General features: G+C 39.3%; 5 protein-coding genes and 1 pseudogene across 8 annotated transcripts; 3 read left to right on the top strand and 3 right to left on the bottom strand.

Moving 5' to 3' along the window:
• The first annotated feature begins 1766 nt into the window (after positions 1–1766).
• On the top strand, positions 1767–12528 carry LOC127780226 (uncharacterized; annotated as a pseudogene).
• A 14856-nt stretch (positions 12529–27384) lies between these two features.
• Positions 27385–40290, bottom strand: LOC127779148 (protein GRIP). Of its 2 annotated transcripts, none has more exons than XM_052305858.1 (21): positions 39593–40290; positions 36949–37064; positions 36466–36635; positions 36072–36165; positions 35216–35302; positions 35064–35144; positions 34747–34872; positions 34023–34131; positions 33870–33949; positions 33143–33271; positions 32967–33067; positions 32464–32597; positions 32263–32360; positions 32060–32179; positions 30711–30738; positions 30548–30600; positions 30149–30220; positions 30014–30061; positions 29629–29734; positions 29494–29552; positions 27385–27724 (listed from the first exon to the last, which is right to left on the bottom strand). In XM_052305858.1, the coding sequence occupies exons 1-21, from the start codon at positions 40056–40058 to the stop codon at positions 27614–27616; spliced, it is 2388 nt and encodes a 795-aa protein (XP_052161818.1). In that variant the 5' UTR covers positions 40059–40290; the 3' UTR covers positions 27385–27613. The 2 variants fall into 2 exon arrangements, with proteins under 2 accessions (XP_052161818.1, XP_052161819.1); XM_052305859.1 differs by having other exon boundaries at positions 36949–37078; positions 39593–39725.
• A 1954-nt stretch (positions 40291–42244) lies between these two features.
• Positions 42245–47034, bottom strand: LOC127779804 (uncharacterized). The gene is made up of 4 exons (XM_052306705.1): positions 46527–47034; positions 44981–45760; positions 43966–44013; positions 42245–43884 (listed from the first exon to the last, which is right to left on the bottom strand). The coding sequence occupies exons 1-4, from the start codon at positions 47019–47021 to the stop codon at positions 42592–42594; spliced, it is 2616 nt and encodes an 871-aa protein (XP_052162665.1). The 5' UTR covers positions 47022–47034; the 3' UTR covers positions 42245–42591.
• Positions 47035–51741: 4707 nt separating this feature from the next.
• On the top strand, positions 51742–56862 carry LOC127779427 (uncharacterized). Of its 2 annotated transcripts, none has more exons than XM_052306200.1 (5): positions 51742–51880; positions 52643–54255; positions 54354–54476; positions 54561–54812; positions 55995–56862. In XM_052306200.1, exons 2-5 carry the CDS (start codon positions 52686–52688, stop codon positions 56057–56059), a joined length of 2010 nt encoding a protein of 669 aa, XP_052162160.1. In that variant the 5' UTR covers positions 51742–51880; positions 52643–52685; the 3' UTR covers positions 56060–56862. The 2 variants fall into 2 exon arrangements, with proteins under 2 accessions (XP_052162160.1, XP_052162159.1); XM_052306199.1 differs by having other exon boundaries at positions 55992–56861.
• A 645-nt stretch (positions 56863–57507) lies between these two features.
• LOC127779428 (protein LOL1-like) lies at positions 57508–62128 on the bottom strand. The gene is made up of 8 exons (XM_052306201.1): positions 61455–62128; positions 61185–61362; positions 60796–60864; positions 60361–60471; positions 58655–58816; positions 58130–58243; positions 57848–57960; positions 57508–57775 (listed from the first exon to the last, which is right to left on the bottom strand). The coding sequence occupies exons 5-8, from the start codon at positions 58755–58757 to the stop codon at positions 57653–57655; spliced, it is 453 nt and encodes a 150-aa protein (XP_052162161.1). The 5' UTR covers positions 58758–58816; positions 60361–60471; positions 60796–60864; positions 61185–61362; positions 61455–62128; the 3' UTR covers positions 57508–57652.
• Positions 62129–65398: 3270 nt separating this feature from the next.
• Positions 65399–70550, top strand: LOC127780878 (pentatricopeptide repeat-containing protein At1g73710). Of its 2 annotated transcripts, XM_052307861.1 has the most exons (3): positions 65399–68299; positions 68753–68962; positions 69106–70550. In XM_052307861.1, exon 1 carries the CDS (start codon positions 65423–65425, stop codon positions 68159–68161), a length of 2739 nt encoding a protein of 912 aa, XP_052163821.1. In that variant the 5' UTR covers positions 65399–65422; the 3' UTR covers positions 68162–68299; positions 68753–68962; positions 69106–70550. The 2 variants fall into 2 exon arrangements, with proteins under 2 accessions (XP_052163821.1, XP_052163820.1); XM_052307860.1 differs by having other exon boundaries at positions 68753–70548.
• The last annotated feature ends 874 nt before the right edge of the window (positions 70551–71424 follow it).

Below are 71424 nucleotides of genomic sequence, written 5' to 3'. Positions count from 1 at the left end.
ATGGACTTACCTCATCTTTATATGCAATTTAGATTAGTATTCTCTCTGTTTCATATTATCCGTTTTATATTATAAGTCTTTTGATTTTTTAGTCAAACTTTACTTAGTTTGATCAAGTTTATAAAAAAATATAATAGTATTTTTAACACAAAACAAACACACTATCAAAATTTATTAAATGTTACATCTCACGAAACTAATTTGGTGTTTTAGATATTATTAAATTTTATTTTAAATTTGGTTAAACTTTAAAAAGTTTGATTACGAAAGAAGTTAAAACAACTTGTAATAGGAAATGGAGGGAGTATTTGTTGAAGATAAGATAAGATGGCATGTTAGTTCATGTAAACATATAATGTTTTTAGGTTTACAGCATAAGCAAATTAAGAGGCAAAAAGGGGGACGATGAGGTTGTATATGGGCTTCACGGCCCAGGAGTGACTGCAGCGCGTGCGCTCAGCGTATTGAGGTGCCGTCTGTGTCTTCAGCGTTTGATCGTACTAAAATCGTAAGTGAACATCGTACGCGTAACATTTTCCGTTATCTATGTAAGCGCCATGGTTGCCTCAGTATTAACTATCATTACTACTACTATCTGATTATATTATACAAACTTGACTTTTTACGGTACGCATATCAATCAGAACCTATGGTACAATTATTATCACAGTGCCGCCTTGAGCATCGGACTCAATTAACGATTGGATTCAAAGATATCTTCATTAATGGTCCCACTAAGCTTCATTAGTGGTACTAATAAGATCTCAGGCAAGTTATTTAAATCATCTAAAAGAATGCAGGCAAACCATGGGATCACACAAATAAGGAACTAATAAGAAAAAAACATGGCCGCATCACTCTGACAGGATCGCTTAGATGCAACATGGACGTCTACCGCCGTAAAATAATGAAAATAAAAAGGGCCATTACAAATTTAAAAAAACAATGCAATATTGCACCAATATCTAGATGCCAAAGAGCATTACAGTAGGAAGTAATTTATTCTGTTGAAATGGCAACGGATCTAGAAATTTAGGGTATAGTTTCTTACTGGTAATAATATGGTGTTAAAACCATGAGAATAATTTAGGCCGAGGGTAGTTTCAAAGCACAAAACACATTAGCATGCCAGTCTAGAAATCCATTATGAAAATGGCCACCCAAACTTCCAACACACAAAATGTAAAGCACACATGAATATCCTTTTTGAAATAATTACTGCTGTAAATTTGAGTGCCCTATTTGTATGCACAAATTAATCAGGGCTGTAACTCTGTGGAGGCATGTATGTACTGTGTAATGCGGAATCGTTATTCTGACCAAAAGTTTGATACACTCCTACGCACTGGAACTTAAAAATTCAAGGTTACACATAAAGGAACAATCGGCAGATAGTTAGTAACCAATTTTTCAACTAAGGATTGTGATACAGTGGGCTATAGTAAAGGCCGGGATGTCTATTCCATTATCTTAAAAGAAGAGGATTGTGATAGAGTGCATTATAGGTAGAGGTGGAAACGAGCCGAGCCGAGCCAGAGTGATAGAGTGCATTACAGTTACAAGTGCCATAACTTGTATGAGTTTTAAAATTTCACAACTTAAAACTGAAGCAGTAGTACTATTTCCCTGTTACTACTAAATCTCCTTTTCTTCCTTCGCCTATTAGCACTGTTTCACAGGAACTCAACTTCCTTCTTTTGATCTAATCATTCAGTACCTCTTTTACAGCCACTGGCGGAGGCAGAAACAAACATTGTCTAGCGTGGATGGGTGGCTTCGCTCATGACCGAACAGATGCCGGCAATCTCTGCCTCGGCGATGGCCTGCCCCAGCTGCGCCCGGCTCCGGTTTGCCTTGTCGACTTTTCTCGTGTAGATCTCCAGGAACTTCTGGTTGAGCTCCAGCAGCATTCTATTGTCGGGTTCACTGAACTTATCACATATCACCTGAGACAGTCTCAGGAAAAGAAATCACGTAAATTCATCGCCACTGTAGTGCTACCCACACAGAACCAACACCAGAAGCTTATTACCGATTAAAAAATAATTTATAAGTAAAACTTTAATATATGTGTTATTAGCAATTTAAAAGCAAACACTAGAAAATAAACCACGATGAAAGAAAACCAAAATCAACTATAAATTAAGTTTCAAAATTTCAATTTTCGCTTATGCTTATAAGCTGAAGGCTAAATGATGGGGGTGTATTCTTGACAACTATACTGATCATCTCACACTCAGCAGTATCATTTTTAAAAATCCAATAATATCCTCATTGCAAAAACTACATTGGAAGTATGGGTAACCTGATCAGTCAACTCCCTTGTAAAGCAAAGATCTACTGCTCTTGGTCTCTTGTGCTTCATTGACATACCCAACATTCCTTCATCATGATGCAGTAGTACAGAAATGAAAGAACCACCATGGTTATTAAACCTTTTGCTCACAAATACTCCCTCCGTTTCACAATGTAAGTTATTTTAGCATTTTCCACATTCATATTGATGTTAATGAATCTAGACATATATATCTATCTAGATTCATTAGCATTAACATGAATGTGGGAAATGCTAGAATGACTTACATTGTGAAACGGAGGATCACTCCATCATATTATCAATTTCAAATATGCTGAAACGGAATGTGTTAAGATACCTGCTTGCTTTCTATTCCGTGCGTATATGCAAACTTAAGATGGCATTGATGCAAATACAAAGCAAATGCAATCAAGCGAAAAGATACACCCACAAATACAGCTTTTACTCCCAAAATTGGTATGGAAGTATTTTTGTTTTAAGCTGTCAAATGTTTAGGAAAAAGTACTATTTAGTGACAGAAACGGATGGTTCTTTTAATTCAGGAGTGATGTGGCATAATCCCAATTTTGCTGATCATATCAGTCCTTCACAAGGATATCATCTTCAATAGAGCAATTCTACGGTCTTTGAGGAGGTACCAAAAATTTAGTGTAAAATTTGGTACCTCATAGTACCTAGGTGGCTAGGTATTAAGAGGTACCAAATTTACATTAGAAAAAGTGGTACTGTATGTCACTTTCACAAGGACCGTAAAATTGCTCTCTTCAATAAATTCGTCCAGCCAACCATAATAGCATGTAAAGGAGAGAATCAGGCAACCATAATAGCTTGCAGAAGGTGAGGGCAGTGCAACTGAGGTCACCGGTGGGTTCCGTCACTGAGTATTCTCGCTGGAGGCCCGTCGAGTCCCTCCGCTCCCATGCGAAGCTGCCGATGCTGCGCCCGTGCAGTGGAGGAGGATGCTACAAAAATCATATCATTTCATCCGAAATACAAAAAAAAATCAGAAATCATAAGGGTTCAGAAATTTATATCAACTGAAAACTGATATTGTTTCTGCAAAACTGATTGTAAGCTTCTTGATATTTTTTTTAGGAGCTTGTTTAATGAATGAAACCTTTAGAATGGTATCGACCAACTATGGGCTTCTCATATTTTGTATAACTGCTAGACAGCTCACTCATGCCAGAGTCTTTTATTCTAGATGCACAGCAAGAAACTATTAGAATGAGCGCTTAATATTGCACTCTAAAAAGGTCCGGTACAGAAATCCAAAATCCAGATATAGTCAGAGCTGATGTTCGGAACTGAGGTGATCGGATAAGTTCATATACTTCACCGCTAAAGGTTACACAACTTCATATGGTACATTATCCAGAAATGTTAAAGCACAGAGAAATCGTCTATCACCTCGTGGGGAAGAAGCTGCCGATGGTGCTGCATAAAGCCAAAAGCCAAAACATTACATGTTATCTTTGGCAATCATTGTTGTTATCTTTGATTTTTGTCGAAGTTCCCTCGCCAGCCTTGAGCTTCAGCTACGCCGCATGTTCCTCAACGAACCTTTTGTAGATGGAACAATCCTTCGCCGCGTGCTTGGAGTCGGGGTGATGTGTGGGCATGGTTGTTCATGGTCTTCTCATAATTGTTGACATGAGGACGTTGGGATTGATAATTCGACATTTTAGCCACCAGGTTGTCAGGTTTTCACTTGCAATTCGATCTTCTGGCTGTTGCTGCCATTGTCATTCTTGGGACGCCAATTACCACCCAACTGCTTTTCTTCACGTGAAGCGTTGACGGCTTCCGCTGACTTGGTGTAAGAGTTTGCTGTCTCGAATAGCTTCATGACTATTCATGGAGGTTTGCGGGAAAACTTGTCGACGAGCAACTCGTCTTGAATTCCCTTTCTGAATAACGGCAATGATAATGTCATCGGTAACTTCTGGGATCTTGTTGCGGGCCTCGGAGAAACGCTAGATGTAATCCTTAAGAGATTCATTATTGTGGTGTACGACATGATATAGGTTGAAGTGAGGGCCCGGTGTCTCGTAGGTGTCTTGGAAGTTGGCGACGAACCGGATCTGAAGCCCCCTCGGAAGCCCCGAAAACCAGCTCCTTGTTGAGTCGAATCAAGTTGCGCTGCCTTTGTGCAGGGTCCTCCTTGCTACCAATCCTTGCGTTTTCGTTCTTCCTCCAGGGCGTCGGCTTCCCTTGCTAGACGGGCTTGTTTGCTTTCAGTCGGTGCACTGGCCATGAAGACTTCTGTAGGATCGAACACAGGTAACCAAGCCTACCAGAGAGGGGGTTAATAGTAGATTACGTCAGCGGAAGTCAAATAATCGAATCTTAATATATCAAAACACACCCCAACCTAAAAAAACCAATTGAGCACACGTTGGGTAGTCTATCTGACCTACTAGGGTCGGTCTGACCGAAGCCTAGCCGGTCTGACCGCGGGTCACTCGGCGGTCTGACCGTCAGCCCTAAAAACAGCAAGACAGAGCTTCGGTAAAAACACGATATCTCTTAAACTAACCGTTGGATTGATTTTACAAACTTGATAGAATACACTAGACAAACCAAGGAACGACTCCACCGGAGGGATTTGCAAACTAATAAATGGTTTAAAAGAAAACACCATCGAAAGCCAGCTGTCTTAGAATTTCAGCAAATCTGAACTAAACCTAAAACTTAAGCAAATTCAAATCTAACAAGAACCATTCAACAAAACTTTCCAGATATAATATATGATGAAATAGAAAGGTTTTGGATAGATTAACTTGAACAAAACCACAGCAAAACAAATAATCACAAGTTAATAGCAAAACCAAACATAAACCTAAAACTTACAAAACCGGAATAGATTGTCGATGCCTTACAAAACCAGAATAGATTGTCGATGCCTTGATGATTGAATATGATCTTTATTATTATTCACAAGGTGCAGCCACAGTACCCCTTACAAGTTTCTCTTTAAACCCTCTCTAATATCTCAAACTTAGCTTACTAAAACCGATACCGGGAGACCACACTCTCCCCTCTATTTATACCGAAAATCTCCTACTCAAAGTAGGAGTAGAACTCCTAGTCACACTAGGACTCTATCCTTAATTCCCAAACTCATCCAAACCGGAATTCTATCTGTATAGAATCCAGTCGGACTCCTCGATCAACTCGGCCCGGTCACCTATCAGCCGAACCATACACACATGCACAAAGTCCAGGTGCATGCTGTCCAAGCCATATCATCGTGCCCTGCTATCTCCAACAGTACACATATATGCATCCATGCATGTAGACCAAAGCTCGTCATACACACATGTGCATACATGCCACGCTACACACATATATGCATACCGCATGCATGCATGCAACCCTACAGTACCACAAGTAGTGTAGCACCCATATACTCCAAACAGTTTCTTCCGATCTCCTTCGCGAACACCGACGCTTGCACGCACACATCGTGAAGCTCGTTGCGAAGATCTCACCCACACGGTATCTATCCACCGTGTGCCATCTCGTATCTAACTTTGTCACCCCGTATCCTTGACCGTCTGGACCTCAACTCCTCCCTAAGTTTAGTCCCGATCCCCACCATTGACCGAAGTTGACCTCCAAGAATCCTGACTCTAGTCACTTTTTCACATGGTATCTCGACCGCACTAGACCTCAGCTCCTCGCTGAACATAGTCTCGGTCCTCACCATTGACCAAGGCTGACCTCAAGTCACCTGCACACAATTAGACAAAACAACCATTTCTGGGTACAGATATCACAACCTGACCCACTTAGTCACACGTACTCACACCAACATCTACACAGTTCCAAACCAATTCATCGAATAAATCATTTTACAAAGCCAATTGTTCTTCACAAATATTAATCATGACAATGATTTCACAACTTCGAAGAAGATCAGAGTATAGTCGCCGGTGAACTCGGAGTTATTCATGCTTATAGTGTCGAGGTCGTTGTAGCCTTCCGAATAATTGGCGTCGTTGACGATCTCTATGATGCTACAGGAATCGACTGGTTGAATCATTACGCCGACCTCTCTAAGCCCTAGTCCAGACATGACCGAAACATGCCCAGATTGAACCCTAGGGGGGGACTGATCTAGATCCAAAAGTTGCAACGAGGAGTGGAGGGAGTCGCATGGCAATATGAGGATAGGTTGCCAGAGTGTCGGAGATACCGTGTTGTTGAGTTGCCGCTGAAGATCCCCTAAGTGGTTTAAAGCCACATCGAAAGAAAACGCCTCAGAGTAGATCTCGACTGTGTTCAGGAGGCCGAATGGTGTCGGAGTAACGTGATCCCTCCCGACTGTTTTGAATCTAAGTCGATGAGAGAAATTTTGTCGAAGTTGTCGCCGATGAAGTCGAGGTCGCTGAATTGGTAAGCCTGTCTTGGAGGGAAGGCGAAGTCGTCGGCTCCCGAAGTTCATCCCATCCCTACCTGACGTGCCAAATGTTGATTCAAGAAATTGGCAATGAGAAAAGGGGGTAGCGTATGGGACCTAAAGTGGATGAGTAAAGGGGACAAGGTTTAGGCCTTCTTGATGAGAAGTAATACCCTATTCTTGTTTCTGGGATTGCATCTGTCGGGTGTTGTATTGATTTGATAATCGAGTTGTGGTTATGCCCTTGAAGAGCACACTGCCCTCCATATATAGCTTTAGGGGAAGGGTTACAAGTAGGAAAACCCAGCTAGACACGGCATAAGCTTCACTCTATTTACATAATCGTATCCAACTAGGACTATAGGCTATGCCTTAGGAAACAAGAAAACATAATTCCCCTGCCCTAATCTATCATATAACTAGTTGATAACCTACACTTTGCCGCAGGATATTTGGATGAATGCATGTTATACATTATTGAAATAACTAGATGATGATCCATGCTTTGCTGCGGGATATATGTTACATATTGGACAAATGATGAAATGATTTGGATTGAGATATTGTGAAAATGATTTGAGAATGACGATTTAGCATGTGTATGTTTAGTTTTAGAATGAAATAAGTTTTAGATATATTTACTATATGCTTACATGTTGAGCTTTGTGTGCTTAATGGGTTGATATGGCATGCTTGCATGTAGATTTTAGGAGTGCTAATAAATACTATGCTTCTTGTTGAGCTTCAGGTGTTTAGTGGGCATTAGTATGTATGTTTAAATAATGTGAAAATGATATGGAGATAATGATTTGACATTGCTTGCATATTGAGTTTTGAAAATACAACAAAATTTTAAATGATATGTGTAACAACCCTCCCTCAAATTGGGCCAAGATGTCACATACAACACCCCAAAGGACCCGACGTCCCTGTCAGTCCAACTCACCCACATAGCCACACAGGCATATTCAAATTGGGCCAGGATGTCACATACCCCCCCCCCAAAGGACCCAACGTTCCGGTCGATCCAACTCACCCACATAACCACACACAGGCATATTCAAATTGGGCTAGGATGTCACATACACCCCCCCCAAAGGACCCGATGTTCATATAGGCAAATGTCCAGGAACACACCCCATCTTAGAGCACGTCCGTATGTCCAGTGCCGGCGCCATATGCCCGCACACTGACCCGTACCCGGCGCCATATGCCATGCCATGTGCCTCACACAGTTCCCTCATGTGCCATGCACCATATGCCCGCACATTGACCCGTACGTGCAACCGCGAGGGTTGGCTCTGATACCATTTGTAACAACCCTCTCTCCAAAACCACGTAGCTAGCCCAACCGACGAGCGAGCCCACTTACATATACCACTCTACTTACACTTTCGTCCTCGCTACGTGTAAAAGGGTTAACCCGAGAGTGACATGGTTGGAGAGAAGAGGCCTTATAAGTTGGTTCCAACCTTGCTAAACTAGTAAGGTGGTACTACACATGTGCACACAGCTCTCATGGGCCACACAGGCTAAGTCCTAATTGTGCTAGGATGTCACAATATGTCATGTTTGCGTGATATTTAAAATATTGTAAGATAATAATTACTAGTAGGTGATGATATAGGACACTTGCATGTGATTTAAAATACTCTATATAATAATTGCTACTGGGTGATGATGTGGCATACTTACATTTTAAGCTTTAGAAGTTAGTGGGCATCAACTTTGTAGTAAGACTGGATTGTTTAGAATTTGATCCCTTTCAAAAAACTTATATCACAAATAGACTCATAGAAAAACATATCCTAGAGATGGTCCTTTTTGGTGCGCTGGGAAGGCGGAGCAGCATCATTGGCGTTCTCCCCATGCCACGTCAGGGTCGGCCCGCTATGGTGGTAGGGGTGCTGGCACCGTTCCATCGGACCACGGCGCAAGCAACTCTAGCCCCCCAAAAGGACCATTTATAGGATAAGTTTTTCCATGGGTCTATTCATGAAATAAGTTTTTTTGAAAAGTACCACATTGTAAAAATAATCCAGTACAATAAGATAGGATATGTGGACCCGGCTAGGGTATGCAAAACCGTCGGTAACCACGCGGTTACAGGGCTTTGTAACATACCCGAAATTCTAGGACTTAAAATTTCTTGTCAAAATAGTTAGAGGTTAACTTCTCCAATTTTTGAGAGCCAAAAATTTCCATTTTAATTTAGGTGATGACCAACTTAAACCATTGCATGATTAAAATTTGAGAACAAAATAAAACCTTTTCATTCCCAACATTAGACTAGAAATGTCATCAAGCTTTTGAGCATACATGTGCATAATGCATGCCTAGGCTCGAGTCCCTTGTGCATTTGGATTTTGGTCTCGCTTTTCATAATAGGTCTCATGAGCATAAACTAAAAGGGTTAAAATTACTAAACAAACCTATAGTTAATCTTGGGTGATAACATGTGGACTTAATATTAAACTCAAATATCATCTTCTCAGCCCAAAAGAAGTTTAATGTAATCCCTGTAACAATATTAGGTGCAATTATGAAATGGGAACACATATACAAAGTAAAGTAATCCTAATTCTCTAAAATATTATGTGCAAGTTAAAAACCATGGAAAAAAAATAGATAGACAATGTTTAGCACAAGCAATTCACTATAATATTGGTACAAGTTAATAACTAAGTTTAATACCACAAATTAATCAGTCAAAGACGAAAACTAAAAGGAATCAAATTAAATTTTAATCGGCTAAAGCCATACTTCATCCAAAAGTAGATTTAACTGCTCATAAGTGAACATGGAAAATAATTTATTCCAATACTAGATTATTTATCATGCCTAAATATAATTTTTCTCGAATTTTCCTCCTCTGTTTAAGCCTCCTAAAAATTCAATCTAGCTTTCTAATAGCCCATCTTTGTTTAATTTCTATGAGCAGTCACCCATTATTTTTAAGTGCAATCAAAGAAAATGGAATCTAGATATAAACATCTACCACCAGTAAAATCTACACTAATTCTTCTGGTCCACATATTAAGATATTGAGTTGCAAACTTAGGGGGAAGAAATAATTCCGAAAATTATCCAAAAACTAAGTCTACCCAAACTCCTACCCATACCTCTCTTCCTAGCCTAGCTTCCATCGACTTGGCCCCACCTGGCAGCCTCTCCAGCTCGCCCTTCCTCTGTCCCTCTTCCTCAGCCGACCAAGAAACACAGAGAGGGAGAGATCGAGAGCCGACCGAGTCCTGGACACGTCGATGTGTGGTGACGACGTGTCGACGCTTTCAAGTCACTGAGTCATGCCTCCATCTCCTCCAGACCGAGTCGCCCAACTCCACACATCACTCTGGAGCTGAAGAAGCCGAGGGAGAGGTCCTCAGCCTCTCCGTCATCCTCAACCTCGCCGCCGGTCGTAGTGACGACGACCTTCGCCATCTCCGTTTGAGTCAAGTGCATCGCCGGGAATGCAAGCCACGCCGACAACGCCCTGGAGCACGCACTGGAGCGCCGCCGCTTCAACCATCGTCGTTGTCCGGCCATTCTCGACCACCTCGGAGCAAGCCGCTGCGCCATCGTCATCTCCTCAACCTCCTCTTCAATACGCCTCAAGAACCCCAGCCGAAGATGTGAAGGACTTGGAGAACGCATCTTTTCTTCACCGGCGCCGATCTAGAATCGCCTCTGCCGTCATCATCGATTACCGCTGCCTCGGTGAGCCATTGTTCGATTCCTTGCGCATACACCATCTCCTTGACCTCACAACCCTCGTGCATGCTTGCTTGAAGCAGCTCATTGTCCCGTTCGAGCCGTCGTCGTTCACCCGAGGAGGAGCGCCGTCGCCAAGCCGTTCCACAAGTCACCGCTGCCGCCAAGACCTCGACAACCCTAGCTCGACCCACGGTGAGCATCCTGAAGGCTAGAAGACCACATGCATGCATCCTTTTCGTTCGGAATCGACTTCCATGCACACATGCACTTTCACCCCAAGAACCACCGCCGCTCACACTCGCCATCGGCGCTACTCCGATGTCCTCTAACCAAGAAAACTAGAGGAATGGAATTGTGAGAGCTTGCTCTTCATTTTATCTCTTGACCTCAACCTCAAACGAGCCACCGTTTGCCGCCGGCGAGCTCGAGATCGAGCTCAGCCATGGCTAGCTCTGCTCTGTCTAGAGCAGAGGGATGACTTCCGTGAATTAGATTAAGTGCAGGGATCCGTTTACAATTGTAGAAACACACTGACATATGGGCCTAGGACTGCGGGTTGATTCCTAGAAACCTCAAGGGCCTTTGTGCATATTGGTCCCTCATAGCCATGTGGACCCCATCCTATAAAATCTGAAGAATAATTAAGAAAATGCCCAAACAAATATATGTTTAGCAGAAAAATGCACAAAGTTGTAAAATCTATATAAAATCAAATATAGCTCATTTTGAAGTGATTCCAGTTGCTGTAGATTCTTGAAGTTATGAACTTTGTTCCAGGAATATAAAACTTGACACTCACTGTACAAATAATGTCTCTAAAATTTATCTAAGATAGGTCATACATAAAACATGTACAAACTTATAAAATACATAGAAAATTCATCTCAACTCATTTTTAAACAAACTCAAAAACTGCAGATTCATCATCATGCACTCTCTGATTAGGTGAAATAAAAGTAATTACTTACTTTGCATCAAATGCCTCTAAAACTATTATATCTAAAATGATTAGTTTTAGATAAGCTAAAATTTAGAAATTCATGTAGAACCCAATTTAGCTTCAATTTGAATAAACTTAAGTTCTGTAGGATCACCAAAACATGTATTTCCATGTTATGAAATAAGATTATATACTTACTGTGTAGTAAAAGTCTCTAAATATTCATATAAGGATTTACTAACATATAGCAGCCTTTAATTTGTAAAACTTGTAGAAAATTCATTTTTAGTCCAAATGAAATGAACAAAGTTTCCATAGAACCAATAAATAGTTATCTTCAACATAGTAAAATAAAATTTGGCACCTTTTGTAGAGAACATAGATCAAAACCTTAACTTAGTGAAATAAGAATTTAAGCACATAGTGTTGTTTAAGTAATACATAAACATGTATAAGTATATATACACTTTAGGTCTAATTAAACCTAAATAAAAACTTGATTGACCAGTGAAGCCATAGTTCCATCCTTATCCACTAAAACTTAGAAGAACTTAGCTCATATGACAATTTCTAGGTTAATATAATATATTGCTAGTTTAGATTAGAGCATCTCTAGTTTATAAAATATGAACCATAGTAGTAAAGACCATAAACATGTGAAATAAAAATGTTTTAGTTAACCAAATTATTCCTTTTATTCAACTTAAACAGGAAGTAGCATGTTCTGAACCTATAACTCAAAAGTCATGAACATATAAAACACTATATGCCTAAAACACATTGTAACTTGTAAAATCTATAAGAAAATCATTATAACTCCAAAAATTGTGAAACCAAATGTGTTAGTCTTAGAAAACACATCTCCACACCCTTGTGAAGTCTAATAGAATAAAAATCACTTTACAAAAGTATTTTATAACACTACCTAAGACTATACTACTATAAACCGATAAAACTTCTAAAATTCATAACTCCCAAATGGAATAAAATAAAATAGGAATTATTTACCTAAATTCATTTTAGATCAGTACCAACCCACTGTGCATAAATCATGCATTTTAGAGCATTTTGGATTTTCAGCTCTTTCGGTGTTTAATTGCATATCGTGTCCTTTATCTAGATAATTGCATAATCGGTAAAGAAGTGGATTAGGTGCTAACATTTATCTAATCAAGGCAAGTTTTCTCCTCCCATCATTTGAACACATTGAATCCCATGATTTGAGGAATGAAAATATTTATTTGCAAAGTTGCATGTGAACTTAGACTATATCGATATTTGAAATTGGGTTAAGGTAGTTTTGACCTATTTTCTGCATACCCCACCTTGAATAATTGATCCTCTTGCTGTTTGAACCCCTAGAAATGATTAGAGTACACTCTTTGTGCTCAATTGGGATTATATATGATGTATATGCAACTACTTGCTTAGCCATGCTTAGTAATATGCAAATGCTCATTCCATCTATAATTAAAATGTGGTATTGATACTTGAACCTATGCTGGAATAAAATGTATATGATGGATATTTGCGAACTAAAATGTGTAAAACGTGATTTTATACTTGGGCGGCAAGTGGTGTGCATATGGTGATAGTTGCATACCGATAGGGGGAGTGTTTGCCCAAGTCCATAAGGACCGAACTTGTGTCACCCATTTAAAGTTATTCGTATATCCACATGTGCTAGTATGGGATGGCCTAAGCTGATTAATCTATTTAGGACTAGCCTTGCATTCTGGTAGGCCGGTGTGTATGAGTTCGTATAATTCAGAGGAGCTTCCTATTTACCACGACGTGGTAGTTTAGGTGACTAAGCGTGTCCAATACAACGGTAATGTGCCACGTGGTGGGTTCCCGTCGTGTCCGCCACCACGGCGTTAAGTTTAAGGCGTGGGCCCGCCACTTAACGGTTCTAGGTATATTCCAAGTATGCCTAGGATGGAGGAACACGTATCGTGTTGGTGCAAGGCTAGGCTCTAAGTAGTGTAAAGGCTTCGTTATGGCCTCTAGATCACATTCAACATGAAGAGTGTGGTGGAGTCTTGCAAACTCAAAACAAACTAGAGAGTTCATATCATGTGGGTAAAGTTGTACAAACTCTGCAGAGTTCTTTAAACTAATCGATTAGCCGTGCTCACGGTCATGAGTGCTTTGGTGATGTGTCATGAGTATAGACTATGTTTTAAAAATGTGATAATGTGACATTGGTTTGAAATTGATAAATGTGTTGAGTTGTGTGTGTGGTGATACATTATGACTTATAGTTAAGTATGGCAATAAGATATTGATTATGATGGAATTATGAAGAAGTTAATAATGAAACTTAAAACTTGTCTTTGTTAATTGAAGCATCAACTCCTTTACAAAAGAATTGCGGAACAAAACATGCTTTATGCTGAAATTGAACTACATATTGCCTTCCTTTGAATATATGCCTTACATGTAGTATGGTAGGATTGACTTGTGCTTGCCAGTACATTAACTTGTTTAATGTACTGACTCTTGCTGTTGATATAACCTTTTGTTTGCAGGTTTAGACTTAGTCTTTGAGTGATGCGGGTTTCGATTGCTTCTTCTAGGATGAGAACTTAATGGGGTAAACCCCTAGTCGGTGTGCTTGTGATTGGGTAGTCAAGCTTCCGCTGTTTTCTAATAAGTCTATTTGGCCGGTCGACCTATGTAATTATTAAGTTGTTGTAAGTCTTAAGTTTCTTTCATCTTAGTTGTGTTTGCTATGTATAATCATGCTTAAGATGAAAGTGTTAATCTAGTGCACATCCTGGGAACTAGATTTACATGAGTATGAGTTAGGAATATTTGAGAGGTTGTAGATCTTTAGCCTTTTTGTCAAGTCTCCTGAATGTGTAACACATCTGGTCGCCGCCTTCGAGTGGTTTGACGGGCACATATCAGGCTGAAGTTGACTGGCCGGCTAAGGGCTCAGCAATGTCTCCAATATTTCTCTCTCGAGGCGTCGGATGTTTCATTATGCTTGTTTGATGACTTGAATTATTCATTTCATCTCTCAAATATAATGAAGGTCCGGAGAGCCTACGACAGGCTTACCGTGGGGGTACGGTAAAAGGAAAACCGTGGTAACCTCCTTAAATTCAAATAAATTTAAAAATAGATTGAAATTTTGATAAATTTTACACTGTTTCATATGGTTTGCCACGGTTACCACGGTTACCGCGCGGTAACTGTGCTTACCACCGGGGCACGGTAACCCCGGCCCCGGCGGTTTGGGAAACCCTAGACCCGGCCCACCTCCTAATATTAGTCAAGTAAGCCGATCGTGTAGGTATAGGGTACTCAAAATCTTCACATATGTCAACGAGTATGTTATCTACCAATGACATAATAATAATAATAATAATAATAATAATAATAATGATGATGATGATGATGATAATAATAGTAATGACAATAATAGTATTAGTATTAGTATTAGTATTAGTAGTAGTAGTAGTAATAGTAGTAGTAGTAGCCATATAATAATAATAATAATAATAATAATAATAATAATAATAATAATAATAATAATGTGCTGGACCAGCCATATACCTACCGAAATTAATTCACTGTTGGCAGTAGTCAATTCAAAGCACGGCATATTCAGTGGAGGCATGGCTCATTGGTAGTGTAGATTGTTTTGCTTGTACAGTAATAATACTTACCCTATCCGAAAATAACTTAATTGTGATCTATCCTAATTTTTAAATTAATTTATTTTGGGATAGAGGTAGTAGTCAATACACCATAGTAAGGAGATCTTTAAATTGAATATACGCAAACCTCCATCATGACCCCGCGTGTCGGTGAGTTTCGTAACTTGGGGGTGATACCGCGGGTCATCTGATGTTTTTTATATACTCCAAATCGGAAGATAGCTATTTTATATACTCCAAATCGGAAGATAGCCCAAGTGTTATCTCATCCTTCACATGAGGGAAGAGGAGAAGAGAAGGATAATCATTCCCACAAGAAAATGGTTACATGCCACATCCTCTATACAGCTCAAGCCTAGTTTGGATAATCGTTCCCAAAAAAACATTTAAGGGGATTTAATGGCGATTTATTATATATCTATTGTGATGTGGAATTAATCTCACTCAATGTATTGCCTCGCGGAGTTGTTGCCCATCATCATATTCAGCTTCGGCCAAACCTAGTGGTTTCGCTCTTTGATTTTCTCGTGCACTGGCTATATATAGCCTCATTTCCGTCACTTCTAAGTTATCTCCCTTCTCTTCTCCTCCCCTCCCAGCTGCTACCGATCATTAGCCACCGCCATCACCAGCTTACTCGATGGAAAGGTTGTTGAGCCCTTCTCTGATGATGACGATGCAACAAAGGAGCTGGCTTGAGCCCAAGGTCAACGATCATGACAAGGAAAAGGAGCTGAATAAGGGCGACAAGGTTATCGTCGATGATGGAGAGCCATCTAAGGCATAATATCATAGTATTATCTTACACTCCTATCTATTAATTTTGGGTTAATTGGATCTATGCCATTATAAATTTGCTAGTTTTAAAATATACCATCACTATTTATCTATTTGTAAGCATGCCACTACAACTCTCTCAAAATTAGATACATGCCATCCTGTATACTTAATACACGTTTTGAATCGTTTTATATGTGTTGTATCTCCGTATGGACCAAAGTACCCTAGTACATCTCAAGCACTTGTTCCCCATCCTGCATCAGGCACAACTCCGGTTACGGTCTGGCTTAACTCCCGCTACACAGGCACAGGCACTTGCTATCAAAGGCGAGCTAGGTTGGGGTCTTGCCGTCAAGCCTTTTGCCCGAGAGGTTGAGATACTGAAGATGGCCCAGCCGGCCGAGGGATTCAAAGTTATGGTCGAAAGAGTTGCTAGAGAGCTTGAGCGAGTTGAGAAACTGGTAGTTCAAGAGTTCACTCGGGAACGGGCCCAATACCTGGTTTAGTTGGAGGACGAACGGGACTTAGCAGCAGAGTGTGGGCGGGATTGGTTCCTGAGCGGCGTTCCTCGCTTGATGTCGCCAACACCCTCCTGTTTCGTCGTCGCTCGTCATTTCCGTCTGCTCACCGCTGAGCTTGTCAGCGCCACTAAGGCCGCGCGTGGACCCACCATCACGACACAGCCCTGTCGTCGCTGCTTTCTCTGCCATTGGCGCCATCGCCAGGCCATGCGTCACTGTTGGACCCTCCGTCTCTGCCGTCGAACCCTGTCATCTGCGCTGCTACTCGGCGCTCCACCATACCATACTCGTCGTCAGGTTGCTGGGATTGGGGATTTGGGACTATGGTAAGAGGATTGGTATGGATATTTTAGTCCATACAGAAATACAGAACACAAAAAATGACTCAAAACATGTGTTAAGTGTAAAGGATGGCATGTATCCAATTTTGAAAGAGTTGTAGTGGCATAGTTATAAATAGATGAATGTAATAGTATTTTTTAAAACTAGCAATTATATGATGGCATATATCCCATTAACCCAATAATTTAACATGTCCCAATCTTTATAAAGCAGGCGCAACGAATTATTATGTATTGTTCCATGTAAACTACTCAATTTGAAGTATGTAATGAGAATTATGCTCTTTAATCATCTAGTATGAGTTTATAAAATAATATAATATCTTATTATTGTATAATGTTATATATTTTTTATATTTTTATTTTTATTGTTTTTCTAAATATTTAACATTAGTTTTTGTACTATTTACATCATCATTTCTATATTGTAATTTATTTTAGTTTTTGCTAATATAAATTTCTCTAACATTAACCAAATTTAGATAAAATAATAACAAATAAATGTTAAACCCATATAACTAATTCTATGTTATATAACACAACATAAGACATACAATCGTATATAGTAAAAAGTCACAACTCATCTGAGTACTATTTATAGTCCACTATGATCACTAGATGTATAATAAATGTCACTCTCTAATTTATTCTAATTTATACGTATAAATTTAGATATTTATATGACTATATGTAGCATTAAATATTATCTTCACATATAATTAGTTAAGAGAATTCTAGATTATGTTAAGGAAAAAATATCTCCTAAATTCTAAAAATTAGTTAAGTGACATGATGTCACAATAACTATAGTTACTATTAATCATGTACAAATTATTACTAATGTTATTAATATGCCATGATAATTACTACTCCCTCCGTTTCATATTACAAGTCGTTTGGACTTTTTCCTAGTCAAATTTACTTAAGTTTGACCAAGTTTATATAAAAATTATTAACATCTACTACACCAAATTAGTTTCATTAAAATTAACATTTAATATGTTTGATTAAAAAATAACATATAAATAAAAGGAAAAAATTAATGAGAAAGGTAATGAAAGGTATCAATATCTCCTATTCCTAGGTGACCAAGTATACCCGCATGATTGTGCCAAAGAAGGAAGAGAAAATTGTTGTCCTGTGTGTCTTGAGGTTATTTCCCGGTCTGCTCGGCGTCAACTCTGATTCCTTGTGTGGTGTGGATCTCCTAGAGTTGTCGCTAAAACCACCCGGTGTAGTTGCAAAAATGTCGACTATATCGCTTCGTTTCTACCAGTTGAGATTAATTCCTCCTAATTAACTCTCTTAATCATTGTTGATTTAATGAGAAAATATTTTCCTTTTCACCAATGATATAAGCAATACGAATGTGGTTGGTCGCACCATCACGTTGTCGTGCAGGCCTATGTCGACGAGCGGCCAGCATTGTTTCCTCTGCCCTGAGCCCCTGGCTTCCTCGATTCTTCCATTCTCCTTTACTCCTAGCTTTTGCTCGGATGGTAGTTGCTCGATTGGCAACTGTTCGACAGTCATGCCGCATGGGTCAAGGCATGTCATGCCATTCCTGGGACATGTTGTGCTGATTCGTTACATATACTTGTCGTGTTGGCATGCCGGGCTGGGTAGTAGCACAAACACGGTATGGCTAGACATGTCGTGCTGCACAATCCACAGCGAAACGGTCCATGTTGTTCCTGGGCTATGAATTTGTACATGCGGACCCGAGCAAACATGGAAAGACCTAACCCATGACAACCTATAGGAAGATTTGGTAAAGTCATAGCATTCTTATGTTTATATGGATGAGATCAATTAAGACATCGCAGTCGCAATTTTAAGATGTTCCATTCCATAATAGCGATTACACTCCAACCCCAACCAACATAAAAAAAATAACACACTCTTTTCCCAAAATAACATGCAAGCACAACATAATCTAGAAAACATATCCAATTTCTGCTTGTTTGCGCTGCTAATCAGATTTCGGCATGGTGTTAACCTAGCTACTACGTCTGAAAACCGTACTCCTACTTGATTTGTAAGTGCGAGCATGAAGCTCAAGTAGGTTATTTTTTTGCTCAAATATTTGTTAGGGACATGTGGTGGAATTGCCCTAAGGTTTTTCAGGGACATTATGGAATCCTCGGGCAAACAGGCCTTGAGGGTGAAGGTGTGTTCACTCGCTTGATGGGGGCATACTTCATTTCTTCCTAGCCCCCTCCATGAGAGCATCTCCAGTAGTAGCCCCTACTCTAGAACCCCTGAAGGTTAAATGGGAGCTGCCCCCAAATCTTTAGGACCCTAAATATGTCTTTAACTTTAGTAGTAGCCCCATACCTTAACCCCTATTTCTTTTTCTCTTTTATTTATTATAGAATTTATGTTTATATATAGTTTAACACCACAATAATTCAAACATAAATAATTCTAGCGCATGGAATTCAACCATATTTAAATTTGAAATTTCAAACACCATGATACAAATTTGAATTCAAAATTTTCAAACATTAAAATGACATATATCTTACAAGCAAATATTGAACAGAACCCATAGTTGATAAAAAAATGCAATGAAACAAACTACCGAGCACCATGAAGCATCGACAAATGTTCCACAAGATCATCTCGAAGATACTCATGTGCCCGTCGGTCTTCAATTTCCTCATGTATCTTTAAAAACTTATCTAACACAAGTTTATTGCGTCGTTGGTACTCCTTCCTCAACACCTCACTGTCTCCCTAATCATAGTCGAAGTCTACATCTTCATCTTGTTCATTGTCAATGATCATGTTGTGCATGATTACACAAGCTGCCATTATGTACCATAGGGTCTCTGTATCCCAAAATCTAGCAGGACCTCTCACCATTGCAAAGCGGGCTTGTAGAACACCCTCCTTCCTCACTCCTTGAACTTTTGCATAATGGATTCTCTTGTTACCTTGTGGATTGGGAATGGTCTTCATAAAGGTGGCCCAAGAAGGGTATATGCCATCAGCAAGATAGTAACCCATGGTATATTTCTTGCCATTCACCATAAACTACAACTCTGGAGTTGTCCCTAAAGTAAGCCTTTCAAAGATTGGTGATCTTTGTAGGACATTGATATCATTAAGAGAACCTGGAAGTTCGAAAAAGGAATGCCAAATCCACAAATCTTTAGATGCAACAGCTTCAAGAATTATAGTTGGCCCATCCACATGCCCTGAGTATTGCCCTTTCCAGCCTGTTGGGCAATTCTTACACCTCTAATGCATACAGTCAATACAACTTAGCATCCCTAGAAACCCCCTTGGAGTGTTTATAGCCATCAACCTTGCAATGTCATCAAGCAGTTGGTGCCCTCAAATATTGATTAGCAAACACATCCACCACAACCTTGACAAAGTACTTGAAAGCTTCTATCATGGTGCTCTCTGAAATCCACACGGCTTCATCAAGACTATTGGCTGGAATATAATATGCAAGCTGCGAAATGCGCCATACACCTTTTGCAATGCAGTGGCACCGAGAAGGCCCATTGCTTTTAGTCTCTGCCTGAAGTAGTCATCATGGGCCTCCAAACTAGTCACGATGTTCAAAAATAGCTCCCTTGACATTTTGAACCTACTCCTAAATAATTTTGCATTATATATAGGTGGATCTGTAAAATAGTCAGCCACTATGCGTAAATTGCCAGCAAACCTGTCCCTATGAATTATCTCACGACCCGATACTAAGGAGGTGTTTGGATCTAGGGACTAAATTTTAGTCTCTGTCATATCGGATGTTTGGACACTAATTAGAAGTGCTAAACGTAGACTAAAATACAACTAATTGTATAAATGAGAGCTAATGCGCGAGACATTTTTTAAGCCTAGTTAATTTATAATTAGCACATGTTTACTATAGCATCACATAGGATAATCATGGATTAATTAGGCTCAATAGATTCGTCTCGCGAATTAGTCTAGGGTTATGGAATGAGTTTTGTCATTAGTCTACGTTTAATACTTATAATTAATATTAAATATCCAATGTGACAGGGACTTAAAAATTAGACCCCTTATCCAAACAGGGTCTTAACCCGCGATGCTTTCTTTTGGTGCTCTCATGCTCTATGTCCGTAAGAAAAACAACTACAATATAGTAGTTATCATCGTCACATAACTCCTCTTGATCCCAGCATTGAGTAATGAGATCGTCATCGTCGTCGTAGAAGTCCATGTGAAAAGATCACTGCCAACCCAACAGCATATGCACACCTATCCAACTACACAAGCATACGCACATTACAGTGTATACCCACATACAGTACGCAAGATTCAAAGTGAAAAGTGGTGCTCCCGTATTTATATGCTTCCAATTGATCAATTGCAATAACTATGCCGTGCTACTAGTATACACTGATATACTAGTTGAAAATTCAGATTCTCCTCACCGACAGTCCACTACAGTTCTCCAAAAAACAATTGAAAACAAATCAGTCTCCACCAGAACCACCTACGTCTATTATATACTAAAAGTCCATTAAACTTTCTATAAACGCTCTTAAGCCGCCACATGGCACTTCTACAAACGCTCCTTGACCACCACGTGGCAATGTCTAATTTCACCGTCGATTTTCACTTAAATCGGTGGACCCGATAATTTGGACCACTAGATTAGATTAGATGTATTTTATTTAAAAAGAAACTAATACCTTACTATTCACCGGAAAAAGAAAACAAACTAAACTGATTTTAGTCCTCCCTGTACCCCGCGCGGACATATGCATCCATCCCTGTATATACGTATGTACAGGTAACGTACTAACGTACATACGTAAGAATAGAAAACAATGTACTAACGTACATACGTAAGAGTAGAAAACAATGAATCTTACCTTAGATTAGATGTATTTTATTTAAAAAGAAACTCATACCTTACTTCACCGGAAAAAGAAAACAAAAACATGAGTACTTCATATGTACGTACATACGTAAAAGAATAAAAAACAATGAATATATTACCTACGAAAGAAAAAAACTATGCACAGACTTAGTGTAAAAATAACAAAGAAAAAAAATATACGTGTGTAGTACCATGAAAAATCGATTATCTCTAAAATAGAGTTTTCTAATATTTAAAGATAAAATCTATTACTATATAAATTTAAGCAAATATCACCATGGATTTTTAATTAAATTGGTGAACCCAATAGTTTAAACCATTAGATATATTTTATTTTAAAAACTAATAACTTATTACTCTGTGTACGTATACGGGAGAACTATATAACAATTAGGCTAGAAAGAGAAAAAAAAACATAAGTAGTCCCTACGTACATACGACTTGGAAAAATAAATAAAGCTTAACCGCAATCCATCGAAAGTTCGGAACAAAGAAAAATCTACGCAGGGTGGTCTTTTGAAATAGTATTTTCAAAATCCCTTACTATAAAAACAAAAAAAAACAAAAAAAGCGTATCATTCGAAAAAGATCGATGGTCTTTTGAAATAGTATTATCTACTATTTAAAGATCAATATATTACTCTACAAATTTACGTAAATATACGTAGTTAAACTAAATCTATATTATAAATATGAAATATCCCATCAATGATCTTTATTCGTTCTATCTTAACATACGAGGCTGATATATATAATAATTAATGTTTTGATAATTTCTTATTTCACATCATATTTTAGGGTGTCAAATATCACTCGACAAATATACAATGCTAATTTGAATTTACATTTGTGAAAATGAAAACAATTAAATTGTTTCATTTTACACCGTTAGATTAGTTGTTTCTCCTATATACGGATATATGAGAAATATATAACTGTTGACCGAAAAAAGTACTCCGTATGTATATATGGTTGAAAAAAAACAATAATACTTACATATTTTTTGCCGGAATAACATAAAACGTATTTATGATAAAGCCCTCAAAAAATCGGCAGTCCTTAAAAAATAATTTTCTACAATTTAAGGATAAAAATATAATAATCTTCAAATTTACACAAATATAAATATAAAATATCCAATCAATGCTTTTAAGCATTCTATCTTTTAAATTATTTTAAAATTATATATCCAATTTATGATCTGGTTGTATTCCTTTAAATAAATAAACTACTAATATCTATAGCCATAAATACATCATAAATATGGAGCCGACATGTAATAATTAATGTTATGATAATAATTTCATATCATATTTTTGGTGTGAAAAACAATTGACAAATATACAGCACTAATTTAAATGTACATATGTATTCTCCAAATTACTAAATGTATCTCATGTGATTAGAAACAATAGGTGTGGAAAACAAACCGGACACTGAACGAACATGCACTACGTATATATATTTGTCAAAATATGATATGGTACTTTGGAGATTATCATGGTAGTATTTAGAAAATCACTGTCTTGGTTACGTATAAATTCTTCTATTGTTTTAGGATAAAATTTACCTCCTTCGATTTATGTGACAGAGGGAATATAAGTAATATAAGTCTATCTTTGATTAGATGAAGTAGTATCATTAGTTATATTTTTAATAGAAAATATATTTCATTAATATATAATAAAATTAAAATGTTACTTAAAGTCATCTATAGCATACGAAACAAAAAATGTTATATAATGTTTGGAAACTCCAAAAATTTTAAAAAAAGAACCACACACAATATAAATAGATATGAACTAACTCCATTATTGGGACATATTTTTTCTAATAAATTTGAGGATATACAGGTTAAGTGCGCCCAACAGTTATTAACAAACATACGTTTAAAATAGAGTAAAAAATATTTCAAAAATATCATCCACATATAAACATTTATAATAATAAAATTTTAAACAAGATTAAATAACATGCTCGCGCGTATGCGCAGGCTACCTTCCTAGTGATATATAATAGTCAACATATAGATAATGTGAAGCAACTATATCGCAGCTGATTGAATTCAGAAAAAAAAAGTGTACAGTAAGTTCATTCACCTACAAGTTAAATAAAGTTCATTCACTTCTAAGATAACCAAATATCTTACATGCATGTGTGCGTGATCCGAACATTGAAATTAAGCGCCATATCTCATAGAAAGGATAATATTCATATCAACTTTATTATATTTGGAAAAGAACTATAAAAATTGCCATTGCAATGCATATACAAGATCATTATTATTAGGTTTCAGTTTTTTGGCATGGTAGTGTTTCAGTTCGGTCTCCTTGCTAGAGAAATAAAGAAAACAGAGGATAAGAAGCAAAGGCTATTGACTCACATCGTTGGTGAACTCAGTTTGGTTGGTGGCCTCAGTTTGCCACACCAAACTTTAGGCGTGCCACAATTTTTCAGGCTAGTGTTTGGTTGCGTGCCACAGTTGAATCAAGCCACACTTTACTAGTATATTGGCCCCCGCGTCATACTCTCATTTGCTAGCCAAAATTTACCATAGTTGTGGCCAACAAATTGTTGGCCACACTTTGTGTGGCTTGCCACAGTTATGGTAAATCAAGCTAAGGCAAAGTTAGCCTCTATCTAAACAGCCCCTAAGACACAGTTGTATAGATTTATGTTTGATGGGTAGATCGAAGGACAACAACGCCGCTGTGGCCGGAGACGTCGTTGAGGGTGACGGTCTTGTGTTGTGGTTGTTCTTGACGACGACGGTACCCGAACTTCTCCAATTCCTCGATTATACAATAAACAACAGTAGTCTGAACCTTTTTCTTGCTGATAAAAAATACTCCCTCTATCAAAAAAAAATAAATCTAAAACTAAATGTAACACATTCTACATTCTAGTATAATAAATCTGAACAAAAGTATGTATAGATTCGTAGTACTAGAATGTGTTATATTCAATACTAGATTTATTTTTTATGGGATGGAGGGATTAAAAGTTAAACAGTTTGCTGGATATAAGCTATTCTAAAATAATTGTATCATCGCTTTAGACACAAACTATGATGGTCAATCATTCAAGGAAATTTTAAGGCATACCAGTGAGCCACCGGCGGGGACCATGGTGGATCATCGTCAGTGACTGTGTCGACAACCCTCGACTCCCGATGAGGTGCCAGCATATTCTCTTGTGCTTGGCAGCTCCCTGTTACCAAATCCAAAAATTACACTCCTCTACCTGAATTTTACAATTTAATCCTTTTAAAAAACTTATTTCGTAAATAGACAAAAAAAAAACATTATCTCAAAAATGATCCTTTTTAGGTACCACAATGACTGGCGTCATGGTCCAACGGAACGGCGTCAGGATGATTGGTGCCGTCCCCCGCCACCGTGACACACGTGAACCGACGGGGCAGGAGAACGGACGCCAGCATGGCTGGCGCCGCCCCCCTCCCCCAGTCTCCAATCTTGTTTCTCGAATGGATTTTTTTTTTTGATATTTTATACGAACACGTTAGCTCACCTTAGAGCTAAAATCCTATAAATAGAATAAAATAAAACACATAGTTTTGTTGGATAAGATTAGAGCTAATCTTATAAAAAGTTTATAAGATCTTGTGTTAATAAATCTCCAATATAAAATCAACAATAACTTTGTGTTAATTCATCACACCAAAATTTTGTGTTAAAATCAATATTTCGAACATTCTTAAGCTTTTTTTTTTACAACTTTTGCATCCTATAAAAAAAAGTTAGGGTTTGATTTTTTTTTTTTACATTTGGGTGCCATTTCTTAAAACAGACGTAACTTTCTCATACAGACTCGGAATCAGATAAATAATATATCCACGGACATCTACAGAAAAATTTAGATCCGATTCTCCCCCGCTTCGCCGGGTTTGGCGAGATTAAAACCTCCAAATTCTGGTTGCAAGATTGTGTTTTCGAGGAGAGAAGCTTTTTGGTAGAGCTTTGGAAAATTCGATAGGTCACATATTTCGTCCATTTGAGTTAAACTTTTCTATGATTGGTTCTTGTGGGTTCCTGAGCATGAAAAAAATATCAAAAAAAAATAAAATAAAAATAAAAATGTTGCATATCTCTCTTCTCTACACTAGAGAGGAGAGGAGAGGAAAAATTCTACAGGTCACATATTTCGTCCATTTGAGTTCATTTTTTCTATGGTTGGTTCTTGTGTGTTCCTAAACGTGAAAATAATATCAAAAAAATAAAAGAAAAAAATGCGGGGGGGTGGGGGGGGGGGGAGGGCGCCAGCCACTGTAATGCGCTCCCCTTGCCACCTCAGCACCGCCTCGCCACGGTGGCAGGAGGACGGCGCTAGAGTGGCTGGCGCCGACCATTTCTAGGATAAGTTTTTCCAAAGGTCTATTTGCGAAATATTTTTTTCAAAAAGACCAAATTATGAAAAATCCAGCTCCTCTACGTAGAGTATCATACACCAACAGTTGTTGTTCACTCCTTTGCTTAGATAGCAAACATATTAGAAATCCTTGATATATACTACTGATGGTGTCATTTCACATTATTGCACAGTGTCATCATGTAACATTAAAAGTTCTCTTGATCTCCCTGCAATATTTCCAAAGAAGAAAATATGAATATATATTTTCTTAGAAGAAGAAATATATGAATATCATCTTGCCATGAGGCATTATCACGAGCATCTCGCAGGCGGCGGGGGCGGCGGTCAACGGCAAGACGGTGGCTTGGGCGGAATGGAAGAAGAAGAAGGTGATGGTGAAGGCGAGCCAATCCTACGTCGACTACGTGCTCTCACTTCCACCGTCGAAGGTGCCCTTCCCCTCGCTCCTAGACGACTTCCCCTCCGGCCTTCGTGGGAAGCAGATCCCCACACGGGTTACTAAACAACATTAAAAAACAGTGTGACTGTGATTACATACCGTTTATTTAATTAATTATGTTCAAAATGATGACGGTGTTATTTAGAAAAAGGCTTGCATTTCCTCTCCTTTGACTCCAAACTAAGTCACACATTAGGATAATAAATTCACCAATTATTTAAATGATTAGTCTTTTTTTATTGAAACAATAATTTTATCTCCCTTTGATGTTAATATTCTACAATTGTTATTGTAGTATCACATTCATATATTCATTATTCGATACGAGAAAATAAACTTATTTGACCATACAATGTCAAAATGTAAAAATTTAATTAAACAATATACACGGAATATTAAATATAAGCGCATCAATTGACGCGCTGATTTTCTAGTGTCATATATATCGACGACTATCTACTAATCTTATATGTTATTCTCATTGAGATGAGAACAATTTTCATTTTTTTATATTCCATTCTCTGTTGCAATTGGAGCTTTTGTTTTAATTTGATGTGGTGGCAGAATTTAAGATCGTGTTTGGTTAGCATCTAATGTTACCAGTTTGCCCGCAAAGTTAGAAAATAGAGTATATTTAAACTATGGCCTGCCAAGACAAATTTTAAGTTCAATCAAACATGCCTTAACTTTAGCTAAGAAACCATGGAAATTTTCGGATGCCCACTTGCACACTGAACGTACACAGAAATAAAATTAATCATACAAATTGTAGGAAACTTCGGCTGCCAATCAGATAGTTTATTGCACTCTTAACACAGAAGGGAAATTAATCATAGAAGCTGACACGCTTAAAATATGGTGCTAATCAGCAGGGAAGCACACTGCACACACATCAAAATTAACGCTGACCACCTGTAAGCACAAAATTAACATCCTTGAAGGCAAAATTGGCGCATTTCATTTGCCTTTGAAGTAAGTGTTGCAAATACATAACATATTTCTGCCGATCCCACTATTTCATTATCCCTTCCACTTTAGGCATAAAATTGCTTATAATGTTCATAATTTTATATACACTAGTTTTACAAAATGTGACGAGAGGAAGTGGCGACCTAGAAATAATAAACAAATAGAATCATCTATGGCCAGAAAAACCGCTGGGATTTCGTGCAAACAGCATCCTCTCCGGCTACCCCCAGCTAGAATGTCAAATCTATGTACCTCTGCTAGAATGTGAATCTTGAGAAGAATGAATTTGGCGTGGATCCACCGTCTGGTACCGCAGTTGCTGGCGATGAAGCCACAGCTGAAAGGACGCCATGCTGACATTTCGTTAGCTGCCAAGTTTCAAACAAACAGGGTGAGAATTATAGTCAAAAAGACAAAAACTCAAGATGATCTAGTTCTCAATGTCAGGACTCAAGACTCATCAATAAATAGTACTGCTGCAGAGATGATCCACAAACGCTTCATTCAGATTTATACTAATGATTGGAAACATCTTAAACAGGCATTGGCCTTGTGGCTTTATTTTGTCAAGAGGACTGAAGCAGTGGTCCACAATCCAAATTAGCCAACAACTCTACCTCTACCCTGGTCACATGTACAATAGGAGGCTGATTATGCTGCAAGTATAGGTCTGAAATGTAAGGCCAAGTTATGTCTTTTTGAAAGGATGGATCGTATCAGGAATTAAGAATTTGTTTTAATGTTGGGATCTATTATTTTTACAAAATATATTTTCAAAATTTTCAAGAATGGCTGACCTTTATTCCCAACAGCCAAAAACCAGTATTCTAAGACTCGGTATTCGTCTAAATGTCTTAGATTTCAGGCAGAATCTTTAGACACATCAGCCATGTGCAAGGTTCAAGTTCAACATTCTTGAACATTATAATGCAAATCAGCTACGCTAGAGTGCAACACTCATATATTTCTTGCACCATAGTATTTCTACTATCTAGCACCAGATAGGAAGTTCGTGAACTTCCATCACAAAGCAGGCCACTTCGACTTGGCCACTTGTATTACAGAGCCAGCCCAATCACTATGGATTATTTCTAGATTTCAACAAATGGTTCAGGTAAACCTTAAGCAGAAGAAAGTTGCACTAATCATTCCATCGTTTTGCCCTAAAGCTAAATTTAAGATTTTCTAATGTAGTAAAAAAATGAATGTTACAATCGCCAAGTCGAAATGCACATATAATATAAAATGTTGCATACATTCAGAGACATGCAGCATGCATCTTTTCAACGTTTCTCACAGGGATAATTCAGGGACATCCCAATCTTTGGAATTTTTTACTGTCCAATAAAATTCTGGACAGACACATATAAGTAATAACACTCAGGAGATTAAAATGACATTTTTACCCTAGGGCAGTGAGCACCATTTGCCCCCTCACAGGTATGGTGCGACAAATGGTAGCCAGCTGTCAATGGGCTAAATGATGGTGACTGCAGAAGAGGATTCGGTTGCCACTGGCACCACCACAGCACGATTGAACAACAGTCAACAGTGCTCCCAAGCCCTCCATCACGAGATAATCATGTGCCATCATGTGCCTCTGAGGTTGACATCGCTGTCGCACTGCTCAATACTTCTTTGCCTTGACAAACAAGGATACACATAGCAAGGCAGACTAGTGAAGGGGAGAGAGAAGCATAGGATACCAATCGGTTGCTTTGAAGTGACATAGTGGGGGTATGGGGGAGGAGAGGAAACTGTAGCCCATGGGTACAGGGGTGATGGCAACTTTATAATGCCTCAAATTGGGAGTGAAATGGGGTAATTGTGTTTTTCTTTCTTTGGAATTTGGTGTGGAATATATCCTTGGAGTGTCGCTTTCCATATCGTTTAGCTTTTTTTATGTTTCTTTGGTGTTTATGTTTCTCGAGTTTCAAGTTTTCCAATATTACCGTCCTAATTTTCCCTTTCTACCATTGTTAGCTAACATGGTTCAACATGTCATTGTACAAAGCTGAGGTTTTAAGATAGTTTAGAGAAAGTGTTTCACCATTTAAAAATAACCAATCAGATGCTAAGAAAGAATGCAATCATCTACAATGGAAATCAGTTTTATACTGAGCAAGTGAGCATTTACCTCTTCGGGGCTAAATTGCAGCAATGTTGCAACCACAGGCAGCAATGCTCCCACTTCCCCTGTGATAGCATAAACCAAATAATGTTTTAGATCAACAGTCAACTTACTGTAGTGAAAGACAATAGTGTCATTAACCTGTTTCCAGAAGCTTTAGGATAACATTTTTTAGATATGTCATATCTATTCCTTCTCGTTTTTGTGATCTCTCCATATTGCGGAGCTCAGTCTTCAACATTGCTTCCTGAAACAGAAATTTATTACTTAAAAATGCATAATCTATGCTCCATTTCTTCAAATAAAGATATATATTTTGTGCACATCTTGCAAATTTTAATCCTGGTTAGCATTCATTGACCACAAAAATCTAATTAAAGACTTTGGTACACTTTTTTGCATAATTTAAGCTAAGTATTCCTTGAGTAGAAAATTCACAAGACATTTTTGTATTACTCAAATAAATCAGGACATTTAACCATTAATCTTGGATATGAAACTACAGATAGGTGCAAGAAACTCGAACCTGTTGATCATGAAGGCGGTTCTCACGCTCAAGCTCCTCAATTTCTTGCTACAGAAAGGAAAGAAATGGAATATCATTTGTACTTTAATAACAGAATGAACAAACAAAAGAATGATTGCTAAGCTCAAAACTGACTTGAAGTGCTAATATATGCCTCTGTGATTGAGCCAATTCCTCTTCTCTTTGTGCCTGTTGCCGTGCAAGGAGCTGAAAATGTGGATATCACATTTTAAATTGAGAATCTTGAGAAGCCCCCATCCATTTTTATTTACTTCAACAATATTGCTAGGTCGAAAATATTCTGGTTTAATTGGCTAATTGGAAATTATGATTCATTATAATAAATCGCAACATAACCTTGGCAAAATTAAGTGGCAAGTAGGCAAGTGATGCTACGAAGAGTGCAAAGTACAGTAGAACTTTAATTCAATTCATGCAACCAATTTACCAATGACTGGAATGATGATTACAATATCCATAAATTTGTCTTAACATTTAAAGGCATGCCCAACATTGTTTCAAACTCAATATTACCAGAATTTGCTGCTCAGCCAGTTCAATGTCCATTGCATCCTGTTTAGCAGGTCCTGCAAAAACAAGTACATGTCAACAAATTCCAAAGTAACCATTAAACTGAGGGAAGAATATAGGATAGGAAAGATAACAAAATGCAAAAGAAACTGACACAACCATTTACCTGGATTTTGATTACCATTGATGCTAACCTGTGACAAGTGAAATAATCTTATTAACGAAATCTCAAAACCAAATTTTGCTTACTATTTATCATTTACTGCCTCTATCCCATAATATAAGGCACGGTCAAACTCGACACGATCTCCAAAACTAATTTTGACTTATAGTTTCTCATATACTATAAGATTTTTAGCAACAAGATTATAACCATACGAAAGTAAATTCAATGTCAATCCGATGATATTATTTTTAGCAAATAAAATAAAATGTTTTAAAAGTTGAATCTTAAAATGTGTGTGCGCCTTATACTATGGGAGGGAGGGAGTATGAAAATGTAAAGTGTCAAAGAAACAATTCTCCAACACCATGGTGAATGTATATTCTGGGTATTTTGGTCATCATTCAAATTGCTTGTTACTTGCATGCCATGGGTTTTCAGATACTCGACTACTTCTAGCTGCATAGCTGTACCACTCCAAATGATATATCCCCAGGAAAGAGTAAAATATTACTTATTTCCTCACATAGCCTTTAGTTGTTATTAGTCACAAAAGGATACACCAGAAAAATAAAATGTTCCTCCTATTCAGTCATCATTTACTTACACATTCATGCAGTACAGACAAAAAGAAACATGCATGTGATGATTGCAAATGCATTCATTGATAGCATGCAGCAGTTGCGAGTTGTAGTATGCTCTCTAGGATGTGACTATGTGAGGAAACAGCCAGCAGAAGCTTCAAGTGACTGGACACAGGACATTGCATATTGTAGCGAGTGGCAGGACATGGTACCACAGAAAGAAGGGGTGACTATAATTGTTAGTGGCGAAAATAACACAGAAGTTGCACACTTGCACAAAATTTACTGCTGACTTTCTCTTTTCACAAAAACTCATTTTTGCGGCCTTTTTTGCTACTGATCTCTTCACTCACCAAATCTACCCCAAACTACAACCAAAAAATTAAAAAGGAATAGAGTAGGATTTAGACATTTGTTTGACAGAACTGATGCAGAGTGGAAACTGTACTGTGCACATAATGTGTTCCCAGAGAATGTCAGGAGATGGTCATGGCATCAAAAGAACATATGTTAATTTATATATGGTAGAAGATTGGATTGGAGGATATCAATGGAATTTCCTTGTAATATTGGTATCGGCTTCACAAATGGCATGTTACGAGCCATTACTTGTTAGTGATTAGATATGAATTTTCAAATATATAAGCGAGATGAATAAATATAAATATCTCACAAAAGACACAACTGGCATTTAATCAGTGAACAGCAATCAATGTGTTTTATTACTTCCATACAGGAAACCAAGATAGTAATCAGAAAATGACTTACTGCCGCTTTAGCCTCTAAAGAGTTATGTAGATCCTTGTTTTCCCTGAGGAGCTTAGCCACCTCCCGGTCCTTCTCTTCAAGCATTCTATCAGCAATATCACGGAAAGAATCATGCTCTTCCTAAGAAGGCAATCATATATTAAAATACTGTGTCAGACATTAGACTGGTATGGAGATAAAAATGACCCATGTCACAGGGGAACCTTTAGTTTCTCATGTTTTACTGTCAACTCCACTAAATTCTTCTTAAGTTCATCTCCAGCATGCCCATTGCTCTCAGCCTTCACAGACTCACATTTCACTGCATCATCCGATTGACAAATTTTACCATCAGATACCACACCTTTTTGTGAGAGAGAGAGGGAGGGGGGGGGGGGATTCTAAGTAAATCATGGACATCTTACATCTCCAGCTTTCCTCTACACTTGCCATGTTTTTCTCCCATGATTCTTTTTCGGAAAGGAATTTAGAAGTAAGAGAATCCAATTTTGCCATGACATTCTTTAACTTTTTGTCAGAATCAGCGAGAGCCAAATCCCTGAGAAGAAAATAAAGTACAAAATGAAACTTGCAAGAAAAAGATTTATAGTAATATAGTGCATCAGCTAATCAGCTTACAGGAATATAATGTTAATAGCAACCACCAGGGTACAAATATAATAACATGGCAATATTGCTACATTGCATATTGCTACCAGGCTATTGCAACCAGTTCGTGTCTAAATGACAAGTTACGAATATATGGCTACAAGTACCAGGAAGTATATTTAAAGACCTTCCTACAGTGTTCATAGCATATTTTACAATCTACAAGTGTAGAACATCATTTTAATTTTGGAGCTCCATGTCATGAACAGATCAAAAGAACACAAAACAATATCTGGCTACAATGTGAAACCAATTTTACCTTGCTTCAATCTCTTCACCATATTTGGATTGAGCAATTTGAAGGTCATGGATGGCTTTATCTCTTTCTGCCAAGGCAGCTGAAATTTCCTTTTCAGCTTCCTGGAGCAAAGCAAAATCAATCAAGCCAGTTCAAATCTCTGGTTATAGTATATATTTTAAAATATAATGTAATACCCTTATTGCTTCTTCATGTGCTTTAATCAAATCTGAGTTTTTAGCTGTGTTCAGCTCAGCATCCTTCTTTTGCAGAAGTGCATGTGCGCGGACCTTATATGCAGAAAACTCGCTTTCCAGCCGACTAATCTGCAAAGTTCAAAAGGCTAAATTGGAGTTGCAACCGAAAGCATGTCGACATGCATTTCAACAATTCGACTATACATGCTGTCGAATCAGCTGTTAGGGCACCTCCTAATACAGTGGCATATATTAAAAGATTTCAAAGGAATTCTCAGTTAATTGTATAGTGCTGCCACTGTATTCTCGCCAGCACACAAACTAACAGTATAAACTCCTCGAGTAAAAGCATTTCAAATAACAAAGATGTGCATGTACACAATAACATTGCCACTATTATGACAAAGCAATTTCACTCAATAGTGGCAATAACTGGTAGCTTGGTCACCTTATAAAAATTGCTACTCAGGCCTAGAATAAATTATGCTAGCCTTTTCTTAGAGAAAGAGACAGACAGAGACAGAGAGAGGATTCTGCCAGCCTATTAGCTCATATAATATACTACAAGAATGAAGTCAAAAAAAAAAGATACTCAATCCTTCTAAGTCAAAATGGCATTGAGGATAAATTGAGTTTTGACATGAACTTCGAATTATGAGTCTTTGACATATAATTTGAAACATGGTTTTATGTACAATTAGGCTTCACAATCACATTAAGTTTATACCTCGTCTTTTGCAGCCAATAGATCAGAGTCTTTGGTTTGTAGTAATTGGTTTTGCTTTGATAACTCCAACTCCAGTTGACCTGCAATAGTCCAATATTTGTATGAGTGCGATATCTCTGAAGTCAAAATAGAATGTCTGGAAAGCAAACTTACTTTTAACTTTAGTAGATTCTATCACAGATATATGGCATGCACTTTCTGATGCTTCCAATTTTGTCCTAAGCGATTCACAAGTAGTTTCCCAATTTTGCCTTTCTTTTTCCTGAGTAAATATCGAGTTGGAACCAATCTATTTAGTCTCAAGGACTTCATAAAACATGGTGACCAAACAACAGTAAGTGCCAAAAAGGAGGGAAACAGAAGTAGAGGCTGTTTAAAGGAAAGTTTCAACTACAAATCCAAAATATTCAAGTGATGGACTGGTGATGATAATAAAAGAGCCAATGTCAATTATTAGTTCTATAGAAATCAGTCACTTCCCAAATCAACAGAATGAAATGCAAATATGTAATTATACGCAAGTCAATCAACACGTCAAAGGCTGAATCAACAGATCATAATAGGAAACATGGTTGCATGGACAGAACAAGCAGGTGTGTAACATGTTAGATCTATTTGAGATATATGAATTATTTCATTTTAAATAATTAAGAATGCCATCCAGCTAGTCAAAGGGAAAAAAACATTTTAAAATTGCTCATTTGTAATGATGCACTAAATATAAACATGTTACGCATTCATCCAACCCATCAGGTAACCATAGATACTAACCACCACAATAACTATAAATATTGAATATGTAAATCACTTTGGCATCTATCACATGGTTCAACATTCTAACCGAATAGCATGAATCTGTACAAATAAATTATCTTACATGTTGGTCCTTCAGATGAGCAAGCTCGCCTTTAAGCTCCTCCATGGCAGCTCTAATTCGAGCAGCTTCCCCAGTAGAAGCTGCTTCAATTTCAGCTATTTCTGAATCTTTCTCCACAAGCAACATCTGGAAAAGTTTGATGTTTCATTTTAACTCATTACTGATTCCCGTCATAATGAGATTAATCTTCTTCAGCTAATGGACTTTTTTAACAATAAAGCTTAAGTCAAAAGCACAACAGCAAGCAAGGACACAAACAGAACAGGGCATGTGATAATCAAAAAAATATGCAAGAAAACTTCCGCCGCAAATCGTACCTGAAGAGATTGGATCGTTTCAGATGCTTTTGTCCTCTCCGCAGAAACCTCAGTTAGCTGTGCCTCCAAGCTTTCTAATTGCTAGGGGAAAAAAGGCCAAGTTAACATAATTAATGTGCGGAAAATTGTTTTTCTGCATTTGTTTTCTTTACCTTCTGATGCTTAGCAGTAAGCTCCGCAATTGATGCATTTCTCTTTTCTTCTGCAGATTGAAGTGATGCTTGGGTTTGCTCTAACAACTTTACAAACATTGGATCAGTCTATTTAAGTTATAATTGCTATACTATATAACTAGAAAAGGTTTTAGATTTATAGCTATGTGTTTTCCACATTATTTTAGCTAATAGAAACAAACAATGGTTAGCTATTATCATGACTATCAACATGACTTTTGAGCGATGTGACAAATATGATCTCAAATTTAGATAACATCCTAATACAGTTTACAGCATTTGAAATATGACAACTTTAACCCCTATTTCTCTTTTTTGTATTATCATGTCCATACAATTTGTTAAATTTCATAAAACCCCAACTATTGTGGTCCAAGTTGAACAAAACCATGGAGATTTTGGCACATGGCGCATAACCCCAGGTATTATGGTACTAAAGTTTCACAAAACCACACCGTTAACCAATTTAACATACTCCTATATCAAAAATTATTTTAAAAAAACTTTACTTATATGGATGTAACATTTATATGATGGATAAAGAACCTATAAATTTGAGATGTGATTGTAGAACTTAAAAGTGTGGTAGATCAAAGTCAAAATGATCAATAATATGGTTTTGTGAAACTTTATAACCATAATACCTGGGGCTATTTGTCACGTGCCAAAACCCCTGTGGTTTTGTGCAATTTAGACCATAATAGGTGGGGTTAGGTGAAATTTCCTCTTGTTTTTTATTTCCAGTTTAAGACTGTGCCCAGCAATGCTGCAGTTCATACCTCTCAAACAAAATATCGCAGTTCATAAAAACACTCTAAGACCTGCATTTACATACCTGTTCTTTTTCAAACATCGATTGTCGCAACTTCTCAAGGACATTATTCCTGGCCTCCAAGGCAACACGTGCCTCATCAAGATTAGTTCTTAACCTACACAATGATTTGTGTCCACTAGTAAGAATAAATTGTATATCATTAACATGTCTATTGCAGAAAAATAGGTCATAAACTTCATCACAAGTTGCCTATACAAGTGCTCAACATATAAACATCAGACTATAACTACAAAGGACCAACTGGAGTAGGCAATCCAACACATCTCAGCATTCATGTTGCCATGATGGATCACTTGTACCAACCATCTTGAATAGAAAAGAGAATATAAACTTTATAGCAGCATGTTAAAATATAGTGAGTGAACTGTACAGTGTGATTACTACAGTAACTCACTTGCTGTTCACCGTTCGCAATTGCTGCCTTTCAGCATCCATTGACCGTAAAGCCTCACTAGCCTGCTGACGAGCACGTTCCAGTTCCTGTTGTGCTGCTGACTGCAAAGAAGAAGCCTGCTCAGCCTTCTGGTTAATTTCATTAAAGCGAGCTTCCATGTCATCTTTTTCCTGCAAAGATCACACAAGTGTGTCAGGATAGATATTAAAATCAACTGTCACTGACTTCAAAGGATTTATATTTGGATTGCATTGAAATGTAAAATGTTGGTGTACAGCATATATTGATTTGTACCATTCTACAGGCAAGAGGTAGGAACAAGTCATTTACACAGTTACATCATATCGCTTGTTGAATAGAATAGTAAGAACCCAAAATTCTTCATTGACTTCCACACTAATGAAAGAAAATCAAGACTGCTAAGTGATCGATCAACTAATCCCACACCAAAATTAATGTACAAGGAGAGCTCAAGTTGGTCACCTTCTGTATATCCTGTATGCGTTGTTTAGCACGCTTGTGAAGCCTCTGGAACTTGGTATCCAGCTCAACATATTTTTCATCTCTTTCTTTTAGTTCTTTATCCATTTTCTGCTGAGCTACATACATGGAACTAATGATGATTTAGATTCTAAATAGAAAAGCAAATGTACAGTTGTACATAGCAGAGCAGCAAAAGGAGAACAGTTTGCATCATAATATAAGGTGTATCCTGATCAAACTAAACTGCAGCAACTTTAGAGCTTTTTTTTCAGAAATGATGGTGATAAATGGTTTGCACTAGTTTTTCCTATTGAGGAATCACACGTAAGCCTGTGATCCTATCTGCAATTACAGTAATCTGTACAATACCACTAAGAATCTGCAGATCTAGATGGGGTGCCAGCATAAAAAAAGAACTAGAAAATGGTAGTTTTTTCATGGATTCTGACTTGCAAATAGTGCAAGTTCTGAGGACTTGGTGAACTTTACCCTTTTTCCAAGGGTAGTCCCTCTTTTCTTACACACATAAATGTTAGCATGTGATTTACTTGGAAACATTCAGTTCCCTTTCATTACTACCATTTTCCAAAACTTGTTAACTGAATGGCTTAACAAAGATTCATCGATGTCATTGTAATCATTATAATGAGCACAATCATCCAAAAATAATAATATTGATATCTTTAAAATATCCAAAATGAAGGTTATGAAGCGAGACCCAAACACTTTGTGTCACTGCCAATAACTATAAAGACCCCATATACTTATTACTGCCTGGAAAGGACAAATCAGAAAATATTGGGTTATCAAACAACTGAGCAAAAAACAGTTAAGAAACTGTGTTTTACAAAAATTATCGGACTCAGTTCGATATTATACAGGAAACTTCAGCATGGTGTGTCGGAATATTTGTACATGTCTGCTCTCCATGCGATCAAATGCTGAGTCTGACACTTTAGATAGGTCGAACAAATATTCGTTCATCCTCAGGCTTAAGTTGCTTGATCTGACAATGCCACTAGTGGGGAGGACTGGAATCATAGAGGGAGAACGAAATGGTACATCAAAGCAGAGAGTATGCTTTTGTTATGCAGTCATAGAAGCTCTAAGCTGTAAGTCTGCTAGAAATTGGTTCAAATCACCTATCAAATGTCTCCATATAAAAAGAAATGAGTAAATTACACTCACAGTACATAAACCTGTGAGGTAGGTACATAAACCTGTGAGGTGGGTGCAACTTAGTGCAACAACTTGCAGAACAAACAAATAGTGTAACAACTTCCATGGTGCATGTGGACCAAGACCAAAATGGTGCACAGTGGTTACACAGATCATTTTTGCACTCATTGGGCTGTCCCATCAGCAAGCATGGATGATTTTGCCCTTTAATGGCTAGCTTGAAGCCAAAAAAAAAAAAGTTACATGTGTAATTTATGTGAAATTTTAGTATTTAAGTTTTGGATCATCATTTGAGGTATGCAAAATTTGAGTGGTGCGTACATGCCTAGCTATAAGATTCATCTGCTCTTTGTGAGACAAATTCATTAACCTCTCTTTGGCTAGGACGAATTCTCACCCTTGCACCACCATGTATGATCAGTCATTATCCCCCTACCTAGATAAATCAATTCTCACTCTTTATTCTGATCGATCTTCCTCGGGACCAAACGAGTTGAACCCGTTTGTGATTAAGCAACTTCAATATGGTGTGTGATTTTAATGTCACCATAAAGCATGCACATGTTGGTTGTTTGTGCCATAAAAGAGTTTAAAGAGAGGTCTGCTTAAAAATCAGTTTGAAAGAGGCAGCATTATGCAGGGAACAGTTTATTGCTAAAATCCGAGATCTCGATTACTACCTGCTAGCGTACATGGAGATGTAATCAGCATGAAAATGATTTATTAGCCAACATAAAAATTATTTGATTAGCCACATGAGCTATTTTGGTTTTGGTTCGCACGCGCCATGCAACTTGTTAACAGGCTTGCTCAATTTGCAAGATTTTGTACCGAGTTGCACCCACCTTACAATTTACTCAAAAGAAATCTACAGGTAATAACTGCTAACCCCCACTCCTCTGTCTTTCTTTTCCCTCTTCTCATCCACATGGATTTCACCAGGAGAGTTGTTTCCTCAATGTAACAGTAATGATGTATTCCAACATAAAAGTTTTGCATCTTCATTCCTATTTTTGTGCTGAATACAGTTACTAGCATCGGTTGGTATGAAACACCTGGCGATCACCAATTGTCTATTGATTCCCTCCCATATTCAGTGCTATTTTATAAAATCAACAGTCCCAGCCGGCGTGATCCGTATCGGCAGTTCGGTACTTGTATTGTGCATGTTTGCAACATCACCCTAGTCATATTTTGGAGGGTACAGGTTAACTGACCAAATGGGCCAACAAACAAGTTTCATACCAATTAGACTATCAAATATTAGTAAATTAGATTATCCAAATTACCTGCCATACAGAATTTTAACTACCAAGTAGCTAAATAGAAGCGAGAAAAAAATTGTTAGCAAATTACTTGAGCTCGAGTGCAGTGAGATGTTACAGTGGTGCATGCCCGCCATTCCAATCTCGGCGGCTGACAACTTCCGGCGCGGTGAAGAGGCTCAGGGACAGTAGAAACTAACCTTGGGTGAGCTTGGCGGTGAGGTCCTGGACCTTGGCGTCCGCCTCGGCGTAGGCGACATTGACGTGCTCGAGGGCGGCCTCGGTGGCCTTCTGCGTCTGCTTGTGCTCCTCCACCTCCTTCCTCAGCCTCTCCACCTGCTCCTTCAACCCCTTCACGAGCTCCGACTCCGCCGCCCCACTCCCACCCTCGGCGGCCGCGATCTGGGACTTGAGGTAGTCGTTCTGGAAGCCGAGCTCCATCACCACCCGCTCCAGCTCCTCGCGGCTCCGCTCCCCGCCCGCGGCGCGATCGCCTCCTCCTCCCTCTGCCGCCGCCGCATCTTGTTCAACCGGCGCAGCTGACTCCTCGCGTGCCGCCTCCGCCTGCTCTTCCTCTACGGGGGGCGGAGGCTGCTCGTCGACCGGCACCGCAGCCTCCGCTTCCTGGTATGGCGGCGGCGGCGTGGGGTTCTCTTCGGGATCCATCACGGCGAGGCGGATCCGAATCTGGTCCCGTGGGAGGGATCGGGGGATGCGGGGTTGGATCGGATCGGGTGCGGGTGAGGAGTGGCGGGGGTTTGCGAGGGGAGCAGAGGCCGGATCCTCCACTCCAATGGCTGGCTGGCTCAGGCAGCGGCGGAGGCGGAGGAGCGGGTTCGCCGTCGGTGGGCGGGCGAGGAAGGGAAGGAGGGGGGACGACACACAGCAGCACAGGCGGACAAGGAAGCGATTCTCGCTTTCGGGTAAGGAAGGCTGTGGCTGACGGTGGGACCAGGGACCACATGGCAGTGGAACAGAGGAGTACAGTAGTAGTACAGTACAAGCCAAGCGTCGGATCGAGGGGGGATCCGGGTGAATCCCGAGGTCAGTTTTGCTTTTAAAACTTGCGGGTAAAATTGGTGGAAACGGTTGACCTCGTTCGATGGCTACTACAGTCGTCGTCCTCTACTCTTCGCCGCTCACTTTGTTAAATAAAAAATAACTTTATATTAGAATTATTAAATTCATTGTATTAGAATGTGTCATATTTATTTACTACTACCTCCATATTTTAATATATGACGTCGTTGATTTTTTGTCCAACGTTTGACCATTCGTCTTATTAAAAAAAATTATGTAATTATTATTTATTTTATTGTAACTTGATTCGTCATCAAATGTTCTTTAAACATGGCATAAATATTTTTATATTTGTACACAAAAATTGAATAAAACGAATGGTCAAACGTTGGTAATGGCGTCATAAAATACGGAGGGAGTAGGTTATCCTTTCTTAGTTCAGTTTGCATTACAAAGTTTCTTTGGACAGTGCCAACTCACCGACGCACAACTCCATACTCATTTATCTTCTTTGGGCTAGCCACGCTCTCTCTTATCCATAGAGCTTGTGCTAGATCCAGCAGTGCCACTCCCGAGCCCATGCTCGATTGGGATATCTAACCTATGTGCAAGTTTTTTTTTTCTACCCAAGCTGTTTTTTTTTTTTTTTTGAGAATTTTTCTACCCAAGCTGTTGTGTTGAGTGACCTTGAAAGATCGGAGACAGAATTGCCATAGTCAATATTTGATCGATTTATGAAGATGTTTTACCGCCACATAATATCCATGGAAATTTATCAGTCGGTGCAGTGGATTCGAGTTAAGGGGAAAAATTCATTCTTTTAAAAAAAATTGAAAAGAATCAAACAGGTCTCAAAATCGGGTCCTTATACCCCTTGCGGAGAACAGGGATAAAAGCCTTAAATTAACAGGCACACAATAAAATTTACACTGCTACTATTTTCCGTGACCACTATTTTATTCAGAATCATTCCAACCAACGTTATCTTCTTACACAAATAACAATATCTTCGAAAAATTGCACAGTATACTAAAGAAAAACATACAGATTATTATACACAAGTTAAAAGGTCGATTCAAGATGCTACGAGTTCTTTTTTTTTTCTCATTTATTATGAGAAAATGAATCGTATGGAACATAAATTCCTGAGCTGAGGTCGAGCTAAGGCATCATGGTCCACGGGGTTGTGGAGACATTTGGAATTCAGAAATTACAGACAGTAATACATGGATTATGAAATATGATCAAACAAGAATGTGAGATCTAAAGTACCGATTAATGTCTGATCGCTTCCGCCAGTACAAATCAGAAATAAACATTGGTCGGTCAGGAATTCCCATGAGGCCTCTTTAGCACTTACCATCAGGGGCGGATCCAACGTGGGTGCAGGGGGCACTTGAGTCCCCCCTACATCTACAAGACCCATGGATACCCCGGAGCACCCCTTCGATTTTTCACCATGAATGATAAACTAAATGTCTCTAAATGGTTAGAGGTTAAAAAAACTGTGTAATCGAGCCTCCTCAATTTTTTTTGTTCCGGATCTGCCCCTGCTTACCATCAATCAAACTGACCAACTCCATGCTTATATGCATAATCAAAACCTCCTCCCAAACCTTATCAAAAATAAATAACTCCAGAAAACCTAGCGGTTACAAGCGGTAGATAAAGGCACATCTTGAGTTTAACGTTGAACCTCATTATAAACTTATGGGAGAAATCCAATGAGAATAACACAAGGAAAGCAATCATTTTAATGAAGGATGTTTGAGTTAAATGGTTCTCTTCCATGTTTCACTCGACAGAACTAAAACCATTCGTACAAGACAATCTGATCAAGCCCAAAAGAATGTTTATGTACCTTGAATGTCAATAAAATCTGTGAACATTAACAAAGGTAAATAAGAAATATGTACCTCCATGTGTATTCTGTGTGCAAATACAAAACTTTTTTACAGTTAGCAGGAACATATAAGATATGTAAAAAGCATCAGCTGGTGCTTTTGCCAAATCCTCAAATCTTGAAGATTGGCTCCATCACAAAGGGTAGTTATTAACCTCAGCAATCAAATCAATGACACAAATCTAATGAAATTGAATATGCCTCTCCACAAAAAGAAAACAGATCCAAGCCGATCAAAATAGGTAACTGGATCAGCACTAGCATGGATTATTTTTCTCACCGATATTTTCCACTTTGCACTTTGCCTATGCTGCTCTCCAGCCTCTGTATACTTGCAGCAACACGTCCAATGTTTGGCTTTCTATCAATGTCGTTTAGGTCGTCGCCGCTGGTAACACTTTCGGTATTAGTCTGTACATCAGTATCCTTGACATCATTGTTAGCAACAATTCCAGTGTTTGCCTTCATAATATTTCTGGCATCACTGTTGTCAAAACTTCCAGTGCTGGTCTTTGCACTAATACTCTTGGCATCACTGTTCTCAAAACTTCCAGTGCTGGTCTTTGCACTAATACTCTTGGCATCACTGTTCTCAAAACTTCCAGTGCTGGGCTTTGCACTTATACTCTTGGAATCGACATTGGCAGCACTTACAGTGCCTGGTTTCAAATCTGAGTGCTTGACACCACCATCAACAATGTTTCCAGTGTTGTGCTTCACATCAAAATTCCTCAAATAAGTGTTAACAACGCTTCGAATGTTATGCTTCACATCAGCGGTCTTGGCATCTCTGTTGGCAATGCCATCAATGTTGCTCCTTCCGTCACCAATCTTACTATCCTGGCTAGTGATGCTGCTGGTGCTGGGTTTTGCATCAATAGTTTTGGCATCTTTACTGGCAACGCTTCCAATGTTGCTCTTGGTGTCACTACTACTGTCACCTCTGCTGGTTATGCTGCCAATGTTGGGTTTTACATCAACTGTTTCAGCATTTCTGTTCGCGAAGCTTCCAATACTGGGCTTTATAACAGTGTTTTTGGAATCCTTGTTAGTGATGCTCCCAGTATTAGAATTTACATCATCAATTTTGGAATTTCTATTGCCAACACTTGCAGTATTGGGTTGTACATCAGAATTCTCAGAATTACTGTTGATGATGCTTTTTTTGCTAGTATTGCACTTTGCATCAGCTCTCTCGGCATAACTGTCAGGCTTGTCTCCAATGTTGCGTGTTACATCAATGCTCTTAGAATCACTGCTGGCAGTCGTTCCAGGGCTGCATGTAACACTAGCATTTTTGACATCACTAATGTTGAGAGTCCCATAGTTCTTGCCATCACTATATTGAAGCCATTTGTGTTGTAGGCACTGTGCAGCTGTTGGACGCTTCTCTGGGGCAAAATCAAACAAAGGGCAAAGAAACTCGGCAAATTCCCGTGCATCGGATTCAGAAATTTTGTATTTGTCAACTAGGACACGTTCAATAGATGAGAACTTCAATCTTCTTATCCGCTTCAGATCTCCATGACGGTCAAAATACTCCTTTGATTTTGTTCCCATGGTAGCAATCTGAGCTCATTGCAAAAGATTACACTGGTCAGATCCACGGTCCTAACAAAAAAAGTTTGACCAGCAAAAAGATATGTATACCTTTTTCGGTATCTTCCCAAGGACTTCCATCATCAAAGCCAAGTGATCCTGAAAAAACAGACCTTTAGTCCTTAATTGGAAGGCAAATTATTGTAAAATAGATGGTTCAACTGCCAGGCCAAGCTGCCTAGTTCCAAAATGAGGTTGAACTCTGTAAGTATTAACCAGAGAGACAATCAATACACATCCACATCACACAAGTAGTTCCAAATATTTATTCTTTACATTCTGCAGATTGTCCTGCATAAAGGACAGCTAAGCTATACTGGATATGCATAGATTAATTCCTGAAATTGCACTAGCTATAGCATTACAATCTAACATGATTAGATAAACAATGAGAATTCAGTAAATCACACATAAGCGAAAAGGGGTTGTTTCAGGGGGGTGTATTTCTTCATTTTCTTTTTCTTTCTTTTCATTTCCATGTGAGGCTGTTTCGCAAAAACAAATAAAAACCATTCTCCTATAGTTCATGAAAATGCTAGCACGCCAAGTGTAATGAAATTTCAACTGTCTACCTCTATGCCATGGTATTTTAAACAATTGGACATTAGCCTCATCTATTAGAAGTGCAGCCTTTAGTACTTACTACTATTTGTTTGGTTATTTTGACAGGTACTATTAATAATAGCAAACATTAAGGTGTGGCATCAAAGATCTTCCACCTTTTTGGACTATCGACATAATTTCCCATACGGTGTGCTGGAGCTATTCAGTATAAACAGGATATCATGTTATATTCTTTCCTACAGATGATTACCTTGTGACATAATCATTCTCATGCTACAGATGAGTGATGACTACCTTCTGACAAAATCATTCTTGTGCTACAGATGATAAAAAGTATGTGTCAATCTTAAGGTTTATTTATATTTATCTACCTTTGCTACCTCCCTTTAACTTCATTTCATTCAATCGCTTTTCTGTGGCATAAATGCACTATATGATTGCGGAAATTTAACGTTCAAGAACAAACATCATGAGCTGGGTTCGTGAAGAATGTGATACATACCTCATCTTCACTATACCCCTGCCCTTCCTTGGGTGTAAATAGCATTTCCCCTGTTGCAAGCTCAAAAGCAATACACGCAAATGACCACATATCAACAGGAAATGAATATCCTGAACCTAGAATGACCTCTGGTGCCCGGTACTGCCTTGTCTGAATAAAATCTGTAAATTGCTTGTCAGCCCAACAAGCGTTTCCAAAGTCCACAATCTTGCATGTCATATCAATCCCATCCAAGCTCCTTTCTGCACGTGCATATTCTGCAGCTGATTTCTTTTTCTCAGCAAGCTTTGCGAGCACCCTCCTCGCTCTCATCTTCAATTTCTTCTCAATCGGGTTAAGCATAACTTCTCCATTAGGATTCCCTTCAGGCCTCTCAAGATTAGGTTTAAGTCCAGAGCGTATAGGGTCCTTTGAGGGATCAATTGTTGAGATAAGAAGAATATTCTCAAGCTTTAAATCTGAATGGATGATCCCAAGCTCTCTATGCAAGTAATCAAGACCTATCAAAATTGATCTGCATATTTCCCTCACCGGTCCAAATCCAATGCCGTTGTAACGGTTGTATTGTACTAGCTTAAGTAAGCTATCTCCAAGGAATTCAAAAACGAGGCAAATATGTTGCCCATTTGGCCCAGCGTGCTTAAAATGATCTATCAGCTGGATAATGCATTTACAGTTTGATGGATCTCTCTTGGTGATCTCAGAAAGGAACTCAATTTCATGAAAGGCAGCTTGCGCAAACTCTGGTGCACTCTTCTGGATCTTAAGAGCCACAAATTTCTGCATAAGGGATCAGAATAATGAATACCAACATTCCTATGGAGCAATGAAGCAATGAAGCTAATCACTTCTAATTTACTGGCCATTATTCAGTAAACAACAACGAAAACAACAAAAAAAAAAACTTCAGACCAAAATTATCCTTAATTAACTGTTACTAGAATCCAATTAAGAAATAATTGTAATCTCATCCACACAATTAAGAGGGGAAAAAAACAGAATCACCTTATCACAGCACTTAAATGAGCCGGCCATGACAAGCCAAAAGAATTTATCCAGCACCTATTAAATGAGAACATGCATATTTGGCTATATGCATTTTATTCCACCGCACACAAAGGAACAAGAAAACATCCAAACTGTAATTTCGTTCCGTCATCAAAAAGTAGGGTACTTTCCAATACCGGATAAGCGAATTTCCACGAAGCAAAAAATGACAAACTAAATCGAAACCTAGTCAAAGAAAAAAAAATCAAAACGAAATCCCATATATGTACTGGCCGCATCGCATCGGTCCCTTTCCCCTTGCGGGGACCCCGAGCAAGCTAACCCGTGAGATGGCGGCCGCGGCGGAAATCGAATTCCATTTTGATCGACAAAGGCCGAGATCTTCCACGGAGGATCGCCGCCGAGAAGCGATCTCTCGTCGATCTTGGGGGAGGAAGGGAGGGAGGGAGGGATCAGGCACGCGGCGCGCCGCGCCGCGAAGAGCGGAGGCGCGATCTTGGCGGGGATCATGGAGGAGGGGGAGCGGGAGGGTATATACCTGGGTGTGGACGTCGAAGGCGAGCCAGACGGTGGAGAAGTTCCCCCACCCGAGCTTCCGCTGGGCGACGTAGCGGCCGGCGGCGAACTGGTCCCCGGGGCGGACGGCGTGGTACCCGCCCTTGCGGTACCCTTCGACGCCCTCGTCCTCCTCCTCCTCGTCCCCCGACGACGACGGCGACAGCGACGCCTGCGACATGTCCTCCCCCGCCTTCCCAAGATCCGGCGGTCGGGCGTGCGTGCGGGCGCGCGTCGTTCCCCCGGCGACCTCACCGGCGGCGGCGGAGATGGGGTGGTGGTGGTTGGTTGCTCCGTTCGGTGGCGGGGAGGTTGGTTTGGGAATCGAGGGAGGGAGGGAGGAGGAGGCGAGGCGAGGCGACGACGGCGGCGGCGACGGTGGTGCCGAGTTTGGTTGGTTTACTTTTTCAGGGGAGTGGGAACGCGGAGGGAGAGCCTTTTTCCCACCTCGCCCCCTCCTATTTTTGATGTATTGCATATGTTTGCATGGGCTACCTGTATCTCCCTCTACGTGTTCCACGGCTCCGCGCCGTCTCGACATATGTCATTTTTAGATGGTTAAGTATCCATTTTTAAACCGATATATTTAGGATTTTTTTGGGAAAGTTTAAGATTCTTAAAATCAGCTGGTCGCCTAGTTGGTAGCCAGTTTCTAAGAATATAGAAAAACTGAGTTTTTCAGTTTCTAACTTCTAGATCATTTTATGGATTCTACAACAACAGCTTCTTAGAATTTGGACTAAAAGCTGAAATGTTTTGGGGAGCTTCTGATTCTAGGAGAAGCTGCTGCAGTTAGAAGCTCCCTAAACAACCCTTAGATTTTAGCCTTGAATTCGTTCTAAATATCAACCAACCATTTTAAGATTCGTGCAGAGGTTAACATCTCTTGCTCCTCTCACCTTAGCACCTCTTGGCATTTCCTTTTAACTTTTTTACGTCAATACAACTTTGGCGATGGTGCTTAGACGTGTGCATTTTATGGTTCTTTTTCTTAATGGCGTTTCATGCTATCAAGAATTTTATTTATTGTAATAGCATGTTTTGGATTATCAGGTATGCTAGCCACCCTCTTGTCATCATCTCTTTATCAACTTACCTTTGTATCATTTGAACCCTACCCATTTAAGTGAATCCTAACCAAAACTTACTCATGAGAAGATCACGATGGAGATGTGTATTTGGATATCAGAATATGTGGGTAATTGTGCCTAGATGTTTTAAACTTCAATAGGAGTATTTGATGTTATTGCACTATCATTATTTTTTTTTAAGAAAGTTGAAATAATGATAGGGATGCACTATGTCTCATCATATTAGTGGTAACCAGTCAACGACCAATTCAAAGCGATTAATTCAGATATGATTATTCAACCCTAGTTTACTTGTCTAAATAAAGAGTTTTTTTTAAAACCGTGTATTGAACCTAAGCAAAATCACAGGGCTTAGGCGGGCTGAAAAAACCATCTTGTGAAATGCACAATGGATTTTATTATTATTATGAACACATTTTTCCTAAACACGCTGGTTTTCAAGTGGTTTCCTAGCCGGGAAGGCAAATTTCTCGACAACAACTATCCCTGTTATTGTTGGTTACGCTGGCCGGTAAACATTGCTTTAATTCAAAATCTTGTTTGATAAATCTCAATAATCTCAGTGGACTGACTTTTTTTTAAGAAAACAAAAAGAACACTTTCTAATAAGATCGTTCGTTCGGCACAATGGCACCAAAATTCATGCAATAAGTATGAAGCAGGAGGTTCCATATGCAAACGGGTTCAATATTGTGGCAGGTACCCCCAGACATGTCTTTGCTTTTGATGCTTTGGGGGATTCAGGTCAGGTTGGTGCCGTGCACCTTCGCCACATCATCCTCCAAGAAAGCGTCGTTTGACGGATCCTCTGCAGCTGTAGGCAGTGCAGCCCCCCATCATTCGCTGCTGAGCATCTCTGATTGATGATGATCAACCATATCCTGATCTACTGATCTGTCAATGGGAATTTTTCTTTACTGGAAATTCTGCAAATTTCAAAAAAAGAAAAAGCAAACAGTTTTGTCAGCTGCTGGTATGGTATGGGCATCAGCACTTGCACTGTACAGCTTTGCAAACCCAGGAATGAGTAGCACTGGAGGCATCATCAACGAATGGGGCCTGGTAATGTTGCCTCGTGCTATTATTGGGCTATTTTTCATCGTTTTCGTCTCTAGTTTGTCATTTTGTTTTTAAAAGAATCTAGGGAAATTAATATACTCAATGGAAACTAAAACTAGAGTATGTAGGTTTACACGCATGCTTGGCATCCTTTTTATCTTCATGTTTGAGAGAATTTCTCTAGCACAATAGAATATCAACCAATTCTTTACTTGCCATACAAAAATGGTATCACCTTAGCTGTCAGCCTGTCACCGACTGAATTTTTATTGTTCTCTTATTCACCACCGACTCACATGACTGTTAGTGGTCTCAATGTTGTCCGTCTTTTTTTCTCTTTGAAGAAATGGCTGGTCAAGTTGCCCCATGTCTTCCTCCTTCAAATCTCTTCTCCCTCAATTTTTTTCTTTCTCCCTGCCCATCCTTTTGCCACACTGCCCTACACGTGAACAGAGTAGACCTTCGGTTTGCTTTAGGCTGCGTACTTTTCAGCTCTTGCAACTCCTCAATTTCCGTTAGCATATTTTTCAAACGGTTAAATGGTGCATTTTACGTAAAAAAAATTATATATATAAGTTGTTAAAAAATCTAATAAATTTATTCATCAAATTTTTATATATTAATACTTAATTAATCATATACTAATCAATCATATACTAATCATGTTTCTCGTTTTACGTACGGCTAATTAGCCATTTCAAACCTCCAAAAAGAGCACAGCCTTAACGAGATTAGTTGTAACAATCGTGGGGCTTTGTTTGTATGGAGATGATCGACTATGGGTCTATTCAAGGGAGTTTCTGACAGCTGCAGCTTCTCATAGAATCTTCTGCCGCTAGAAGCTCTCCCAAACAATTCGGATTGAAAATCTGTAGCGGTAGAATCCAGAAAATAAATTAGAAGCCGGATTCTCACCAACTGCTTCTCAGAATCTCAAGCTCCCAAAACAAACCATATGTTAGCTTACCATTTATCTTGGCCATCTTGTAGGCTATAGCATTGCTCTACCAAGCATCCAAACCCCCTGCTAAAGGAGATGAGATGACAGAATGCTACAATCCGTCCCCTTTGACATACTACCTCTGTCTTAAATTATAAAAGGTTTTAAAATTAGACATGAGTAATAAGAAAGTAGGTAAAATTAAATAGGAGAAAATTGTGATTGATTGAGAAAAGATGGTACATGAAGAATTTAAAATGGTGGAAGACTTTGATTGATTTAAAAGTGGATGTAGGTGGAAAAGTTATTATAGTTTAGAATAAATTTAAAATGCTAAAAGTTATTATATTTTGAGACGGGAGGGTAACTATTGTGCAAATCATATACTCCAATATTCCAAGCTGAATCAGAGGAAAGAGATTAGTTTGTCCACAATGTATGCGCCACAGAGGATCAAAGAACCCAATGTACTTAAAAGGTCACACAAGTCACAAAAGTAGTGGTTGTGTTCGTTGGAATTGAACCTTCAATTAGCTGTTCCTAAAACGCTACACCGTAATCAACTAAAGAGAATATTACTAAATAAAAGAAGCAAGGACGGATGTTTTTTTTTCTTTGCTGACTCCAGTGTTGTGATGGCTTTGCGTACGTTGCTAGCTAGCCAGGCGAGCGAACCACTTCATCTATATTTATGATAACTCAAGTGTTTGGGAAAACAGATCAGTTAACCATAATGAATATTTTTAATAAAATATATTTTTCACCCAAAATACATATCATATTGTTTATTTTCCAATTCCCATTTTCCAACATATGCAAAGTGCACCTATTTCCTCGCATTGTTAATATTTGTCGCTTTGAACAACAATATTGTAAACTCTAAACCTTAACTATAAATTACATCTAAACTTTAAAACTCTATGTATATGTATGAATTAGTTGATACTTCAATAAAATTATATATTTATTGATATTTTTATATTCTAATAACAAATTCTTGGTCAAAATTGTTTTTAAAACATATACTTGTCCAACACGATAAGTATTATCCATGTATTATGTATATTTATCTTTTACGATTTGTATAGCTATATTTTCCGTGGATCACATTGATCCCTAAATTTATGCATAGCACTTGATGATACTTTAGAAAGTATTCGATCCGCTTTGAATTATAGTTACCTAGTACTACATTAGACACAAAATAGAACTATGAATCCGGACAAATAGTCTGTTTAGATTCACAGTAATATAGTATGTATAATCCTACACTCGAATGCTATATTTTGGAATGGATGGAACAGTAGATAATTGCTTGTAGTTGAAGCCAGTGAGGAAAATGTTGCTCTATTTTTTAATCAAAACTAATAATATGCCTATACATTACAACAACAGTCCCATGCCCTTGAGATTTGGGATTGGTATGGGCCAGGTGTGATCTAACTTAAATCACGTGATTATTTTAGCAACCTCATTTTTTTTCTTTTCGGTGGAAAGAGCGCCCGCCTTTGTAAGCAGTGGAGAAAAAAATACACATGGGAATTGCTATAAACTGCCACGAAGTTGATACAATATTCATATGTCCCAACAGTCTTTAGGAGTGGTCCAAGATAAAATATTTAGCACTAATCCTATGAAATTTTGGTGTTCCCAACGGGTTTTCAGTTTTGGTGAATTTTTCACGCTTGAAAAAAAAAGAATTGCTACCCATCTGCTGATAGATTTTCTATTGCCAAATCTTACACCTTTTCGACCATTGGATATGTTTGAGATTCACGCCAGCCATTCGATTCGTGCTGAGATTGGTGCATGGCAAGAAAACAAAAACTCCTGCGTCGCATGCGCTTATCCCTACCAATGAGTTAACTCACTTTTATTGGTACATATATAACTTACATCTAAGTTATATTTGTAATTACATGTTAATTATAATGTGATCATATTATAATTGTAATATAATTATATTTGAAAGACTTTTAGGAGGATTTTTCTATCGAATGTTTGTTAGGCAGTAAAAAAAACCTTAAAAATGATTGAATCCTAGAAACTCTGACCTATACAAGTGGTAGGCCACAGGACACTCCCCTCCTATTTCTCCGTGGGCTCACTCTTGTCTTGCTCGCATGGAGGAGAGAGAAAAATTCCAAGAAACCAGCAAAAGGCAGGAGATAGGCGGAGCACCATCCAAGGAGAAGAAAGGGGAAGAAATGACGAGAACAACTCCAATCTCCTGATCGCCCAATCCAGGTAATTAGACGGATCATCTCATCATTCAGTTCATGTATTTCAGAAACTTTTATCATTTTTTTGGGTCAATGTTTGGGTTGGGGGATGCCCAAATCAGTGGGGGATTTTTTTCAAGCCATTCTTCAAATCCATAGGATTTCTTGGTAGAAGACGAATTAGAATAGAATTTTGCATGAAGGGCAAACACTTTTTTATGATGATTGGAATTCTTTTTAGTGCTGGGGATGGAGATTTTTGGAAAAAAAAAAACAATACCCATTTTGATAGGTGTGAAGCTGCTGAGATCATGACACATTATAATGTCTTGATACTTGACAGATTAGACCGAGATTTAGAGAGGCATATAAATTGATTGGAGAGATTTTATACATTATGTAAATATCTGCATGTGCCAACAGTGTGAATTGGTTCAGAACAAAGTAGAAAATTGGACACTCTAAACTGAAGTGTACTTATGTCTTGGAAGTGGGGTGGAAACTAGAATGTAAGTAGGCAACAATGTTTTTTTTTCCTCTCTCAATAATGGAATAGTTCTTAAGAAGAATTATTGTACAATTGTACTTGGTTGACCTCTTATTTGGGACAAAAAGCAGCATTTGCATAAGCATAATGAGTGGATGTTCATTTATATGTGTTGCTTGCCCACAAGTTAAAGACACAAAATTCCAATGAAAGAAAGATTGCTTCTCATAATTTTATATATTTTTTCAAAGATCTTAACATAGAACCTGAATACCTGATAAATTTGATACAATATTACAGATATTGGGAAAGCATACACTGAAACTGCCGAAGGTTAAAGGAAATGCCAGTGTTAAAGACCGTAGGCCGATTCTTTCGGCGATATCCTTCGATCTTCAGTTCACTTGTGTTTCTAGTCATATTGTACAAGTTCTTCTTTGGTTGGTTCACCTTCCTCCTGGAAACATCACCCATCTTCCTATTTGCTGGTTTTTTTCTTGGAATCATCCTAGCTTATGGTGAGCCAAACATTCCGGAAAATGACCACGTCTACAAAAAGATTGAGAAAGCTTACAATCGGAATGTCCGGGACAACAGTAAATCAGCTGGGGGTGTAACTCTTCCAAGTATTGCATCTAGTGAAGAGAGATTGGCCAAACACAACAACACGGAAAAGGTAACCAACGGAAGATCTCATATTGGAGCTTTTTCTTCTGAATCAGGATCAGGTGAATCGGATGGATCAGAAACTGATACCCATCCAATGCTCCACACATTCCACCATCTTAGGTCAGCTACAAGTTCATCGCGATCCTCTCAAGACGGGGACTCCAATGACAGCAGTATTGAAGATGGAAATGAAAACCAAGAGGGCAAGGATGACAATGAACATGAAGAGAAAAACGGTAAAGTCGTGGCATGGACCGCCGATGATCAAAAGAACATACTAAATATAGGGTGTTTGGAGATTGAGAGGAACCAGAGGTTAGAGAACTTGATTGCTCGACGCAGAGCAAGGAAATATATTGATAGGAACCTGATTGACTTTGGCAGCAGTGACTCCCTCCCAAAAATTGAGGAGCTCTCAAAGTTCAATGTTCAAATTCCAGCCATATTTGCTCCTAGGAAAAATCCATTTGATCTTCCCTACAATGAAGATAACTTCCCGGAATCCGCTCCATCTGCGCCATTGAATATGTTAAGTAAGTTCGATCTTCCATTTGACGAAGCAAATGAGAGTAGCTCCACTGGTGGAGCTAACTCAAACCATGTGGACTCTACTACTGTTTTTTCTCAATCACAAAAAGATACAATGTTTAGGAGGCACGAAAGCTTCACACCAGGAGCACCATTCCTTAGTGACTTTTGGCAAGATACGCAGCCTTCTCGGTTCAGACCATACTTTGTGACAGAAAAAATGGCTAATGAGGGAATCTCAGTTCCTAATCTTGAGGGAGAAGCAAGTGAAAAGAGTTCTGTTGAAGACTCAGATAGCACTTCTTCAGTTACTGATCAAGAAAACCATAAACTAGTAATGGAGGATAGCCCAAACCAAAATCTCGGACCTCAGATGAGTCAAATGGATGAACAACCTCATCATTCCCAAAATGCTAGAGAGGTTCCTCTTGCACTTGACATCGAGCCGCCTTTACTAATAAGTGATTCCTCAGATGATGACATATCACTTCCTGGTGGAAATATAAATGATCGTGAAGAAGCGCAAGAGAATGGAAATTTGAATTTGTCACAAAATGCGTCATTGGAAGACCCTAGTGTTATTGAATACCCTCATCAAATGGAGATGATAAGCAATGAATTTCACCAATTATCCCCACATTCAAATGATAATGACTCACTTTCATCATCAACAGAAGCAACTGAACCTCCTGAATTGAATAGCATTGAACTACCAGGTAATCTCAGAAACAAACTCACTTTCTTGATGCTATATAAGAACATATGCCTACAAAAACATACTAAATATTATGCGTTATGGTCTTCTTCTTTCTAGCTAACGAAGTGGAGTTTATTAACGAAATCCCGATTGCTGATCCCATTTATGATATAAGTCCATCAAGAAGCGAGAAGCCTGCATCTATTGGTTCAACTATTGATGCAGTTTTGTTGCAAGAAGGTAAGGCAAGATTGAAAGGAATTATCTAGTTCAATTGTGAGCATAACATTTCTTCCCTTTCCTAAGTAGATAACTATTGTTCAGGTAATACTCATACTTCTGATGTCGAAATGAGTATGGATGGAGAGGATTCAGTATCAAGAATTGAGGCGAGTGAGATACCCGCACCTAGTTTGGCTTCTGTGCAGGAAAGCAAACCCAGAGAAAAAGAAACCTCTGAAGTAAAGGAGCAAGATAATAGTGGCCATGATGGAGGCAATCAGGATTCTGTCAGTCATGCTAACTCAAAAGTACCTGTGATTAGTTCTAAGCCGAGCATTAGCGGTTTAAGTAATCGTAAGTTCTATGACTATGACCTTTACATTCACACATTAGCTATATTCTACCATATACTAATTGGCAAAACCATTCTATCATGGGTTCTTTAAATGCTGTTGCAAAAATATAACAAAACAAACTGTGGATAATAAATTTTGAACGGACCAATCAACTAGCAAATTGATTATTACTCCCTCCGGTCATAAATATTTGACATTTACAAGATCTGGTCAAACTTTTAGTATTCCAACCATCAATATTTTCTAAAATACTAAGTTTAAAAACAAAAGAAATGGTACATGTATATTTGCCTCAAAAAACATTATTATAATATCATAAACTTAATAGATTTTATAAACTTATTCTAATATAAAATTTATGGTTGGAATTTTAAAAGTTTGGTCAAACCTCGTCCTAAATGTCAAATAGTTATGACAGAGGGAGTAGTATTTTTGGTTAGTTTCAGCTTTTATCATACATAACTTGGTCTGGTGAATCAACATTTCTTTTCTGGTCATCTCTGTGAGTGACTGGCATATTACCTTAGACCATGACTGGAAATAGGTAATAGTTTTGTTATTCTATTGAGGGAAACTTGTTTTTGCCACTAGTTTATTTATGATGCAGTGGTTAAAAATGCTCATTTCATTTTTGCTTCTGAAAGTCAGTGTGACAAACTTCTTTTTCACCTCCATCAGTTCCAGCCAGTTCTGTTAAATATTCCAAAATAGTGAAATAATGTGGTTTTAAAGCAAATACAGTGCCACCCTAATTCTAGATGCACCTAATGATCAAATGCCACTGTCTGGTATTAAATCATGCCATCATGGCCATACAAAAATAAAAGTACAAAAAGTTTCAAAAGTCAGACTAAATGCAATGGATCATTTTTCTACGTTATAATGATCGAACGCATACGAATCCATCTGAACTGATTTATATGACCGCAGTAATTCAGCTCATAAACTTGGAATGCTAACTTGTATGTTATCTGAACATTTAAAGATAAATTCTTGACGCTAACTACCCATTAAGTTCCAAAACAACACACTAATGCTTCAATTCCCTTCTCCTGATTTTCCCTATCTTAATTACATTGGATGACCTCTTTCGGTCATTCCGGAAAAAAAATCCCTTCTCCTGATTGATTTGAGAATTTAACCTGCGCTATTTGCTTTGGTTTCTTCTCTTTTTCAGCAGTTAAGTCTGGCAGTAAAATGATATCATCCTCAAAAAAGGCAGTTTTTGGACTCTTCAAGAAATGACAGGGGACCCTGATTGTAAGCTTCTTGACTAAGCCCATTGGAGGCAAAGTGCACCCTGGCCACAAATTGTTGAGTAATGGGAGGCAAAGAGAGTTTTCAATACTCAAGGGACCAGAAGGATTGGATTATCTGTTTGATCTGTATAATCTGAGTGTACAGAAAAAAAACTGCAAAACTAGCATTGATGCTTAACTCATATGACAAATGGGATAATGGAAAGATACAAGAGTTTTGGTGGTTCCATATGTGTATACCTTCAAGGCCATCAAATTTTATCTGAAATTGTCAGGCACTTTAGGAACATGAACAGAAGTGAAAATGCCCTTCTAGCTGAGTGTTTCTAGTTTATGCAGTGCCTCTATTTTAAAAAGCTTGCCTGAGTGTGCCATTGTCAAGCTATTAGTACTTAATTTATTGGTCAGAAATTGGAATATATGTTTTTTTGACAGCTTAGTATGTAAACTATTTTCAGAATTGTCAAGTTTCTAAGAAAGGATTGTGTTACTTCAATTACAGTTTCAGTTTTGTACACACATATGTATATTGTATAGAGAAAAAACCCCATATTTATCACAACTTTGGGGATGGTAGCAACCAACACCACATTTGTTTTTCCTTTGGTACCTCTAGCCATCCCATTATCCCGAAGTTTAACACCCACTTTGGTGTTACTTGAAGGAGAGAAAACGTGTACTTCATCCGTCCCAAAATATGAGCATTTTTAGACTTCAGCACGGTTTTCAAGATACAAATATCTATAAAAGTAAGATAGTTTGTACCGTGTAATTCTAAAAAAAAATGTTGAATATTATGATAGTTTGTTTAATGATAAATCTAGTAATATCGATTTTATATAATTGATCTTTTTTTATATTTTTTTGCTATTAATAGTCAAAGTTAAAAATGTTTGACTTTACACTATGCTAAAATACTTATATTTTGGAACGGGAGGAGCACTTCCTAGTAGCCAGCCGTTGTAATACTTTTACCAAACAAATGCTTGAGGTACGGATGGATTTTTATGGTCAGTATGGTGCAAATTACACTAGCGTGGGCGCGCTGCACCGGTGGAGGTAGAATAGGGTGTTAGTGATTACTTGCTGATAGCATTAGCAAAAAGAAAAAAAATGCTGTTTATCTGATATAAGTGGCATGATTATGTTTTTGGTTGCAAGAAATAAAATGGCGTCGGGAACTGATGAAAGCTTAAGGCAAGAATTGTTATGGAAGGCACGTAGTATGTAGCGCTTAATATAGGTATGACTAAGATAAATTCAGAGGTACATTAAAGGTAGAGAAAGGACAGCATAAATAGAAGGTATTGTCATCAACTCATCATCCATCTGATAATTATACATAAATAAATGTAAATGCTATATAGAGAGGGAGAAAGTAGTGTATAAAATAGTCCATCTGATAATTGTACATCTACAAATAGGAGTGTAAAAAGTTAAGAACTACTACAATGCTATTCCTGTAATTAAGGTTTGTAACAAACCTCATTAAGTAACAAACATTACTATTCTGACAGCAAATGACATGGATCCTTCTGATCTTGTCCAAAATTGTTTTTACTTGCATCGCATTACACTTTCAAAAGTGCACTTGACTCTTTGACATGTAAATCTCTATCCTAGACTGAAGCAAACCAGGAAGAGTTACACACAACAATGTAAATATGACCAGAGTAACTTCAGTGTGTACTTCTCGAGCGACCTACAGAGCAAGTGACACTGATGACAGCAACACAAAAATGAATCACATAGCTAAGGTCAGCGGATTGGGGACCTGAGTGCAGGCACCATCAACGCGACGCGCGCACCGTTGCGGAGCCCTGAAGCCATTTGTATTCCCCTTTAATCTCTCTTTATTTTCGTGAACATTGCAGCTAGATTTCTGCTCTAAAAAACAAAAAAAATACTCATTTTTGTAAATAAAACAGAGAGGATACAATATAAACTTCTAAACTACTCTAAAATTTAGATGCAAAGAAACTCAATTTTGAGATGCCACATTACTTGCAAAAAAAAAAAACCTTGAGATGTAAACCTGAGTGAATGATGTGCATACCGGGGGCAGGCACCGCGGTCACGGTACCGCAGACTGCGCAGCAAATCGACGTTGCTCCGGCTGGATACATGAGCAGGTTACGGCACCCAGAGCAGACGAGCTGGCTTTGGGCCCCTGAAATTGCACAATCATGGCTCTTCAGAGTTCAGAGACTGACTGAATGTCGCATTTCAGCAGCTAACATTTTCATTTTCAGACAACACAGGCATCTTCCATGCATCATTTTCATTTCAGACAACGAAACTCAGCAGTAAAAAAACTTCCATTTTCTCAACAGGGAGTTCTCTCTAAACTTTCAGGACTTCTATGAGCAGAATAAACTGCAACCTCTGAACCAGGGACAGTAACATCTGATTCAAGAAAAAGCTGTCTATTGAAGTTCAGTTCATAAGATTTCTAGTCCAAAAGAATGCACCAGGGCGAATACTATGGCATGTACCAACATTTCTAGGTGACCAACCAACATCAGGGAAAAAAAACTTAAAAAGTAGCTGTGTTCTTGCAGTGCCAAGTTGGAATCCATACCATTGGGAGGTGTAAATGGCACAGGAGTTGGATATGGGGCAAGGGGAACCAGCATTGCTGTGCCAGCTGCCTGAACCGATGGCATCGCTTGTAGATGCTTCATAGATTCCAGCAACAGTCAGGCAACTGAAATCACCTTTCCTTTCCCTACAGGAAAGAAACCTACAGAAAGATTCAAGAGAAGCTGATGAGAAAGCAAGAAAGATTTCAGTTCTGAAGAAACCAGTGAAAGCTCCAATAGAAAAATGTTAGAACATCACTTCAGTTTGCAACAAGAAGTTTCAGGACTCTTTATGCAACAGAAAACTGGTTCAGCAATGCACATCAGTCGCAAAAAATTTTAGCTTCTTGGTTGAATCTCTCATCAAATCTGATGTTCAGGTCCTGTTTACATGTACAAAAAAATAAGAACCATCCCATAATTGAAAATTCATTGGTGGGTATGGCATCCAGGCAAACAGCTATTTGAGTACTTTTTTTGTGCTAAAATACCAACAAAACTCACATGAATTTTTATTAGTTTGGAGAGAATAGCTACTCATGTAGGAAAGACCCCTACCTGAGTAAAGCTGATGAAGTGACCAGCTCATAGATGTATAAATTCCATCAAGAACAGATCAACTTATTTAAGCTAGTAATAACGGGGTAGCATAATGCAGCTAATTAATCAGCCACTAACCTGCCTTACAACACCAAATAGAGTCAAGACACAATATAAGAAAATAATTTAGATAACCAATAAATATGTGCCACATTGGTGCCACAATTTGCTACTACCAGGAAGGAAGCTATAATTTTAATCTAGTCAAGTGTGGTCAAGGAAAATGCAGTGAAAAGAGTAGGTAAAATTCTCACCTAATGAGCTTAACACCTCCTGGTAAATAAGTGAGGTAGATAGGAGCGCAACAATCAGCTTCAACCAGTGAGCACATAGAGCAACTAAACCCCTCCCCACATCCACCTCCCTTGCCAACTACTTCATTTTCAAGGTTTTTAGTCAATCAACCTCAAGAAGGTGACGTAGAGCACCGCCATCTGTTCTGCTAGGAAGGGGACAGGAAGAGCTAGCAAGCACAGCTGCCAATTCATGGAGAGCTGAACCAACAGTTGGAAATAAAGTTCACTAACTTGTGAGCTCGTGGGGATCTGGGAAGCACAAATCAGGAGAAGGGATCATGTCATGTACGGCCGCACGTACAGGCGTAGGCGTGACATGCGCCGAGCGGCCGAGCGCGCGACGGCTACGTCCTGTGGCTGAAAAGGAAAGCAGAAATCTTGCTGCTAATTTTGGTGTCCCTAGAATTAAGGATAGCCTTCTCTATTTGGTTGGGCCAGTGGCCATATAATCCTGTAATAAGTCCCGTTGGAGGGGTAGCAAAAGATTATCATCCCTAATCCCTCTCCCTTAATCTCAAGCCACTAGCTGAGGGGCAAAACCTCGCAGTGAGGACTGGAGCGCGGCTACGAGTTACGTAGTCGCGGTCCGGCGTCGTTGGGTGCCGAGGCACTTGACAGATCAAGTGATTTCTTACATGCTACCACAATAACATCCTTCAGTATATCAAGCATAAACCAAACCATTACCTAGGGGTACTTTTCCGAGAAGCACCTTAGTTTAGATTTTAATAGAAAAGGAGTTTAGATTTTAATAGAAAAGTAGTAGTAGCAGTAGAGAAAATGGAGGAGGTAGGAATAGGGGCTCTTACCCAGGGAATGGCTGCTTGGTGGCATCGAGCTCCATGGGGTGCTAGCCATGGCAGTTGATCCTGAAACTCCATGCATGGGCTTCTTTAGCCATGGAGATTCACTCCTTGGAGCTGTGGGTTGGGGCAAAATAAAATAGAGAAAAATTTAATGCAAAATAAAATGTCTAAACATGTCCAATTAAAGTAGAAGAAAAATTGACTTGAAGAAGGCAGATGATATTGATCAGCCTATCAAAGGGTAGTAGTTCGCAGTTCACACACCTATATTTACATGTAGATTAGCATCCACTTTAATGAACAAGGATGTCAAAAAATGGTTTTCTCTTTGCAGATAATCCAAGATATCATTGTTACAGACAAATAAACAAATTAATAATGTACTCAGCTACTTAAGGTAAACTTTGTATCAAATTACTTCCTATGGTAATTACCAACCTCTTGAAGCCACCATGTTTTTTATCTTCTGCAAGTATAGCTCTATCAACTATTACACCAGTTCTTGAACTGCCAAATAAGATAAAAGGTGAAAAGAATCAGATTGAGTGAGCTCAAGCTACTATCGTTCTATATTGCGGAATAATAATGGTAAATTGGAAATGGTTTATGGTTTATTCTTTTAAAAGTAACTCTCCCTTTACTATTGTCCATAATAGATTCCCCAAAGTACATGTTTTCCCTATACTATCCTATGACTGATAAGAAATGATAATTCATTTTTTTCTTCCTAAACACTTTCTCTCACCTGTTGTAACATAGAGAAACAATATCAGCTAACATGTTTTTTTCCTGTGGCAACAAATACGCCCGTGAAAAATAATGCAAACCTTGAGGAAGCGACGGCGATGAAGAATTGAAGATTTCCTTAGGCGGGCTGCTAGTATCTCCTCCCCCAAGAGCATGCGACTACGGTGACATGAGCTTGCTCTATTGCTGCCAGGGCTGGAGGGAAGAGAAAAATAGTCACCGAGGAGAAGTGGTTGGCTGGACGCGTTTCTCGTTAACCTATGCACATCAGCAAAGTAAAGAACAAAGAAAAGGGGAAAAAATCAAGGAAGGCAGAGGATTGAGAAGCCGAGAAAGAGCCAAAAACTCACCGGAGTGATTCCAATCTTGTAGCTGCGTGAGGGAGAGGATGAGGAGGGACGCAGCACCAGACCCTCACTGGGGCGACCCGGCTCTAGGACAGTGTGATGACAGGCTTGCCTTGTGAGTGAGCCATCCAGATCGACCGTAGCGCCAGTTGACCGACCATGTTGCCGCCGAGCTCGTCGGCAGATCAGCCTGGCGATGTACGGTTCACCTCTTCTCGCCGCAGCCACCGCCTTCATTGATGCCGGCTTCGTCACCACCGTCGTTTCTTTGATGGCAGCGGCAACGGAGGGCGGATCTGTACGCCTGCGGCCACATGGAGCCCAGATCCGGACGCCGGCGGCCGGAGGCGGCTGTTGGTAGCGGCGGCCTGAGGCGGAGGCGGAAGCGGCGGCGCTCAGCGACGGCGGTGGCCAAGGCGGAGATGGCTGCTCGCCTCACCGAAGGGAGGAGGGGACTGGCAACGGCGGCTAGGGTTGGCGGAGGCGGAGGCGGAGGCGGTCGGCAATGGGGACGGCGGGAGGCGGAGGTGGCAGCGCGATGGGGGACGGCGATGGCGCTCAGCGGCGGCGGCGGTGGCGGCGCGAGGGGGAGGCGGAGGCGGCAGCGGCGGCGGTTGGCAACCGGGACGGCGCAAGGGGGAGGCGGAGGCGGCGGCTAGGGTTTGGGGGTGGGTTGCGCGGGGTTTTTTCGAAAAAACCCCTCGGCTTCTACATTTTAGAGCGCGGTTCCTTTTTGTTCTTCGCGTGAAATACCTGGATTTCCTACGGAACTAAATGCAAAATATCATCTCAGGAGCACTGTTGTTGAGGGACCTAGATAGAATTAAATATAAACCGAAGGGCTTTTCTGCAAAAGTTGCAAGGACGACGCGGCCGCACGAGAGCTCGCGAAATCCAGCCATTCTCCAGCGCCTGCCCACGTGTCGCGACGCGGCAGGGGCCACGCTAGCGCAAAACGCTGAGGGCGCTGTATTCTCGGGTTAGTTTGAAGACTTTATTAGATTAGATTAGATTTAGATTTAGATTCTACTATCTTTACGCATTATTTAAATTTTTGCTGCTATCAGCAATAGCCAACACACATAAAATCTTTATTTTCACACGGGAATTTGGTGTTTGCAGAGTTTTTTTAATTAAATCACTTCTAAGAAAAATAAGATGCATCAGTAATTAATCAGTATGTTCTAAATAACTAGGTGATACCCCGCGCCTTCCTGCGGGACTTTTAGCAAGAACCACTTATATGAATACTGCTTGAAAAGAGTTGGACAAATGGAGATGTGCAAAAAGTGACAGGAATTAATTTCAGAGATTTCTTGTAATCACATAAAACTGCTATGTGTAAGTTGTTTCTAAGGCAGAAAGAGTTTGTTATTCGTACTTGATAGAACTACCTAGTTTTTAGTTCAGCCACTTTTCTAATTTCTTAGAGACAATCTCATATACTTTCTGCCTATGCATGTAAATCTTAATTGAGACATATATGCATATAGTCAACATTAATATTCTAAGTCATATAAGAAACAACAGAATCAGGAAATGATATCTGACTGCAATATCTTGTCTCCTAATTTCATAAGTTTAAATGAAGCAAGACAACATATGTAGCCTGCAAAAGGAGTTACAAAAATAAATATAGGTTGAAGTATGCGCATTGTTATCGTGAAGAAACCACGAGGAAATAGTTCACCTATTGTGTTATCATGGATGATCAAGCAAAGGACAAATCCTAATAATTGCAGAAAGACTACATTTGAAACTAATAATTTCACTACAAACAGAAGGTTTGTGAACATTCCTTGAGGAACTAATCAGAGTAATTAACCCATTACCAAAAGAGAAAATACATCAAATAAACAAATTGTAGAATCTAATAATGTCCTCATACCAATTAAAATCTCAGGTTTAAAAACTGTGGAAGCCTCGAACATAGAAAGAGCTATAGCAAAACATCAGTAGTGATAATATAACTAAAAATATTCCCTGAAATAAGTTAAGAGCTTTTACCTTTTCCTTTCTGAATCAAATTGGATACAAAAGCGTATGATCATCTTCTTTGTCACGTTATTCGTATGGTATTTAAAAATGAGAAGCATAGAAACAAATTAAGAGTAGAAGAAAAAACAAATTAAGAGTAGAAGAAAAACCTCAAATCAACGTGAGAATTAAAGATACCTTGAAAAATCTCCTGTAAGGGACTGGTACTGGACTACCGGGATTGGAATGCCATGAAGCCACTGCTGCCTGCAGTCTTCAGCTCCTCGGCTTGTCATCTCCTATTGGGATTGGAGTGTAGGATGGCTGGTGGGTGAAGGCAAAGATCTGGCCACACATGCGGGCAGACAGCCACCGTAGTAAAAATAGGTTGATAGTAATGCATGTTCATGGGTATCCTATCTTAGTATAAAGTTATCTCCCACCAACTCTTTAAGCTTAACATATAAAGATGCCACATCATCCACTAACAATCATCACATTTAAACATCATGCAAACATGCTATATCTTTATAGTTTTTATAATTTAAGAGCTTTTCAAATACAAACATGTTAAATTAGCATCCAATATAATTCACATAATGTTTCAATGTATATCTTTATTATGTTTCAGGATATCCTATATAGTTCATCCTCACTTAGTTAGTGCTTAAATGATTAATCAATGGTCCAAATTATCTTTCTCCTTTTTTCCTCTAATTAAGTCATATTACATCAATTGTTTTTAGCCTTTAGATGATTAATCTACGGTATAAACTATCTCCCTACTTTTCTTCTTCCATAAAGTCATATCACCTTACTTTTTACGTTTGAATCACCATTCTACATACTATTTAAATTTAAATTATCATAAACCATATTAATTTACTTAATCTGATGTTATCTAGCTATTTTACACGTTATTTTTTTAATTGTTATCATACTAAATTCCCGCAACAATGCGCGGGGTTTCACCTAGTTAATTAGAATGTGAAGTGTCAAAGCCAACTTACCTCAGTCTTCTACTCTTTTTTACTGAATTGTCCCATCTAACATAGAAAATTCAGCTGCAATCTCAAACAGAAAGAAGTAAGACACCATAAAATATTAGATTGGCATGTTTGTACGGAGAGCTCATAGAGTAAGCCCCTCGTCTCGACAGGTAATCGAGAACAGTGATGCGGCAGCAGATGATGTTCCATGGCAAAGCGATATGAAGGTGCAACCTGTTAAGTATAGGGCTTGGTGCTTTGACAAGGAGGAGTGGAAGTGAGAATGTGAGATGAGAGGAAAGGAGATTAAATGTGAATAAAAGTGGTAGTAAATAGCTTGGCACAACTTAATTTCATGCCCGTACAGATTCTTGTAATGGAGAAGGCAGTCGACCGGTTTCAGGCAATGACTCCTGACGTCAGGTCGACCTCCCTAGTGCTGATTGGATCTAAGGATTTTTGTTAATCCTCGTGAGCTCGTCAGCTACTTGATCGGCTAATCTTGCGTCCTCTCGGATCTTGCCCGCTTTTGACCGAAAGTGAGCCATGCGTTAGAACGATCGGATGGCTGAGGACGTGTACATGGAAGAGATTGAATGGCTGATATAATGTTGATGAGGTGGCGAATTGAGGAGGCAGCTTTGGGTTTATAGAAAGAAAGGATTAACACATGATACTATTAATATTTTTTTAGAAGAAATATAAATGCTAAAAGGATGTCGTACTATTAATTCTACCATTTGAGATTTATTATTAGTGAGGTTGTAATCGGACTACGTGACAAACAGAAAATAGGAACGAGCGAGTAGTACACGTCAGGCCTGTTAGTCTCTCAGAAAAACAAAAGGAAAAAAAAAGAATAAATAACTTTAGTTCTTCCACTTTCCCCTCTCTCTCTCAAAAAAAAAAGAAAAAGAACTTTAGATTCTTCCACTGAGAAGTGGGTCCCACACACTTAAACCTCCCTTCTCTTGTCTCCTTCTCCTTCCCTTTTCCCCCACCACCATGTTGACTCCTACCACCGCCGCCGCCGCCGCCGTCGCCGTCTCCGGCGAGCTATCGATCTCTGCAACACAGTCCAGACTCCTCCCCCCAGCCTCCCGCGTCCACCTGCCCCACCTCCTCCCCGCCCCGCCTGCGCTGTCCTCCTCCAGGAGCCACCCCTCTGTCCCCACCCCGACCGGCGGCGGCGGCGCAGGAGAGGCTGCTGACCTTGATCCGTCCGATGAGCACCTCGCCACCATGTCCCCGCGCGAGCAGACGGCGCTGCTGTCGCGGCAGCGGCACTGGCGCCGCGCCCGCGACCTGCTCGACCGCATGCGCGCGCTCCCGGGGTACGCGCCCAGCGCCATCCACTACGGCGTCGTCCTCCGCCACCTCGCCCGCGCGCGCCGGTGGGGCGAGCTCCGCCGCGTGTGGGCGCGGATGGCGCGCGAGGGCGCGCCCCCGCCCACCAACCAGGCCTACGCCGCCCTCGCCGACGCGCTCGCCAATGCCGGCCATGCGCGGGACTCCCTCCTGCTGCTCCGCCACATGCGCGCCCGAGGTGTGGCTCCCGACGAGGTTTCCATGAGCACCTTCGTCCGCATCCTCAAGGACGTCGGCCGCTACTCCGACGCGGCCACTCTTTTCGATAACTGGTGCAACGGCAGGTTCGAGGTTGGGTTCATTGATCTTGACTACAGCGCGCTCGATTCAGGTGGACCGATGCAGTTCTTGCTTGAGGAGATGTGCCATGGCAATGTCGACGATGCTGGTGCATCTGGCATTCAGGGAGTTGCTAGAATTCCGAAGCTTGCTGTCACATATAACACGATGATTGATCTTTACGGGAAGGCCGGGAAGCTCAAGGATGCGATGGACATGTTTATGGGTATGCCAGATTATGGGGTTGCGGCGGATACATGTACCTTCAATACATTGATCAACATATTCGGGTCGTGTGGTAATGTGAAGGAGGCAGAGGCACTGTTTGCTAGCATGATAGTTAGGGGAACTAATCCAGATGTTAAGACGTTTAATGTGATGATGACATTGTTTGCATCCAAGGGTGATGTTGAGGGAGTTTTGAAGCACTACTATCATATTGGGAAAATGGGTTTATCTGCGGATACTGTGAGCTATGGGATTGTTCTCCGGGTGTTATGTGAGAGAAAGATGGTACATGAAGCAGAAGATGTGATTGTGGGGATTATGAGGTCTGGGACTTGTGTTCCTGAACAGTCTCTGCCTGTTGTCATGAAGATGTATATTGATCAGGGGTTGCTTGATAAAGCAAATGCATTCTTCGATAGACATTGCAGAGGTGATGAGGTCTCTTCCAAGACATTTGCTGCCATCATGGATGCTTTTGCAGAGAGGGGTTTATGGGAGGAAGCCGAACATGTTTTCTACTCTCATAGAGGAGTTAGGAGAAGAGGCATAGTTGAATACAATGTGATGGTCAAGGCTTATGGTGCAGCAAAACGGTATGATAGAGTCTCTCCTCTACTTGAGCACATGAATGAGTCTGGTATTTCACCAGATGAGTGCACCTTTAACTCTTTAATTCAGATGTTTGCTACGGGTGGATATCCACAGAGGGCTAAGAAGCTGTTAGGTAAAATGAAATATGCAGGGTTTAAACCAAAGTGCGAGACATATGCTGCTGCTATTACAACTCTCTCCCGCAACTATTTGGTATCTGAAGCCATATATCTGTACAATGAAATGAAGGCCTCAGGTGTTGAGCCAAATGTGGTTGTTTATGGCGTGCTGATTGATACATTTGCAGAGACAGGGCAACTAGAGGAGGCATTGCATTATAACAACTTGATGGAAGAATCTGGAATTGCTCCTAACCAAATTGTTTTAACTTCTCTTATCAAGGCCTACAGTAAAGCCAATTGCTGGAAGGAAGCGCAAGATTTGTATTCAAGGATGAAGAACATGGATGGTGGCCCTGATATTGTTGCCTCTAATTCCATGCTAAACCTTTATGCAAATCTTGGGATGGTCACTAAGGTTAAGGAAATATTTGACTGTTTGAGGAGAAATAATCAGGCCGATGATGTTTCATATACTAGCATGATATCCCTGTACAAGAACATGGGCTTGCTTAATGAGTCAGTTAGGGTTGCTCATGACTTGCAGAATTCAGGCTTACTATCCGACTGTGCTTCATACAATGCTGTTATGGCATGTTTTGTGGCCAAGGGCAAGCTAAGAGAATGTGCAGAATTGGTGCAACAAATGCAGGAAGGCAACATTTTGCCAGATGCCTCAACGTTTGGAATGATATTTTCTATAATGAAGAAAATCCAGATTGCACCTGAGGAAGTTTCACAGTTACAATCAGCATATAATGACAACAGGAGCTCTTCTAGTCAAGCTGTAATCGCTTTCTTGTTTTTGATAGCTGGCATGCATGCTGCAGCATTAAATATTTGCGAGAAATATATGAAGCCTGTGTTGACAATAGATCAGTGTGCATGCAATGTTGCCTTCAAAGTTTATGCGTCCTGTGGGGAGGTGGATAAAGCTTTCAGTTTATTCATGCAGATGCATGAGTTGGGGCTGAAACCGGACACAGCTACTTACATCCATTTGACAACTTGCTATGGGGAATATGGAATGCCGGGAGGTCTTAGAAGTGCAAATGGCTTTCTCAGACACCAAAACAATGATATTACCCTACATAAAACTGTGGTTTCCTGCAGGGAAAATGAAAGCAATATTCTTGCTTATCAGTCAGTTAAGAAATGAGATGCTGATACAGTTCACTCAATCACCTGATATGCTCACAAGGTGAAGTTGTCTTTGTTTTGGGCTCTGAAACTGGATGATACTGATTGGAGACAATCAATTGAAGATATATAATGCAAGATGGATACAAAATACTGTGTAAGTGTCTCTATATTTTGATAAACCAGATATTTCAGTCTTTAATGTCTTCTGTTATTAATACTTTGTTTTCTTTAAGTGCAGTTCACTTATTTCCTCATTGATCTCGATTGACAGCATATAGGCAAAATTACTTTATAAGATCCATAAAACTATGGATTATTTTTTTCCCTTTTGCAAATAGTATCGTTGCAACAGCTTTATGGCTTTGACCAGTTTTCAACCAATTTCTTTATGGCTTTTACCAGTTTTCAATAATAGTCATATAACCATAATTATCTGTTGCTGTTGTTTGGCTGTCCGCCTCTAGTTTTAGCTTTTCTAAATAGTGTTTTCGATCAAATACATGTGAGAGCTATGGAAGATGCAGAAAACTTCATTGCTTTGTATGTTAAATGAGGCCATTTCCTTTAGATCTTTCTACAACTGAGACTTGCATGCAATTTCCTGCAGATATTGATGGAATGGGACTGTTAACTTATCCTTCATCCTTGTCAACAATGCTGACAGAAATTCGTTCCAGTATTCCACTGCCCTCCTATCATCCGATGAACATTTCTGATAACTTGTTATCTGTGCTGCAAAGGAATTCAGAATGCCCATGGCTCCATGCGAAATGCAAAGTGTTGACAGCTGCCTCATGGAAACTGCAAGTGATCCAAGGTGATTTTCTGCCAGAAGTTGTTGTCAGTTGGTCTCTGCCTTTCTGGAGTTGGATAAGGTCTTAGTAAAATATCAGCAGCAAAAGTATCTCTGCCCTTGACACTGGAGTACTCCTTTGTTCATTATTTGTGCCTTTCTGACAGAACATATATGATAGCACTAGTTCATCTTATCGAAAGGCGACAAAACATCCTGGAGAGCACGACTTTGGTGGCGCAGACATTCTGGAGTGCAATGCTCAACTACTTGAGGTATCTTGATCCCCTCAGCGAACAACAGAGACTAGATACGTCTTATCCAAAATGAGGAAATTGAATTTCAGATATTGCTCGACTGAGCTCGCAGGCTATCACTCCTTATCCCTGACAACGTTACAGAATATATGTACCGTCATTGACCCAAGCTAGGAAACCTTCAGCACTGTGATATGATGGTTTGGTGCCATTAGACATGCTATTACCTTTGTCTGGTCAGCCGTGGTTGGAATATAATGGACCATCATACTGTCAGCTTGCTGGTGAAATCTACTATAAAATCATTTGGTACGTAGTATGGTTTTATCTTGAACATCAAATCTTTCACTTATGTTGGCAAGTCATGTTTCCATGGTCTGCTTCTCACTAAGGCCAAGTGATGCTTCTTTATCCAACTTGGCATAAGCTGCAATAATACTGGATCGTCAGATAGTCTTGTCAGTTAATTATACCTTTACAAGAAAGAATGAAATCTGTTGGCTTGCGTGCTTCTTTTCTACGCTATGGATGCGAGTCGTAAGAGACTGACAAGTAAGACTTCACTCCAGATCAGAAAGTCTGGCAGAAGTGATATTACAATCAGCAGCCGGTGTTGATATTATAGAATAGTTGACAAGTTTACTGATTCAGTGAAGATATATAGTTGGTGGTTTACAAACGTTGTTACACATGATTAATTGTAAATCATAGCTATAATTTTTGCGGTGCTTATAGCTTTCACAAGAAGAGCTGCATAACAAAATTTCAGTTCCCATCTGGAAACTGGAATACATGAATTTGAACAAGGATCAACATCCTGGACCTGGAGCATACAAAGGGCGTAACGAGGAACATAAATGCTGCCAGTAATTCATGAGATGAGGTATCTCTCTCCAGAAGGTAGTGATTTTGTTTTGTTTTATTCAAGATACTACATCCGCCCTAAAATATAAAAACCTAGGACCAAATAGGATATTTCAGAGTACTATAAATCTGGACAAACAAGCAGATATGTAGTACTAGGAAATGTTCTATTTGGAGATATCTTCTTAGAGAAGAGATGTAAAGAATAATTATTTGCTCTCACATTTTTTTGTGTGGATACAGATACAAATATATTTTCTTTTTTTTTGATACAGATACTAATGTACCCTGGATATAAAAATGAAAACAAATAGTATATATGGTCATGAATATTTTTTGGAACATTAAACTTTTTAAACTGTGCCGCCAAATCAACAGAGATAAATAAATTATTTTATGCAAAAGAAAAATGTCAACATTTTCAGCAACTATTGTCACATATATGCACCTGCAAGCTAATACTACTGTCTCGTTTCAAAAATAAAAGAAGATGAGTGGTGAGAAGAAAAACAAAATACCCGCAACGCGCACATGTCTTCACGAATATTAGGGAAGAAACCTAATATCAAATAAATAGAATAGGTTAGGCTTTGAACCCAGGCCGGCTAACCCACCATCTTGTGGAGTTAGCCGAAAAACCCCTAGGCGTCTCTCGTCTTAGAAAGAATATGTACTGATTATTTGCGCTCTATAAGCATAATGACGCTCTATAAGCATAATGAAAAGTAAACTTGTTAAATAGCGTCGGTAGTAGATCAGGTAACAAATTCAGGCCAAAGTTTTGTAATAGGGTAGTAAATTAGCTTTTGAATTTGTTGAAAGTATATCGAGTGAGCGGTGCTGACGAGTTTGTCGTGTGAGCGAGCTCGGCTGGGAGCGGCGGATGGTGGTGGTAGGCAGGCACGGTAGCGCTAGGAAGCGCACCCGAAGACGATAGGGCTACGGGAGTTCGGAGCGGTGAGCAGGCAGTGGCGCGTGAGCGGTGGCAGTGGAAGACCGATGGGGGCTGTGGAAGGCCGGCGTGGACGACGCCGTGGTGCGAGCATGACATGGCTGGTGCGCAGCGGTGGTGAGGTTGCCATGGTAGGAGGATGGAGGCGACGGCGATGTGACTACGCGGCTCGTTACGGAGAACACGAGCAACCTGGTCAAGGTGGCGACGGCAGTAGCGCCATGAGGGAGTGTTGAAGCCTGCGGCGAGCCTTTTTCCAGTCGTTTGTCCTTTTGCGGCGATGGCTTACTGCCGGAAGATGGCCATGCTGGATGGGCTAGTGCAGGGGAGAGGGGATTCATTATTCTCTTTCACCCTCTCCTCTCCAACGCAACCACGTGGATTGAGTTGAAGTGTGCCGGAGGTTGTGACTC

This window comes from Oryza glaberrima, chromosome 7, assembly GCF_000147395.1.
Source record: "Oryza glaberrima chromosome 7, OglaRS2, whole genome shotgun sequence".
Classification (NCBI taxonomy): domain Eukaryota; kingdom Viridiplantae; phylum Streptophyta; class Magnoliopsida; order Poales; family Poaceae; genus Oryza; species Oryza glaberrima.
This window is presented reverse-complemented; position numbering and strand designations above follow the sequence as displayed.

What these genes read in the sequence shown, in the direction of transcription:
- LOC127779148 (XM_052305858.1), bottom strand. Translation starts at nt 40,058, where the DNA reads ATGGATCCCGAAGAGAACCCCACGCCGCCGCCGCCATACCAGGAAGCG. An exon ending in CTCATCTGAAGGACCAACAT is followed by an intron (nt 34,132 to 34,746) that starts GTAAGATAATTT and finishes ATATTTACTCAG; the next exon opens with GAAAAAGAAAGGCAAAATTG. An exon ending in GGTGAAGAGATTGAAGCAAG is followed by an intron (nt 32,598 to 32,966) that starts GTAAAATTGGTT and finishes TTTTCTTCTCAG; the next exon opens with GGATTTGGCTCTCGCTGATT.
- LOC127779804 (XM_052306705.1), bottom strand. Translation starts at nt 47,021, where the DNA reads ATGCAATACATCAAAAATAGGAGGGGGCGAGGTGGGAAAAAGGCTCTC. An exon ending in CCTTCGACGTCCACACCCAG is followed by an intron (nt 45,761 to 46,526) that starts GTATATACCCTC and finishes TCCCTTATGCAG; the next exon opens with AAATTTGTGGCTCTTAAGAT. An exon ending in TTGGGAAGATACCGAAAAAG is followed by an intron (nt 43,885 to 43,965) that starts GTATACATATCT and finishes CAATGAGCTCAG; the next exon opens with ATTGCTACCATGGGAACAAA.
- LOC127779427 (XM_052306199.1), top strand. Translation starts at nt 52,686, where the DNA reads ATGCCAGTGTTAAAGACCGTAGGCCGATTCTTTCGGCGATATCCTTCG. An exon ending in GAATAGCATTGAACTACCAG is followed by an intron (nt 54,256 to 54,353) that starts GTAATCTCAGAA and finishes TCTTCTTTCTAG; the next exon opens with CTAACGAAGTGGAGTTTATT. An exon ending in TGCAGTTTTGTTGCAAGAAG is followed by an intron (nt 54,477 to 54,560) that starts GTAAGGCAAGAT and finishes ACTATTGTTCAG; the next exon opens with GTAATACTCATACTTCTGAT.
- LOC127779428 (XM_052306201.1), bottom strand. Translation starts at nt 58,757, where the DNA reads ATGAAGCATCTACAAGCGATGCCATCGGTTCAGGCAGCTGGCACAGCA. An exon ending in GCCATTTACACCTCCCAATG is followed by an intron (nt 58,244 to 58,654) that starts GTATGGATTCCA and finishes GTGCAATTTCAG; the next exon opens with GGGCCCAAAGCCAGCTCGTC. An exon ending in GACCGCGGTGCCTGCCCCCG is followed by an intron (nt 57,961 to 58,129) that starts GTATGCACATCA and finishes TTTGTTTTTTAG; the next exon opens with AGCAGAAATCTAGCTGCAAT.
- LOC127780878 (XM_052307861.1), top strand. Translation starts at nt 65,423, where the DNA reads ATGTTGACTCCTACCACCGCCGCCGCCGCCGCCGTCGCCGTCTCCGGC.